The following is a 72,089-nucleotide window of genomic DNA, read 5'->3' as shown; positions in this document are numbered from 1 at the left end:
TGGTGTTTTTCATGTCTTTAAACCCTTCCAAATCACCCCTACAGCTTAGATATGAATTATAGGACTTTGATTCTTGCATTTGGACACTTGAAACATTAATTTTGAGGGACTTAGATGATTTTACGGCCAAGGAGAGTTCTTGGGCCGTAAACTCCACAAAACTTGGCATAAATCTCATTCTAAGGTGTTAGAAAGCCATCCAACACCACCAAAAGCCTTGGAATAAATCAAGGGACCAACCAAAAATACTTTGAGGGCCTAAAACACAAAATTTATGAGGTTTCTAAGAGTTTACGGCCAAGACATGTTCTTGGGCCGTAAACTCCAAAATTTTTGGTGTTAGAATGCAAACTACACACCCCTAAGGCCCTTAGATGAATTTTAGAAGTCCTTTCATGCATGTTCTAGGCCTTGAAACACTTTGGAACACCACACACAAGAGTTTACGGCCATGAAGGGGGTTTCATGGGCCGTAAACTCCACAAATTCCCCAAAAATCTCATACAAACTCATGTTAGGTCTTGGATTAATTTTACCAATCACATGTGATTTGTTCTAGCACCATTTAGCACCATTTCCTTGAGTAATTAGGAGTTTACAGCCAGGAGCCTATGCTAGGCCGTAAACTCCCATAAATTAATCATTTTGGTGATTTTAATCCATTCCATGCATTTAGATCAAAGCCTAAAAATCATTTCCCATGTCCATATAAGCCATTTAAGCCATTTAAACACCCAAAACCACACCCACATGAGTTTACGGCCGTAAACTCATGTATGTGTGTGTTTTGTGGTTGTAAACTCATTTAAAAGTTTACTCATGGGGAGTAAACTCAAGTCCCAAGTCCCTAGTGTCATTTCTCATCCTTAAACGCCACCCGGGTCCCTCCAAACACTTGTATCGGAGTGTATTCGCGACTTGAAGCAATTGTCCCTATCCAACAATCAATCTAAATCCTAATTAGATACAAATGTGTATCCTTACTTTATAATTAGGAACCTCGTGTATTTACAAGCCCCGGATCCACTCTTAGCATCCAAATCGTCATACTTCTCGTCCGGTGAGTTCATACCCCTACGCCTTTTTCACTGTTTTTAACTGTTTTCAGGGGGGAATACAAGCAAACCAAATCTGTTTTCAAATCATAACATTTATGTGTTTCAAATAATATCTGGCAATCTTATAAACTCTTTTACTCCTTATGTATTATGTTGAGCATAAGGAATGATTTATCAATTACAACTAAATGGATTTTAGTTAAGAAAATAAACAATCTAATCAAATTATTATGGGAATAATTTGGGGTTCTATGTTTCTCTTTATATCATGTACTGATATCTGTATTAAGTTATTAGATAAACTATGTCTGATTCAGTTTATCTCCGTATCATTCAAATGTTTTTGCCAGATAATTTCATTGTATGTATCTATTTTTCACTGTATCATGTCTTAAAGCCTATGTATGTTTAGTATCGTATGAGAATCCTGTGAATAGTTTAATACTAGCTTGTGAGATAGTCACTACCCTTTATGGATGATCAAGTAAATCCTCTCCGGAAGTGTAACCAGAGTCTCCTGGAGGGAGAGCGAAGAGTTTGTGAATAGATCTATTCGGGACTGACAATCCCACACCCTAACTGCTAGCTACAGTTAGGCGGGCACGCCTGGGGTGACAAATTCTGGATATCATTCGACGTCTGACTAACGTCAAGGAGGTCTCGTTGTCATATCAGTATGGTTACCCGACTCACAATATGTATTAATATAAACTTATTCACAACTAGGATCTGTTTAGAATCTATATCTTGTTCGGGATGGTAATCCCATGGTCTTGTAATCTATATCTCGTTCGGGATGGTAATCCCATGGTTTTATGTCTATACCTCGTTCGGGATGATAATCCCATGATCTTGTGTCTATATTTCGTTCGGGATGGCAATCCCATGGTTTTGAAACTAAATCTTATTCGGGATGATAATCCCATGATTTTATCAAGTTATCTTATATCTAGATTCGGGATAGTGATCCCATGGTTTATCAAACTACTTATAACTACTTTCGGGATAGTGACCCCATGGTTTTTATCGAATTATCTTATAACTGGTTCGGGATGTAGTCCCAAGGTTTTCAAAATACTTTCTATTTACAGTTCGCCTAAATTATAGTTTTGTGAATTAAACTATACTATGTGTTATCAAATCAATCTTACAATTAGGAAAATATGGGATTTTCCTAGGGTTAACTTATATCTGTAACAGAACTGTAATGAAAGATAACTTAACTACTTTACATAAGAAAATATGGGATTTTCTTGGATATCAAATCTTTTCAGAAAACTAAAGGAAATCGATACATTTTCATAAAACAAAACCACTTATGAACTCACCAGCTTTATGCTGATTTTCAAACCGCTTGTATTCTCAGGTCCAAGTTAGACAGGTACCCGGCGATATCTTTTGGTGAAGACGGAGTGCTCTGAAGACTCGTCTCTTTTGTTCATATGATATATGTATAACTTTGTACAATTTACTTTTGAACCAAATGTAAACTTTCATATATATGTAATGTAATGGTTGTTTACTGTGATTACTATGTACATTGGATTTGATACACAACATGGAGTCAACCCCGGGAACGTTTCCGCCTTTGGTTTTCGGGGTGTGACACAAACGCTCAATCGACACTATTACCCGATTTACCCGATTCACCCGATTTCCGCGATTTCAGGTGAGTTCATACCCCTTTAATGAACCTTTCAAGTGTTTTACATGTTTTAGGGGGGAGATACAAGTTGCTTATAAATGTTTATGTAAAGTTTTACAGAACGATTTCCGAGTTACAAGGATTTAATCACATGTGATTCACTACTCTTAGTTCAAATCACATGTGATTTGTCCCCATGCCTTAAAAACGGGATTTACCCTTTACAAACTATTTTTAAACAGTAAATCAAAATTTAAATGCTCTTTTGGAAAAATACTTTTATTTAATCAATTTGCTTATAAAATGTAACCACTCTGATATATTTATATAAATAAGACTTGGAGGACTTAGGACCGATATCTCGCCTTATTTCCTGTTCTTGTTTGATTGTGGGCTTAAGGTAGTAGTTATCCGTCCGACTGTCGTTGATTTCTTACTTATATAAAATCAGTATATCAGTATGGGATACGAATATTACTGCTTTCACTTAATGCTAAAGTCACTAACGTGCTAAGAAACATCCCCACTAAGATAACCATAATAGGTATGGTTAGGGTCGCTACCGCTACTACTCGTTAAAGTATTTACTATCTACACTATAATACTCACTATTACTAGACGATACACTAGTAAGAGAATGCGCTATGATCAACACTATAAGATTACTACACTATAACAACAGAGAAAACACTAAACAAACAATAATACACTAACCCACTACGAGATACTCTATTCGCTATCCACTACGCCCGGAGTTTTCCAGCAGGGAGACGACTCTACATGTATAGATCTATACGGGGCAGACGCTATTACATCCCGACTGTTAACTCAGTCCGCGCCGTACAGGCCCAGGGATGCCACTACATCACTACACTATGCATGACCAGGAAGGTCATGGGATCCTCTATTATCCTCACTATTAGTAATATACAAGGAATACACTACTACTACTCTAAAATACTACACTAAATGTTAAACCACATCCCGAAGTAAGTAAGCATCTATTACTAAAAGAAGCTCGCACCTCTATCATTGATCACGGGCTTAACTTATTCTATCACATTTGTTATTTGGAGATTTGCCAATGCATTTTTAAAATAAACTGTTTTCAAAGGAATAGAATGCATACTTTTTACAGATTGTCACTTACAATGTATTACCTGGAAAATATGGGATTTTCTAAGTTTCTACTACTTATGAACATAAATGATACATCTTTAACACTAATGACTTGTATACAAAAATTCACACTAAACTCTTATGAACTTACCAGCTTTATGCTGATAATCGTTTTCAAAATAACTTGTATCTTCAGGTCAAAGATAGACAGGTTCAGACGCAACATTTTTGGAGAAGGTGGAGCACATAAGACCCACCTCTAAATTTTGAATTACTTTTGAGTGATTGTTAAACATTACAAAACACGCATGTAATTAAATTCACTATGTAATACTATGGTTGTAAGTTCTTGTTTCTACTATTATGCAATTGTGATGATACTGTTCACTACGTCATCCACCCCGAAACGTATTCCGCCGTTATCGGTTTTGGGGTGTGACAGATTGGTATCAGAGCATTGTTTATAATGAATCAAGTATATCAACCTATAAAAGATATACGAACTATAAACACTTCGGGACTAAAACACTCTGACCAAAATATATACTGTTAAGGATTTAAAAGAACTAACCAAGTATATATATATATATATATACACACATCACTATGAAACACAGGAATCAGTATCATCCTAGAACAAAACAAAAGTATTAAGATTGTTGGACAGCACAATTGGGTTTAGAGACATATAGTCACATTCAGGATGATGTAGCCTGATCAACTACATTTTCCTGAGGGTGACTAGCATGTGCCGAAGTTCGGTTGTGATGTTGCAACAAGTCTAAAACTTACCAACAATACCACAATAACGCTAACATAAGAATACTATAAGAGTATTATGTATCTCTAGATTATACGTATGTATTAACAACAAGGGTCGTTACTAGTAGGACAATACTTGCTAAGTGGATACACCACGATTGCATGTGATTGGGGCGCTATAGACTCAGAATCTGCAGCCTTTGCTTCATTCCCTGTTCTTGTTTGATTGGGGGTCTGAAGTTAGGGTGGTTTATTCGAAGGACTATCTTGCTTCGGTTACATGTAATCGGTATGCACTATGCAAGTATTGGGTCAACTGGTAATGATTCCTCCTATAAGTATCTTAGAATAGTGCGTCTATTAATCTTCTTTCCCCCTTCTCGCGTAGATAGCATGGCTGGCTTCCACCTACCCGGTGATCCGTACTTTCCGAACCAGGGCAATGGAGGATGGCTCGAAGAGGAGTCAGACGACGATCACCCTATTCCTTTGGATGATCATCATGTTGAAGGCTTCTCGGATAGCTCGAGCTCCGAGCCAGAAGTCAACAACCAACCTCCTGATGCCCCGAACCCTAACCCCCGACCCGCATTTCAGGGCCCCACTCCTATGTGGGCAATGTCCTTGCATCGATGGAGCGAGGAGCAGGGTCAGCCCTTGCCTTACAATGGAGACCGAAGTTTCTACAACATAAGCGAAGGAGGATCAGCAGATCGGGTTCTGCCCATCATGATCCGAAGGATTGCCAGGAATGTTGAGCAAGGCCAAGCTGCTATTGGTCGAGTTGTAGAAGTGGATGCCAACTCAAACCTCAACACTGTTTGCATCCGCCAACTCGAAGAAGCCATGGACAGGACAAGGAGGACCAACGAGGCTTTACAACATCAACTGGCTGCATCCCGAGCTGAAGTTAGGGAACTCCGAACACACCAAAGGGCTCATGATCGACACCTCCAAGAAGTTATGCGTCAGCTGGAGGATCTGAGGATTCGCCCGACAAGCAACCGTCGCCAGTAGAAGACATCTAGTTACCTCACTCTTTTGTTTAAAGGACTAGCCTTTCATCTCTATGTTCCGTAGGTCTCTTGTCTGTAAACATTCCTAGTTTAAAAGTACCCTAGTTGAACCTCTAAACTGCCAACATTTTCTCTATGGTATGATGTAAGACCTACTGCTAGGTCAATTTTCATGAACTTCTGTTGCATCATTAATACCAGTATTTTGGCAGATGATTTCTCTATTGCTATAACTCTTACCCTGATCTTGGATTATGTTGATTTAATCCATGAGACACACTATTCATATTTGCAATAGGCTCTTACTATTGCTATCATTTCTATGATCTTCCAGTGAAGGATGCCTCCACGAAAGCGTCCCAGCAGAGGAAGACCTGAAACTCAAACCCCTCCTCCACCACCTCCTCCTCCGCAGTTCGATCCGGTGTTGTTCCAAGCGGCTGTGACTGCGGCTGTAACTGCAGCCATGGCCCAGATGAACTCGGGTGATGCGAGCGGTGGAAATTCTAGATTTGGTGAAGTCCACCAACGAGTGCAGGGATGCACTTATAAAGACTTCATGAATTGTAAACCTACTTTCTTTGATGGGACCGGAGGAATTCTGGCATTGTCCCAATGGTTCGAAAGAACCGAAGCTGTATTCGAAATGTGCTCTTGTCCCGAAGAGAGCAAAATCAAGTTCGCTACTGCTACCTTCACTAACAGGGCTTTGTCATGGTGGAACGGCCATGTCAACGCACTCTCCTTGGTCACAGCCAATGCCATGGGCTGGGACACTCTAAAAGATCTTATGAGAAGGGAGTACTGCCCTAGGGGCGAAGTTCAGAAGCTTGAGGAAGAACTCTGGAACCTTAAGATGAAGGGGACCGACATAAAGGCTTATACGGCCAGGTTTTGCGACTTGGCGGCTATGTGTCCCAACATGATCCCCTCTGAAAGCAAGAAGATTGAGCGTTACATCTGGGGTTTAGTGCCCCCGTATCGAGGAAATGTTCTGGCTTCACGCCCTACCACTTTTGACAGCGCCAAGGAATTGGCCCAGAGTCTGATCAACCACGAAATCTCCTCCACTCCAGCAACAACAACCACAACAACCACTGCACCATCCGGATCATCCGACAGAAAGAGGAAACGATGGGATAAGAAGAAAGGCAAGAAAACTCAAACCGCCTCCAGGGATCAGCAAATTGTGGCGGTTCATGCTGCCACCATCCCAGTCGCACCAGCTGCTCCAGCCCCACCGAAAGCTTACAATGGGAATTTGCCTAAGTGTCCCAAGTGCCCTTTTCACCACAACGGTCCATGCCATGAATTGCAGTGTTCCAACTGCGGACGGAAGGGCCATACTGTCCGATTTTGCAAGGCCCCTCCCAAACCTATTACACAGGTTCCTGGTACGGGAGTGACCCCGACGTGTTATGGCTGCGGCGAAGCGGGCCATTTTAAGAAGAACTGTCCGAAAGCTGCAACTGCTGGGGGAACTGGAAGGTTACTTGCTATCGGTCACAATGAAGCGGTAGCCGATCCCACGGTGGTCACGGGTACGTTTCTTCTCAACAACTCTTATGCCTGTGTCTTATTCGATAGTGGTGCAGAAAGAAGCTTCATAAATCAAAACTTTAAACACTTACTCAAACAAACCCCTCAACCACTAAAAGAAACATTCATTGTAGAAATGGCTAATGGGAAGACAGAAAGCTCTAATGAGATCTATATAGGTTGTACTCTCACGTTAGATGATCACCCCTTTCTAATCGATCTTATACCAGTCTCAATCAAAAATTTCGATGCCATTGTTGGTATGGATTGGCTAAGCCTTCACTACGCCGACATTCTATGCTCCGAGAAAGCCATTCGCCTGAACTTTCCGAATCGAGAGGCCCTATTGATATACGGAGATAAGCCAAGTACAAACCTTCGTATCATCTCTAGTATTCAGGCTCATAAATACTTGCGCAAGGAATATCGCGCCTTTCTTGCTCACGTCGTCGACACTAACCAGAAATCGAAAGATCCAAAAGACATTCCAGTAGTATGCGATTTTCCTGATGTCTTTCCGGAGGATCTCCCTGGCCTACCTCCTAAACGACAGATTGAATTCAGAATCGACCTAATCCCAGGAGCTACCCCCGTAGCTAAGTCGCCCTACCGCCTAGCGCCCGCCGAAATGCAAGAACTATCCGGTCAACTCAACGAACTGCTTAGCAAGGGTTTTATAAGACCGAGCTTCTCACCTTGGGGAGCTCCGGTCTTGTTCGTGAAGAAAAAGGATGGGTCGTTTCGGATGTGCATCGATTATAGGGAACTCAATAAACTCACGATCAAAAATCGCTATCCTCTCCCTCGTATCGACGACCTATTCGATCAACTCCAAGGAGCCAGTTACTTCTCCAAGATTGATCTTAGATCGGGGTACCATCAGTTGCGGGTGCTCGAGGAAGATGTTCCAAAGACAGCTTTCCGAACCCGCTACGGGCATTTCGAGTTCGTAGTGATGCCCTTTGGACTGACTAACGCCCCCGCAGTATTCATGGACTTGATGAATAGGGTATGTCGTCCATATCTAGATCAGTTCGTCATCGTCTTTATTGATGACATTCTGGTCTACTCTCGGAGCGAGGAAGAGCACAGAAGCCATTTACGATTAGTCCTGGAAACCCTGCGATCCGAGAAGTTGTATGCAAAGTTCTCTAAGTGCGAGTTTTGGATCTGGAGAGTTGAATTCTTAGGACACGTGGTCAGTGAGGAAGGAATCCACGTGGACCCCTCCAAAATTAAGGCTATTGAGAACTGGTCAGCACCAAAGACGCCTACGGAAATTCGTCAATTTCTAGGCCTCGCTGGCTACTACCGACGATTCATCCAAAATTTCTCTCGGATTGCAAAACCTCTCACCACGTTAACACAGAAGGGTGTACCATTCGACTGGGAGGAGAAACAGGAGAAGGCATTCCAGACCCTGAAGCGAGCCCTATGCACCGCACCAGTATTATCCCTTCCCGAAGGGACAGAAGATTTCGTCGTATACTGTGATGCATCCAATCAGGGGCTCGGTTGTGTCTTGATGCAACGAGGCAAAGTTATCGCCTACGCCTCGAGACAAGTAAAGAACCATGAAGTGAACTACACTACTCACGACCTCGAGTTAGGAGCGGTCGTCTTCGCATTAAAAATCTGGAGACACTACTTGTATGGGACGAAGAGCATGGTGTACACTGATCATAAAAGCCTCCAACATATACTGAACCAGAAAGAACTCAACATGAGACAACGCCGATGGGTCGAGTTACTTAACGATTACGACTGTGAAATTAGATATCATCCGGGGAAAGCCAACGTAGTAGCGGACGCCCTGAGCAGAAAAGAATATTCCGGACGAAGGACCAAGTCGTTGACAATGACTATACACTCACATCTATCCACGCAGATCAAAGAGGCTCAGCTGGAAGCTCTAAAGCCTGGAAACGTGACGGGAGAATTCCTGCGTGGAATGGATAAAAATCTGGAGGTTAAGGGTGACGGAGCCTATTACTTTATGGACCGAATCTGGACTCCACGCCATGGAGGTTTCAGAGATTTGGTTATGAGAGAAGCACACAACACTCGTTACTCCGTTCACCCGGGTTCAGATAAGATGTATCTGGATCTCAAAAAGCTATACTGGTGGCCGAACATGAAAGCAGAGATCGCTACCTTTGTAGGTAAGTGCCTTACTTGCGCGAAGGTCAAAGTAGAATGTCAAAAGCCATCAGGACTCCTCCAACAACCGGAAATACCAGAATGGAAGTGGGAGCGAATCACAATGGACTTCATCACCAAGCTGCCCAAAACAGCAGGTGGATTAGATACCATTTGGGTCATCGTTGACAGGTTGACCAAGTCCGCCCATTTCCTACCCATCAAGGAGACGGATAAGATGGAAAAGCTCACTAGGACTTATATAAAAAAAATAGTGCGATTGCATGGCGTCCCTATATCTATTATATCAGACAGAGATAGTAGATTCACCTCTAGATTTTGGCAATCATTACAAAAGGCACTCGGGACGAGGCTGGATATGAGTACAGCCTACCATCCGCAGACTGACGGACAAAGTGAGAGGACGATCCAAACTTTGGAAGACATGCTGCGAGCCTGTGTGATCGACTTCGGGAAATCATGGGATGCACACTTACCTCTTGTGGAGTTTTCCTACAACAATAGTTATCACACGAGCATCAAGGCAGCTCCATTTGAAGCCCTCTACGGCCGAAAGTGCAGGTCCCCGTTGTGCTGGGCCGAGGTGGGAGACACCCAGTTAGCTAAAGGACGAGTTCCTGATAGCGCCCTCACAGGTCCAGAGATCATTCGAGAAACGACTGAGAAGATTGTACAGATACGTGAACGACTAAAAGCCGCTAGGGATCGACAGAAGAGCTACGCCGACAAACGAAGGAAACCCTTGGAATTCCAGGTCGGAGACCGGGTCCTTCTGAAGGTCTCGCCCTGGAAAGGCACGATACGCTTCGGGAAGCGTGGAAAGTTAAACCCGAGGTACATAGGGCCTTTTGAGATTCTTGCCAGAATCGGCCCTGTAGCTTACAAACTAAATTTGCCCCGCGAGCTAAGTAACATACATCCTACCTTCCACGTCTCCAACTTGAAGAAATGTCTGTCGGACGAGACTCTCGTGATTCCCCTCGACGAGATCGAGATCAATGAGAGCCTCAACTTCGTGGAAGAACCTGCTGAGGTCTTGGATCGTGAAGTAAAACGAACGAAACAAAGCCGCATCCCAATTGTGAAGGTTCGGTGGAACGCCAAGCGAGGACCGGAATTCACTTGGGAGCGCGAGGATCAAATGAAACTCAAATACCCTCATCTCTTCGCTTAGTAGTATTGTAATATCGTATCTGTTTGTATTCTAAATTTCGGGACGAAATTCCCCTAACGGGGGGATGATGTGACAACCCCAAATCTAATTCCGTTACAAACCCCATTTTCACTAACGGAACGTGTCGCTATACGTTATTTACGCAATATTTGGAATCGTCAATATCCGAATATCTAAATTTAAGCATGGTCTAATATTATTATAAGAAATATAACTCGTGTGTGTTAACCCCGTTTAACCTAATAGAGTTGTATTACCTTTTCAACCACTTCACCCGGGTAAAAAAAAAAAAAGTTTTAACCCAGTTAACTTTAACCATCGGGCAGCCGTGTATCGGGGGCGATTCCCGAGACATATGCAATGGGTGTGCCCAACATTTGAACACTCATTTGCTACACACCCACTCTCTCTCTCTACTTTCTCTCTCTAGACTCAAAAACGACCCCGATTCCGCTAATTTCCGACTTCCAAACGTAAGTATTCACCCTCTATCTTATTCTAGTCATACTTCATTGAATTTTAAGGCCAAAATCATGGGAATCAAGGTCCAAAGAGGAGTTTACGGCCTAAGAAGCTCCTTAGGCCGTAAACCCCCAAATCCATGCCAAAGACCATGTTTTTCCTTCCTTTAAGCTAGTACACTAATAAAGGCTTATAGCTAGAAGGGTTTGGACCTTAAAACACAAGAGAATGATGCTTAAAAAGGAGTTTACGGCCCAAGCATGTGCTTAGGCCATAAACACCTCAAACACCCCATAAATCCATGTTTTAAGCCCCAAAAACACTTCTAGGATGTTAGGTAAATTAGACATGACTCCAAGGAACACTTAGATGCATCAAACAACTCCATTTGAGGCCAAAAATGAGGAGTTTACGGCCTAGCTTAGGCTTGGGCCGTAAACACCCAAGAAATTGTGTCAAACAAGCCCTTAAACTACCCTAATGCATGAAAGGAATTTATCTAAGGCCTATGGAAGTGTGTTGTACCATTAAACACTTCATTTTGACACCAAATGAAGAGTTTACGGCCAAGGATGTTCTTGGGCCGTAAACTCCCCATAAATATGTGCCAAATTGTTCCAAACTCACTATAGGGCCTTCTAGGATTTTTCTAAGCCATTTGGGACCATGTTGTACAAGTAAAACCTTCATCTTGAAGGACTTATAGGAGTTTACGGCCCAAGAACAAGTCTTGGCCGTAAACTCCCCAAAAATATCACAAATTTAGATGTTTAATCCTTCCCTCTTGGTCCAAAACACACACCACTGAATTAAGGAAGTGATATAAGGCCTTAAACACACACTTTGGGACACCACAAGAGTTTACGGCCAAGCCTAGGGGGCTTACGGCCGTAAACTCCCAATGGGTGGCTTTTAGGCCATAAACTCTAAAAGAGTGAACTCATGGACCCCCCCGTAAATCATCCATGGCCTTGTACCACTTCCGGGAACCCTTTCTAGGCCTTAAAACCCCGAAAACGACACTAGAATGTCCAAATTCTATAATGAAAAGCATAAGATGATTAACTTCTTGTAAAATACATATTTCATATGACATTAGGGTCCTAAAAGGTGCTCAAGTGGTTATTTGGTACCAAACGCTCAATCGACACTATTACCCGATTTACCCGATTCACCCGATTTCCGCGATTTCAGGTGAGTTCATACCCCTTTAATGAACCTTTCAAGTGTTTTACATGTTTTAGGGGGTAGATACAAGTTGCTTATAAATGTTTATGTAAAGTTTTACAGAACGATTTCCGAGTTACAAGGATTTAATCACATGTGATTCACTACTCTTAGTTCAAATCACATGTGATTTGTCCCCATGCCTTAAAAACGGGATTTACCCTTTACAAACTATTTTTAAACAGTAAATCAGAATTTAAATGCTCTTTTGGAAAAATACTTTTATTTAATCAATTTGCTTATAAAATGTAACCACTCTGATATATTTATATAAATAAGACTTGGAGGACTTAGGACTGATATCTCGCCTTATTTCCTGTTCTTGTTTGATTGTGGGCTTAAGGTAGTAGTTATCCGTCCGACTGTCGTTGATTTCTTACTTATATAAAATCAGTATATCAGTATGGGATACGAATATTACTGCTTTCACTTAATGCTAAAGTCACTAACGTGCTAAGAAACATCCCCACTAAGAGAACCATAATAGGTATGGTTAGGGTCGCTACCGCTACTACTCGTTAAAGTATTTACTATCTACACTATAATACTCACTATTACTAGACGATACACTAGTAAGAGAATGCGCTATGATCAACACTATAAGATTACTACACTATAACAACAGAGAAAACACTAAACAAACAATAATACACTAACCCACTACGAGATACTCTATTCGCTATCCACTACGCCCGGAGTTTTCCAGCAGGGAGACGACTCTACATGTATAGATCTATACGGGGCAGACGCTATTACATCCCGACTGTTAACTCAGTCCGCGCTGTACAGGCCCAGGGATGCCACTACATCACTACACTATGCATGACCAGGAAGGTCATGGGATCCTCTATTATCCTCACTATTAGTAATATACAAGGAATACACTACTACTACTCTAAAATACTACACTAAATGTTAAACCACATCCCGAAGTAAGTAAGCATCTATTACTAAAAGAAGCTCGCACCTCTATCATTGATCACGGGCTTAACTTATTCTATCACATTTGTTATTTGGAGATTTGCCAATGCATTTTTAAAATAAACTGTTTTCAAAGGAATAGAATGCATACTTTTTACAGATTGTCACTTACAATGTATTACCTGGAAAATATGGGATTTTCTAAGTTTCTACTACTTATGAACATAAATGATACATCTTTAACACTAATGACTTGTATACAAAAATTCACACTAAACTCTTATGAACTTACCAGCTTTATGCTGATAATCGTTTTCAAAATAACTTGTATCTTCAGGTCAAAGATAGACAGGTTCAGACGCAGCATTTTTGGAGAAGGTGGAGCACATAAGACCCACCTCTAAATTTTGAATTACTTTTGAGTGATTGTTAAACATTACAAAACACGCATGTAATTAAATTCACTATGTAATACTATGGTTGTAAGTTCTTGTTTCTACTATTATGCAATTGTGATGATACTGTTCACTACGTCATCCACCCCGAAACGTATTCCGCCGTTATCGGTTTTGGGGTGTGACATCTAAGGAGTGTTTTTGTTGCCCTAGTCCCTTCCAAAGGCCAAACCACCTAGTAGAAATGCTTCAAAAGGCTTGTTAAACCACAAAACAACACATAGTCAATAGGACTAGAGTTTACGACCGTAAACTCTAAAGTTTACTATCGTAAAATCCTTGAGTTATGACCATCAAAACCGTAAACTCCAACCCTTGAACTCCAAACACCTTAGCTTTGCCCTACCAACACTTGGATGCAATCCTTGTGATCTTTAACACTTGAATCAAAGTGTTTTCATGTTCTAGAGTTTCCCAACTTATTTTATTAGTATAATTTGGCTAATTAGTTATATATATGTTCATTATATGATAACTAGGCTCGTACCCCTTAACTAACCTTTGAAATACTTTTAAATGTTTTAAATGCTTTAATGGGGGGGGGGATACAAGTTGAATACTTATAGTTATTACATCAATCACATGTGATTAATAACTACAAAACCAATGATTTTATTACTGTTTATCAAACTGTTTTACTTCAAACTGCTTTACAAACTCTTTTACTTTTCAAATACTTTTACTTAAACTTTGTTATACTTATTATAAATTACATGCCTGTATATGTACAGCTATATAAGCAATGTTTAAAAGGCTTAGGAAGGTCGTCTGCCCTATTTCCTTTTAGCTCTTGAGATGTGGTCTGGTGGGATATCGGGTAGCCGTCCGAAGGTCGTTTCAATATTAATTATATATCATGTGTACATATATAGTCATAAAAGTTCTTCCATACTCATGCGTACTAGTTACATCATTAGTAAGTTACCATCGGGGTAGCACGGGATCATACTTATACTATTGCTAGATCAATGAGTCAGTTCATTCATAAGTCAGTACTTATTACTATGAGAACATATACATTACATTACTATGAGAACATATACAACTATACTAGAAGAAGAACATATACAACTATACTAGAAGAAGAACATATACAACTATACTAGAAAGAGAACATATGAACGATACTAGAACGAGTAACAATACATTACATATACATGAATACGTTAACAAAATTGTGATCCACTGTATCGGAGCATGCCTTAAATGTCATGGCCCGAGTTGTAACCAGAGTCTCTTGGAGGGAGAGCGTGAGTTTGCATATAGATCTATATTGGATTGACTATCCTACACCTTACTGCTAGCTACAGCCGGACCTGCAGGTCTGCGGGTGCCGAACGTCATACCTTTTTATGACCTACATTTGTCGTTGTTACCTAGTCGATAGTATGGTATAATTAATCACATGATACCTTAATATAAATCCGGTTTAATGTAGTTAGTATAGCAATAGTTCCTATAATACAACACTACAATACTACAATAATTTACCCTTTATATACATTTAGTGATCATTTCACTTAAACATAAATGTACAAACTATATCTTGTTAATGATAGTTACACTTGGGAAAATTACACACTTTTATGATAAATGAACATACAAAACAGTTATGCCTTGGTAGAAGGCTACTTTTACTAGAAAATATAGGTTTTTATGAGAGATTCAAACTTTTACAAACACTTACAAACATTCACATACTTTATCACCAATGTTTACAAACTCATGTTTAAAACCACGTTCAAACGTTTTGATACAAACACCGACACTAAAATACTTATGAACTCACCAACTTAACGTTGATAAACTCTTTCAAAATAACTTGTATTCTCAGGTCGTCAGTAGACTGGTACCGATGCCAGCTTTTGAGAAGATGGAGCGCATCCAAGACTCGTCTTATTATTTTGATTTACTTTTTGGTGTCTATAGTTATACGGAACACACTTGTATTAAAATTATATATTTAATGCAATGGATGATGTTGTTTGCTTATTATGACGTCCTCCCCCCAGAACGTTTCCACCATTCTTGGTTTTGGGTTGTGACACATAAACTTCTAATGTGGAACTCAAGAATGAGACAATGCTCATCAAAGCTTTGCTTAAATTACATAGAATTAGATTCTGGAACTCAAGAATAAAACAATGCTCATCAAACTTTTGCTAAATTGCGAAGACTACTTCGATTGTGGAACTTTAGAATTAAACAATGCACATCAAAGCTTTACTAAATTGCCTAGACTTCTAATGTGGAACTAAAGAATGAAACAATGCTCATCAAAGCTTTGCTTAAATTGCATAGACAATGCTCATCAAAACCTTGCTAACTTGCAAAGACTACTTCTATTATGGAACTAAAGAATTAAACAATGCTCATTAAAGCATTGCTAAATTGCATAGAATTCTAATGTGGAACTCAAGAATGAAACAATACTAAAGCATGAATACTCAGACAAGCATGGAACTTTTTTGCTTTCTCTCTCTACTTTCTCTCTCTTCCCCTGTTTCTCTCTAACGGTGGTGCGATCTAGTTTTTGATACATCGGTGCTGCTTTTCCGGTGATTATTCCTAATCGGTGAAGCAATTTCTCTACTATTTCCGTTGTCCTAATGGGAGCATCATCCAAAGCGGATCGAGTGAAGGAAGTGAAGGTTAAACCACCGGATAAAAGTGCTGCTGTCCGGTATACTAAGACTGAAGTGGATGTGAAGGAGCTTGTTCCTCCTGGAATTATTGAGCAATCTTCAGCTACGATCTATAAAGCTCGTCGTAAGCCTAGTGTCTCTGGAGCTGTTGCGTCAGGAATTGGTAAAGCTGAGTGGAAAATGGAGGGGAAAGCCTTCAGAGTTAAGAATAGAGCTCGGAAAATTGTGGATGGGATATCTCCGATGGATGCTGAGGAGTACTATGATGAGGAAGCTACAGAAGAAGAAACTGAAGACGAATTGGAACCTACAAATGCGTGGGAGGCGGATTCTAAGATCTCATTGACGGGAAATGATAGTTCTATAAAGGGAATGAAGAATGGAGGTACTGAAGAGATGAAGATAATTGGATCGATCATGGGTAATATTCCTTCAGGTAATACTGCAAACCTAATGAAAAACTGGGATGGATCAAAAGTGAATGAAGAATTATTGAACCCTATTTCAGATTTAAAGAATGTCACGGATGAAATGTTGAGAGTTAATTCTAAAATTGTTGTTAGTGATGATACTAATCAGTTTAGTTCTGTGCTGAATGTCAAAAAAGTTGGGGAATCTAGATCTGATGTTGATAAGTGTGTCATTAATAATGAAGAGTTTATTCCAGGGGTTGGGTTTCAGTTTCTTAGTAAATTGAAGGAGGATATGGTTGTGGGGAAGGAAGTTGATAATGGATTGGATCAGAGTATGGATATGGATATTTCAAAATTGATTAAGCAGAATGATGTGGAAGAAGGTATTAATGAAGATGATAGCTCTACTGATGTGGAAGGGGAAGTTGAATCAAGTGAAGAGGAATCTAGTGAAGATGAGGAAATAATGATGGAAGAGGAGACTAATGAGAAGAGTAATATTGAAGCTAAAGGGAAGTTGGAATATGGTACAGTAATCAATAGTATTAGTAATCTTCCTTCTATTTTGGGAGCTGCTAATAATGGCAAAAAGGTGGAAAGTGATATGCAGGGGAAAATAGAGAATTCATATGCTAGTGTTTTAAAAGGCAATAGGCATAAAGGTAAAATTGATGTGAGATATATGCCTAGGGAAACAGGTAATGAAGATGATCCTGTTATTATCCCAATTGAAAATCTAATGAATGCTAGTATTCCTTACATGAATACCCTATATGGGTATATGATTGATAAGAAATTGGCTTTCCCAGTGATACAAAAAGAAGTTAGAAGATTATGGAAGAATGTGGGACTTGAAGAGGTGTTTATGAATAATAAAGGATTTTTTTTCTTTAAATTTAGTGATGAACAGGGGATGTTGTCTGTTTTGGAGGAAAGTCCATGGCTAATGTTCAATAACATGCCTCTTTTTCTTCAAAGATGGACACCAGGGTTGACTTTAACAAAGAATAGTCATGATAAGATTCCTGTATGGGTCAAAATCTATGATTTACCTTTGGAAGTATGGAGTGGAGATAAGTTGTGTATTATTGCTAGTAAATTGGGAATTCCCCTTGCTTTTGATTCATTTACTGAAGAGATGTGTTTGGAACATAAGGGAAGGAATGCATATGCTAGAATTTTAATTGAAATGTCGGCTGAAAAAGAATGGAAGAAAAGTATTGATGTTTCAACTTGGGATTTTGTAACTAATTCGGCTGTTATTCAAAGATTTGAAGTGGAGTATGCTTGGATGCCTTCTAGATGCAGCCATTGTAAGGTTTATGGACACATGGATAAGATATGTTTGGCAAGTATGAAGGGTAGTAATCCAGGGCAAAATGGGAATAATGGAATTAATAAGGAGTATAAAGGGAAATCTGTGATTGATAATGAAGGGTATATAGAAGTTGTTAATAAAAGAAATAAGAATGTCAAAGATGGAGAAGGCACTAGTAAAACATTGATGAAATCAGCTAATATCGTTAATCAAAAACACAATGGAAGGAGTAATTTTTCAAGAAGGGGAAACAAATTCAGGGGACAAAATTGGAATAAAAGTGGAAATGGTCAGGGGCAAAATGGGTATTTGAATAATAAAGGGGTAAGTCACTGGAATATGGAGAAAAATAAAAGATATGAGAAGGTAGCTGGGCAATATGATAATAATGATAGGAGCTATAAGGGAGAAATTAAACAAGGGGCAATTGAAAAGAATGTTAACAAAAAAGAGGAGAATAAGAAGATGGTTAAGGAAACTGATAAATGCAATAGAAACAGTTTTGAAGTTTTGGGATTGATTGATGAGGATGTTATAATTGGAATGGGAGAGGATGATAAAGGAGATAAGATTGGTGTTATTTTTGATAATCAGACTTGTTTTCAATCTGCTATTAATGATAGCAGATTGAATAACAATATGATTCATTCTATGGGGATTAGAAAAGAAGATTTAGAAATGGTTAACAATGAAAATCAACGATAACACAAGGAATGATAAAAGCAGCAGCAATAGTGAGTCTTCTCAGGCATTTGAGATGGTAAATGCCAAAAATAATGTTATTACCCAATGATGTCGATTGGTGTTTGGAATATCAAAGGGCTGAATAAAGCTGTTAAGCAAAAAGAGGTTATTGATGTTATTAAGGATAATAACCTGGGGATTTGTGCTGTGGTCGAAACACATGTTAATTGTTTAAATTTAAAGAATGTGTGTTGCAGAACTTTTGGGAACTAGGATTGGATTTCTAATAGCAACTCTTGTGATGTTGGTACGAGAATAATTGTTGGATGGGATCCAAAATTATTTGAAATTATGGTCATTTCTCAATCTAAACAAGTGATTCATTGCTTTGTTAAGTTCATGGATTATGGGTATAGTATGTTTCTTTCATTTATCTATGCTGCTTCTAAATATATTGGAAGAAGAGACTTATGGGAAGATTTGAAAAAATTTAGTATAACTGTGAAAAAAGAAGCTTGGTGTTTATTGGGTGATTTTAATGTTGCTTTAAAAGAATCTGATTATTCTGAAGGGTGTTCTAAAATGTTGAAGGGTGTTGATGAATTTGCTGAGTGTATCAATTTCATTGAAGTTGAAGATTTGAATAGTACAGGGTTTCAATTCACTTGGAATAAATCCCCTGCTGGTAACAACGGTATTTTGAAAAAGTTGGATAGGGTTATGGCTAATTTGAAGTTCATGTCTGATCATCCTCTAACGCATTCAGCTTTCAAACCGTACAGAATTTCTGATCATTGTCTAGCTGTTTTAATAATCCCGAATTGTAAAGTGAGATGGAAATCTTCATTTAGATTTGCCAATTTTATTACGGATAAAGATGAATTTTTGCCTATGGTTAAGGACATTTGGGCTACAAATATTGAAGGTTTTTTTATGTTCAAAGTCACTCAAAAGCTGAAAATGTTGAAAAAGGGTTGTAGACAGATGTGTAACAAATTCAGAGGTTCGGGATTGAAAATTAAAGATTTGAGGAAGGAGTTGGGGAATATTCAAATGAAAATTGATCAAGAGCCTTATAATGCTAAATATAGGGAGGATCATGCTAATATTCTTTTTGAATATAATGTTGCTTGTAATGATGAAGAAAAGCTGCTTTCTCAAAGAACTAAGATCAAATGGTTAGTTGAGGGGGATAATAATACGAAGTATTTTCACAATTGTTTGAAAAGCAGGAATAACAGGAATCGAATTTTGATGGTGCTTGATGAGGATGGAAGATGGGTTAGGGGGAATTCGATGAAGGAAAAATTTGTTAATCATTTTAAGAATTTCTTAGGATGTGAAGATGACACAGATTTATCTATTCTTAATGAAATTTCTTTTCATAATAAGTTGGATAGAAATGTGGCCATGAATATGATAAGGGTAGTTACTGATGATGAAGTTAAAGTGGCTATGTTCAATATTGCTGATAACCATGCCCCTGGACCTGATAGGTTTTCTTCTAAATTCTTTAAGTGTGCTTGGAATATTGTTAGGCCTGAGGTATGCAAAGCAGTGAGGGAATTTTTCTGGACCGGGAAATTATTGAAGGGTATTAATGCCACTAGGATTGTGTTGATTCCTAAAGTGGATAGTCCAAGAAAAGTCACTGATTTTAGGTCTATTGCTTGTTGCAACACTTTTTATAAGTGTATCAGCAAAATAATTGTTAACAGGATAAGGAACAATTTAGGTGATATTGTTAGCAAGAATCAATCTGCCTTTATTCAAGGAAGATCAATTCTTGATAATATTCTGCTTGCTCAAGAATTGATGGTGGGGTATAAAAATAAGAAAGGAAGGCCAAAATGCACCTTAAAGATTGATATACAAAAGGCGTATGACACTGTGGATTGGAAATTTCTTAAGAGGATCCTGTTGGAATTTGGATTTCATCCGATCATGGTTAATTGGATTATGGCATGTACTTCTTCTACATGGTTTATGCTGAATTTTAATGGAGAAGATCATGGATATTTTGAAGGAAAAAGGGGGCTGCGACAAGGAGATCCTTTATCTCCTTACTTGTTCAAATATCGTTGCAAATGTGAAAATCAGAAAATTACTCATTTATGTTTTGCAGATGACTTACTTGTGTTTGCTTATGGTAATGGGAATTCTGCGAGAGTGATAAAGTCTGCTCTTGATGACTTTAAAACTGTTTCGGGGCTAAAAGCAAGTATGGAGAAGAGTCAGATTTACTTTAGTTGTGTGAAGCCAAACATGAGAAGGATTATTGTGGGTATTACCTTTTGATATTGGTAAAATACCCTTTAAATATCTTGGAATACCAATGTGTGTGAATACGCTCAAAAAAGACTGTAAGCTCTTGTCGATAAGATTAAATTGAAAGTGTATAATTGGAAAAATAAGATACTTTCTTTTGCTGGAAGATTACAGCTCATAAATTCTGTGTTGGCTTCAACTCATGTTTATTGGGCTTCTATATTCAAAATTCCTTTTGCTACTATTAAGGAGATTGAATCGATTTGTAGGAGTTTCTTGTGGGCTAAAGGAGAAGTGGTCAAAGGGAAAGCCAAGGTTAAATGGAGTGATGTTTGTAAACCAAAGATAAATGGAGGTTTTGGAATTAAGAACTTGAGATTCTGGAATGATGCTTTGTTATCCAAGCATGTTTGGAATTTGATTAATAACAAAAACTCTCTGTGGGTTCAATGGATGAGAGAAAATTATATTGGTAAAAGGAATTTTTGGGATATATGGCAAAAGAAAAGTATGAATTGGACTTGGAAGTGATTTTTGGAATTGAGGATAATTATTAGACCTCATGTTGTTTCTTGTATTGGAAATGGGAGGAATACTTCATTGTGGCATGATTGGTGGCATCCAATTGGTATTTTAAGTACAATTATTGCTAGGAGGGATTGGATTAGAAATGGTTTTAATGATAATTCTTTAGTCAGTGATGTTATGAATAATGATTCTTATGCTTGGCCCGTTGATTGGGTGAATAAGTTTCCTGGATTGATTGATGGGCCCTTGTTTTGCAATATTGGAAATAATAGGGATATGATTGTTTGGAGGGATATGAAAGGCTTGAGTAAGAAATTTTCTTGCAAACAAGTTTGGAGAGATATTAATAATTTTGGAGACAAGGTTAATTAGGTGAACTGTGTTTGGTATAGGAATTGTATTCCCAGGAATGCTTTTATTTTGTGGCTTGTTGTGCTGAATAGATTGAAAACTCAAGATCGAGTTAAAATTTGGGAGAAGTCTGGTTCTTTGCTATGTCCTTTCTGTTTAACAATTTCTGATTCGCATGACCACCTTTTCTTCCAATGTGAGTTCGCGAGTACTATTTGGAATCATTGTTGTTCCAAGACTAGAATTGCTGTTTCTTATTCCAATTGGAATGATTTAGTTCTTAATATATGTTCTGGGTTAAAGTCTAGAACTGTTGAGAATATGATAAAAAAATGGGTGTTGGCTAGTTGTGTTTATCATATTTGGAAAGAAAGAAATCTAAGGATTTTTTGTAATTTGAGAAATTCGGATAGAGGAGTGATTTCTTGTATTGAGAATGAAATTAAATTGAAGTTGATAGGGTTGAGGAAAATGAATATTATGGTCAGTGAGGAAGTGTTACAGTCTTGGGGTATATTTGGAAACAATTTCTGTTATAAATGAAGGACTCTGTATGGGTTTTTGGTGTTGGTTCTTTCAGTTTAGACATTTGGATTAATATGGGATTAATGGTTAGTTTGGTTGGCTGTATGGGAGATTTGTATTGGGGGTATTTTCGGAAAGGCAGAATTATAGGAATTGACGGGATTCAAGGAATTGACGGATTATTTCACTGGATTAAGAGCTTGCTCTTGATTTATGTGATTTGTAACTTTGGGATTTTGTATTTGGATAAGATCTTTTTTGAGATTATTCAAATGGAAAATCCTAGACATGTGATTGATGACATGTCTAGTCTGCAACTGGTTCTAAATTTATGGTGGTTTTGGTGCTCCTTCTATTTCTTGTTTTGTGGCTGCAGGATGATCTTTTTGCTGATGTTTGTCAAGATTGTTGAAGTTGGGATTGCGCACAGCAGGAGATTCAATTTGAGGACTCATATTGTGATGCTAAAGAATATTAGATGGAGCAACAGAGGGTGGATTCAAGAGCTGATAGGAAGAAGAAGTTGTTGGATTAAGCTCGTGAAGTTTCTGCAGAGGAATTCGTTTAATGTGTCTTATGTTTTTTGGTCCACTAAATTTGGCTTTAGTTTGTTTGGGTTTGGACCTTTATGGATTTGGTTTTTAAGTTTTCACTGTTGGACTGTGGGTTTTTTTAAGGGCCTTTCTCCTTGCATTGGTTATAATATTGTTAAGTGGTATAAAATTTGCAAGGGGATGAAGTTACCTTTTTTCCCACATTTAATAAGTCCTTGGTGTAGTGTCTTGAATTTTAAGGTTTTTTGGGGTATTTGGAGGTTTATTGTGAGGGTTAAAAAATGGTTAGGAAGTTGGTTATGGATAGGTTGGATTGAGTAGTGTTTTTTGATTGTTCTTTATTTTATTTGTATTTGTATTCTTTTATTCTTTTTAATAAAGTTTGCTGAGCCTTGGCTCTTTTCAAAAAAAAGTATTCCATATACTAATACTTTATATGGATATATGATTGATAAGAAGCCGGTGTTTCCTGTGATTCAGAAAGAGGTTAGAAGGTTATGGAAGAATGTGGGTCTAGAAGAGGTATTCATGAACAACAAAGGGTTTTTCTTTTTTAAATTTAATGATGAGCAGGGGATGTTATCTATATTAGAGGGCAGTCCTTAGTTGTTGTTCAATAATATGCTTTTATTCCTTCAAAGGTGGAGACCAGGATTGACTTTAACTAAGAATAGGCATGATAAAATTCCGGTGTGGATTAATTTTTTTTTTACCTTTGGAAGTATGGAGTGGTGAAAATTTGTGTATCATTGCTAGCAAGATAGGGATTCCATTGGTTTTTGACTCTTTTACAGAGGATATGTGTTTGGAACATAAAGGTAGAAATGCTTATGCTCGAATTCTTGTTGAAATGGCAGCTGAGAAGGAATGGAGAAAGAAAATAGAAGTTTCTATATGGGATTTTGTTTCTAATTCTGCTGTGATTCAAAGTTTTGATGTTGAGTATGCTTGGATTCCATCTAGATGTAATCATTGTAAAGTCTATGGGCATATGGATAAAGTATGTGCTGCAGCTATGAATGTAGAGAAAGTGGTTAAGATTGGGGATGATGGAAACATAAAGAACAATAAAGGGAAGGAAGTGGTTAATAGGGATGGATTTACAGATGTCAGTTATAAGAAGGTGACAGGAAGCAATAATGGTGAAGGCACTAGTAAGTTTCTGGAGGGTTATACTCTATCGAATAATCAGAGAAATAATAGGAAGAATGGGAATTGGAACAGGTGTAATAATTCCAAAGGCAATAATGGGTATAGAGGTGGTAATGGTAAAGGGCAAAATCGGAATTGGAACAATAAAGGGATAAGTCATTGGAATTTAGAAAAGAATAGAAGTTATGAGAAGTTTGCTAATGGGCAGAATTTGGTTGGTAGTCTGGGGTTAAAGGAGAATAAAATGCAGGGGTATGTTATTAAAAAGGATAATAAAAAGGAGGAGGGTAATAAAAGTTTGGAACGTAACACTAACACTGGTGATGGCTTAAGTAATAAAAACAGGTTTGAAATTTTGGGAGAGATTAAAGAGGAAGTGTTGGATAAAATGGTAGAGGATGCTAAGGGTGAGAAGGTTGTTATACATCAGAAAGTAGAATGTGTTGGTTCTACTGTTGATGCTAATGAAATCATGAATAATAAGGTGCTTCCTTCTAATAAGGGTGAAGGGGTAAAATAGAAAAAGAATGTAATAAAATGAAGAATTACAGGATGGAACAGGAAAACAATAACAACAAGATGGGGATTTCTCAGGCATTTAAGGAGGTAAATGCCAAAAACTCTACTAATTCCCAATGATGTCATAGGTGCTTGGAATGTTAGGGGTTTGAATAAAGCTGTTAAGAAGAAGGTGGTTATTGATGTTATTAGGAGTAATAATCTTGGTATTTGTGCTGTTGTGGAATCTCATGTCAAGGTCTTAAATCTCAAAAATGTTTGTGCTAAGACTTTTGGGCAGTGGGATTGGGTTTCTAATAATAATAGTTGTGAAGCTGGAACTAGAATTATAGTGGGTTGGAACCCTAGACTTTATGATGTTATGGTGATTTCTCAGTCCAAGCAAGTTATCCACTGTTATGTTAAATCTTGTGATTCTGATTTTTGCATGTATTTGTCTTTTATATATGCTGCTTCGAATTATATGGAGAGAAGATTGCTATGGGATAATTTGAAGAAACATAGCTTGGTTATTAAGAAGGAAGCTTGGGTTTTATTAGGTGATTTTAATGTTGCTTTAAAGCCATCGGATTATTCTGAAGGATGTTCTAAAACGCCCAAAGGAGTTGAAGATTTTGTTGATTGTTTAAATTTTATTAAAGTTGAGGACCTGAATTCTTATGGGTTTCAGTTTACTTGGAATAAAACCCCTGCTGGGAATAAGGGTCTTTTGAAGAAGTTAGATAGAGTTATGGTCAATTTGAAATTTATCTCGGATCATCCTTTAGCTTATGCTGTTTTTAAACCTTATAGAAATTCGGATCATTGTCCTTCTATCTTAAATATTCCTGGTGGCAAAGTGAAGTGGAATCCTTCTTTTAGATTTGCTAATTTTATTGCTGAGAAGGAGGAGTTTTTGCCTTTGGTCAAGGAAGTTTGGGATATTAATATTGATGGTTTCTTTATGTTCAAAGTATGTCAAAAGCTGAAGATTATTAAAAAACATTGCAGGGAGCTTTGCAATAAGCATTGGGATGCTGGGAAGAGAATTCAACAGTTAAGAAGAGAGTTGGAATGTAAACAACATGAAATTGATCTTAATCCGTTTGATTGCAAGATCAGGGAAGAGCATGCTAATATTCTCTGTGATTTTAATGTTGTGTGTAATGATGTAGAAAAGCTTCTTGCCCAGCATGCTAAGATTAAATGGTTACAGGAAGGGGACAATAATTCTAAATTTTTTCATAGAATTGTGAAGAGTAGGGGTAATAACAATCGTATTCAGATGGTCCTTGATGAAGATGGAAGATGGGTTAGTGGGAAGGCTATGAAGGATAAGTTTGTTTCTCATTTTAATAAGTTTGTGGGTTGTAAAGATGTTACTGAGTTGTCGGGATTAAATGATGATTTTTTTCATAAAAAATTGGATAGAAGGGTGGCTGTTAATATGATTAGAGTGGTTACTGATGATGAGATCAAAGCTGCAATGTTTGATATAGATGACAATCGTGCCCCTGGTCCTGATAGGTATTTCTCAAAAAATTTTAAAAGTTCTTGGAACATAGTTGGTTCGGAGGTGTGTAAGGCTGTGAGGGAATTCTTTTGGACTGGTAAATTGTTGAAGGGGATCAATGCTACAAGAATTGTTTTGGTTCTTAAAGTGGAGGTTCCAAGGAAAGTTTCTGATTTCCGTCCTATAGCTTGCTGTAATACTTTTTATAAATGTATCAGTAAGATTATAGTGAACAGAATCAGAAATTGTTTAGGTGATATTGTTAGCAAGAATCAATCAGCATTCATTCCAGGAAGATCTATTTTGGATAATATTCTCCTTGCTCAGGAGTTGATGGTGGGGTATAAAAAAAGAGGGGAGTTCCTAAATGCACCATAAAAATTGATATTCAAAAGGCTTATGATACGGTGGATTGGAATTTTCTTAATCGAGTTCTGCAGGGGTTTGGGTTTCACCCAGTTATGGTTCAGTGGATTATGGCTTGTGTTTCTTCGCCGTGGTTCATGCTTAATTTTAATGGTGAAGATCATGGGTATTTTGAAGGAAAGAGGGGTCTTAGGCAGGGTGATCCTTTATCTCCTTACCTATTTACTATAGTTATAGAGGTGTTTAATATCATCTTTTTGAAGAAAATTGAAGATGGCCAGAATTTTAAGTTTCATAGTAAATGTATGGCCCTCAATATTTCCCATCTATGCTTTGCTGATGATCTGTTGGTTTTCTCTTATGGTAATGGGAATTTGGTTAGAATTATAAGAGATGCTCTTGATGAATTCAAAAAAGTTTTAGGGCTGAAGGTGAGTATGGAAAAAAGCCAGATTTATTTTAGTTGTGTTAAGCCTTATGTGAGAAGGATTATCTTGGGTATCCTTCCTTTTGATGTTGGGAGATTCCCGTTTAAATATTTGGGTGTGCCTATGTGTGTCACTAAGCTGTTTGACAGAGATTGTAAAAAGCTGATTGTGAAAATTAAGTTGAGAATTTTCAATTGGAAATGTAAGACTTTGTCGTTTGCTGGTAGGTTGCAGCTCATTAACTCTGTTTTAACATCCATTCATGTTTATTGGGCTTCGATCTTTAAAATTCCCATTGTTACTATTAATGAGATTGAAAAGATGTGCAGAAGTTTCTTGTGGGCGAATGGTGAGATAATCTAAGGGAAAGTTAAAGTCAGTTGGAATGATATTTGCAAGCCTAAGGAGTATGGGGGTCTGGGAGTTAAGAATTTAAGGAAATGGAATGATGCTTTGCTTGCTAAACATGTGTGGAATGTGATTAGTAACAAAAATTCTTTGTAGGTGCAATGGGTGAGAGTAACAGAAATTTTTGGGATATTTTGCAGAAAAAAAGTATGAGTTGGACTTGGAAGAGGTTTCTGGAGGTGAGGAAAATTGTCAGGCCCCATATTGTTTCGTGTGTGGGAAATGGGAGGAATTCTTCTCTATGGCATGATTGGTGGCATCCATTAGGTATTCTTGGTTTAATTATTTCTAAAAGAGAATGGGTTAGTAATGGGTTTAGTGATTCTTCTTTGGTCAGTGATGTTCTTGACTATGATACTTATTCTTGGTCGGTTGAATGGGTTAACAAGTTCCCTGGATTGAAGGATGCTCCTATGTTTTGTATTGATCATAATTTAAGGGATGTTGCAGGATGGAGGGATAAGAAGGGTATGTGTAAAAAATTTTCTTGTAAATAGGTGTGGTGTGATATTAATAATTTTGGAGATAAAGTTCTTTGGCATGATATTGTTTGGTTTTCTAATTGCATTCCTCGCAACTCGTTTATTTTGTGGATGGCCATTTTGAAAGGATTAAAAACTCAGGATCGTGTTAAAGGATGGGAAGTGAATGGTAAATTACTTTGTCCGTTCTATGAAATTGTGCCTGATTCTCATAATCATTTGTTCTTTAATTGTGATTATACCATCAGAATTTGGAGGTATTTCTGCAATAAGGTGGGTATTAATTTGTTGGCGGATGACTGGAATGATTTGATTTTAAAGTTATGCAGTTTGCTTAATTTAAAGTCTGTTGAGAATTTGATTATTAAATGTATGTTTGCTAGCTGTGTTGCTCATATTTGGAGGGAGAGAAACTCTAGACTTTTTAGTTTTAGAAGAAATTCGGTTGAGGGGGTGATTGCTTGTATTGAAAATGAAATTCGGTTAAAGCTGTTGGGTTTGAGGAAAAGGGCTAAAATGTTTAATAATAAGATTTATATGACCTGGGGTATTTCTTGAATGGATAAAGTTTAAGTAGTGGATGTCCTTTTCTGGTTTGCTAAAATGTTGATTGATGGGTTTTGGTTTTGGGATTGGCAATGGAGAAAGTTTAATGGAGGTGATCTTATTGCTGAAATTAGGTGGGGGTATTTATGGAATAAATGTTTAAACAAAGGAATTGACAGAATATGTTACTGGTTGGAGAGTTTACTCTCAAATCATGTGACTTGTACCTATGGGATTTTCTGTTTGGATATGATCTTAATTGAGATTACCCAAAGAGAGAATCCTAGACAAGAGATTGATGCTATGTCTAGTATGAAACTTAATCTGATTCGCTGGTGGTTTGGTGTTATTTTGTTGTGTTTCGTTTTGTGTTTATGGTGCAGAATGGTGGTGCAATGGATGGTGTTGGGCAATAGCTGCAAGAAGTTGGAGGATTCCTTGTTGAAGACTATGAGGAGGATGGAGAATATGGAAAGGGACAGAAGATTAGGGAAGGGCTATTTCGTGGGGTTTATTTGTTATTACTCTTTTGAGATGTTTATTTTTGTTATCTTTTATTGGTCTTACTTTGTGTATTGTGTTATGTGGGTTATGGGATTGCGGGGTTTTTTCTTAAAGGTTAGCTTATGGACTAAGGATTTTTTTAAGGGCATTACCCCTTGCTTTGGATATTATGTTTTTTGGGGTTTTGGGTGGTGCAAGGGGGTGAAGTTACCTTTTTTCCCTCTTTCAATAAGTCTTTAGGCTACCTTTAAGGATTTTAGGGATTATTGGGTTTGTGGGTGTTTATTTCTAGTTATTAGAAAGTGGTTTTGTAGTTGGTTATGGATAGGGTGGTTATTTTTGTATTTTGTTTGAACTTTTTGATGTTGTATTCTTTTATTCTTTTTAATAAAGTTTGCTGAGCTTTGTCTCTTTAAAAAAAAGAATGAAAAAAATGCTCATCAAAGCTTTGCTTAACTTGCATAGACTTCGATTGTGGAACTCAAGAATAGAACAATGCTCATCAAACCTTTGCTAAATTGCGAAGACTACTTCTATTGTGGAACTCTATAATTAAACAATGCTCATCAAATCTTTGTTAAATTGCGTAGACTTCTAATGTGGAACTCAAGGATGAAACAATGCTCATCAAAGCTTTGCTTAAATTGCATAGACATTTATTGTGAAACTCAAGAATTAAACAATGCTCATCAAACCTTTGCTATATTACGAAGACTACTTCTATTATGGAACTCAAGAATTAAACAATGCTCATCAAAACTTTGCTAAATTGCATAGACTTCTAATGTGGAACTCAAGAATGAAATAATGCTCATCAAAGATTTGCTTAAATTACGTACACTTCTATGGTGGAACTCAAGAATTCAACAATGCTCATTATAGCTTTGCTAAATTACATAGACTTCTAATGTGGAACGCAAGAATGAAACAATGCTCATCAAAGCTTTGCTTAAATTGCATAGACTTTTATTGTGGAACTCAAGAATTAAAATATTCTCATCAAAGCTTTGCTAAATGACATAAACTTCTAAGGGGAACCTCAAGAATGAAAAAATGCTCATCAAAGCTTTGCTAAATTGTGTAGACTTCTATTGTGGAACACAACAATGAAACAATGCTCATCAAAGCATAGCTTAAATTGCATAGAGTTCTATTGTGGAACTCAAGAATCACAAAATGCTCATCAAAGATTTGCTTAAATTGCATAGTCTTCTATTGTGGAACTCAGGAATTAAACAATGCTCATCAAAGCTTTGTGTCACACCCTCGGGCGCCGGCGGAAACGCCGAGGTGCGCGACGTAAATCAGGAATCACAGTTATTAAACATACATTGAACAATACAAATATAATCTTCTATTATTACCGAAATAGAAATTACATTAACAATGACTATTGCTAAATCATGACACACGTCTGACAATCCGGCGTTTACAAAGATATAATATAACTAACGGAGAGTCTTCTGAGCGAACACTTCCGACCTGCTAAATAACCTGAGAATACATGCATTAAAATATGTCAATAAAATTGTTGGTGAGTTCTACAAGTTTTGAAACAAAGTATTTTTATACCCAAAAGTGTTTAATAAAATTTACCTGGTTGACCAGCTTTTATAAATACATACTTTTCTATTAAAAGTATAAAATAATTGGGTTATAACATTGTGTTATGACTCATTCATAAATACCCTTTGTTCAAATCCAAATGTACAAATGTTGGAAAATACATATAAGTAATTCAGACTTATATCAAAATGCATTTTTATATAAAGATTTTGAATATCAAATTATATAAAAATAAGAAATGTTACCCTTTGTGAGAACATAAAATAACCAACTTTACTCTTGAAACCTTATACAAGAATTTGTATCATTTATAAAAAAAATCATAAGTATTGAATTTATGAACTTTGTAAAATCGCGTCATGACAGTAATTAAGTATTATCTGACTTAATTTGAAAACCGACACTTAGCCGGTGGGGTAAACTCCTCCCACATAAATATTGTGTTTTCTTATAAAAACAAATGGTTTATATAAATAACTTATTTTATGTAATTTAATAAATCTTGTCAGAGCCGTGTCATGATATTAATTAATTGTTATCTGACTTAATTCTTGGTACTGACACTTATTGCTTTGAGTCACAAGCTATCCCACTGAATACAGTTTCTTACAACTGGAATGAGTGAACATAAACCTCGTATAAATCCAATATCGATTCTATACGATAACGAAACAAAACTGGGATTTTATAATGAAATCATAACCGAACTCGTCACACTATACTTTATTAATGCACCGACACCATAATAAGGCGCGCATGCTAAAGTCATTCACCTCGTTGTAACACGTGGTAATGTTTCGATAATGCTAACGTCAGCACCAAAATTCATCTCGTCAGATGTAGTTGTAGCTAGCAACTCCAGGCGGGCGGTCGTACCGTATAAAATCAATAATATGATACTTACACCCGACGTTAGTCGTTCCCTCGAGGATTAACAGTTATATATTGGAGAGTTTCTACTAAGTATTGAGATCTTAGCTTTCGCAAAACCCAGAATAGTTTATAATGGAAACTCAAACGTATTGGATATGGTATTCAGAATAGGTATGATGAACCTATATGGAATATATGAAGTAGGTATGATGAACCTGCATGAAATAGGTATGATGAACCTATACAAAATACATGGAGTAGGTATGATGAACCTACATGGAATAGGTATGATGAACCTATACGAAATACATGGGGTAGGTATGATGAACCTACATACAATAGGTATAATGAACCTATATATTCCATTCTAAATTCACTGGATATGTAACATTATTCACCGTTTAGGAAAACGATAACTGAAATTCTCATAACTTCAAGAATTTATCATATTAGATACGGTTTCAATGTTGTATTAGCATAATAGCTAATTTTTGAATTTATCCAAGTTTGGATCGACCGTAGTTCTATATTCCCCATATTTTATATGAATTATGCGAGAATAATTTTAATACATTTAATTTGGGATAAAGATAAAGTCTTTAAATACAATACTTGACAAGTATTTATTTCGTAAATAGTGACTCTTAAGTTGTGAAGTCGATCATGTTATTTATTGTGATAAGAATAAATAACTTAGTATAACGAAGTTATGTTGTTATAATTAATACAAAAATATATTAATAAATTCTCACTTCATTTATACATAACCTTATATATGTATTAAAAGTTAAATCATATAATTTTAACTAATAATCATATAATTTCATAAATTTAATCATTCCATCAATTATGACAATGTACTTTCGCTATATACATGAATAATAAGTTTTGGTCATTTTGATACTTTTTCGTGTTGCCATGAAATACTTTAACTTATACATACACAATCATCATTCGTGTGACTTATAATATCAACATGTGTTATTATAGCAATCTACTTATAATCTTAAGAATTTTCTCAATATCTATATTTATATCTTACGTATAGTATAAATATATCATCTTTTAACAATCTATTTTAACTTAATAGATTTATTGGTGATTTATCACATTTTTAGATTGCTATATCATAAACTTTTGACCAATAATAAAGTATGATGCTATTTTGTATATAAAACTTGAAAATCATCAAACTTTAATAGACACATATATATTCTCCCCCAAAATATTAAAATAGTAAAAGAGGGGTCGTAGAAACTCACATTCGAAGCGTGATCCCAATCCCGGTTCTTTTGGTGAAGCTCTTCGTGAATGGTTTGTTCTCGGACTTTTAAACGGTTCAGGGTTTATTTGGTAATGTTTTAAACTAAAGGGGCTCGTTTTCAAATATTTTATATTTGAAGGAAAAGGCTGTTTTGCAATTTATTTTACACAAGGGACTAATTTGTAATGAATTATATCCAAAAGGGTTGTTTTTAAAATGTTTAAATCATTTGGGACCTGCTTTGAAAAGATTTATGTCAGGGGATGATTTCCTGATTTAAAGTTTTAATTAAAGGGACTGTTTCTGTCAATCTGATACAAGGTTTGGGGTACAAGGGATTTGACGCCTCATCATCTTCATTGGTTCGTCAAATCGAGTATAGGAACAGAGGGAGCGACGAACAAACGGAACCACGAGAAGGGTCCAATCTCCGACAATGGCTGGTAGGTTGGGAGGAGGAATCGAACTCCAGAGAGCCTCATTTGGATTGCTTTAATCTCCGCCGGCAGTGAGCCAAGAAAACGGCAGCAAGGTCGATGGGAGAGGCTATGGTCGACAACAATGGTGGCGAGAGGCGGCTCCGACTGTTACTCGTCGCCTTTTCTCTTCTGATTTTGGCAGGTAACACAAAGGGAAGATGGAGGTGTGGATCGGAACTGGAACAACATCCGGGGGTTTTGTTTTTTTGAGTTGTTTGATCAACAGGAAGTACGAAGGTGGAAGGGTGTGGGTTTCTTCGACGATCAATCGTAGCAACGATTAGTCTCCGGCGAGTCCTCGTGCTCCATTCTCGTCGCCGACCGCATAAGTCAACGGAACAACAGCAACAACCGTCAATGGTGGAGTGACGTTTGATAATTAGGTTGCTGCCGATTGGAAATCATTAACTGGGGTGTTTAGGTGGTGCTAGACGACGGTGAAAGACATAGAAGGAGGAGGAGGGCGCCATGACCGACAGCTTTATAGGTTTCTTTTTCTTTCTCTTTTTATTTTGACTATAAACCAATGGAGCTTGATCAACATGTTCAGATAGGTGATTGGGTTTGTTAAGGGGGTGTTAGGCTTAGCTTTTGAATGGCCAAAAGTCCTTTTAGAAAAAAACTTAGGCAAAAGATGTTTGGCAAAAGACTTCAAAAAGCTACTTTTGGATTTTACAAAGAAGGAAAATCAACTTCTTGGAAAAGTCAGGAAAACCTGACTTTTTGTAACTTTTCCAAAAAGATCTTTTGGCCTCTAAAAATCTAAGCCAAACACCCCTAAATTCGACATATGTAGGTGCAAGGAAACTAGATTGAAATGAGGGTAGCAGCTGGTGTAGTGTTCAGGAAGTTCTTGTCACATTCCAAAACCAAGAACGGCGGAAACGTTCTGGGGCGGAGGACGTCATGCACAGTATCACAAAAATGAAAAGTAGTAAACAAGCAACAACATCATCCATTGCATTAATAATATAATTTTAATACAAGTGTTCTGTCAAATTATAATAGACACTAAAGTATAAACAAAATAAAAGATGAGTCTTGAACGAGCTCCATCTTCTCTAAACCTTGCATCGGTACCTGTCTGCTGTTGACCTGAGGATACAAGTTATTTTGAAAGAGAGTATCAGCTTTAAAGCTGGTGAGATCATAAGTATTTTAGTGTCTTAATTTGTATGTAAGTATTTGAAAAACATGTAATGAAAGACTTGAAAATGTTTTGAAAGGAAGTTCGTGGAAATATGAAAATGTTTGTAAAACAACTGTAAACGTTTGAAAACCCCTAGAATCCCTATGATTTCTACTAGTATAAAAGGCAGTCTTTTACCAAGACCTAACTGTTCTAATGTAGTCTTCTACCGAGACTTAACTGTTCTAATGTAGTCTTCTACCAAGACTTAACTATGCTACTATTATTATTATTATAAGAATTTGTATCCTTTGGTACTAGAATACTCAAATAATTCACCTCATCAGTTATGTGAATGAGTCACAAGATGGAGGTAATAATATAAATAACCTAAGTGTTATCCTTTTGTACTAGGATAATTAACAGTGCCAACTGAAGACATCCGTAGATGTACATTTACCTCTGTTGCTAACAGCTGGGTATAGGAATAGTCAGTCCCTTAAAGTATACCTGTAATGGTATCAACCGTTGACATCCGTAGATGTGCTTTTACCTCTGTAGCTAACAGAGATTCTAGGGATGGTTAATCCAACAAGTATCCTTTGGTACTAGGATATTAAATCCAATCTATCTCGCCGATTATGTGATTGTATCACAAAGTGAAGATAAGAATGAGGATTATATAACAGAATCTATACATATAAAATGTATTATTAATTCATCATATGTTATCTATGTATACGTACTTATGTAAGTGTACTGTACTCATGTAGATGTACTCATGTAGGTGTACCTATGTAGATGTACTCATGTAGATGTATCTATGTATAAGTACTCATGTAAGTGTAATCATGTAAAGGTAATCATGTAAATGTAATCATGTAACTGTAATCATGTAAATGTACTCATGTAGATGTATCTATGTAATAGTATAGTAATGTACTGTGTGCACTAGCTATAATGTGTGTTCTCTATCTATCTAGCAAGCATTGACTCATGAATGAACTAACTCATTGTATGATATCACGTTCTAGTAATAGTTCTAGTATCTTCCTAAACTACCCATATGGTAGCTTACTAGTAATGTAACTGGTACGTATTAACATGGATGTATACCCTTGCTACCCAAGGGTATTGAATGAACTGGAAGAACCTTTATATATGTACACGGGATATATAACTAATATTGAAACGACCTTCGAATTGGTACCCGATATCCCACCAGACCACATCTCAAGCGAAAAAGGAAATAGGGTGGATAGCCTTCGTAAGTCTTTTAAACATTTCTTATATAACTATACATATATAGGCATGCAATTGATAATATATAAGCATAAAATAAGTTTTGTAAAACCTTTCAACATAATTATTATCTAAGAAAAGATCGACTTGATGTCAATCTATAAAACGGTTTGAAAGCATGGGTTTGATAAAACAATTTAAGTATAAAGAAACATTTGTTTGAAACACAATTGTAAATGAGTTTGAAATGAAACATACAGAGTAAAATGTACAGTTTAATAAGGAGTTTTAAACATATAAGTGTTTATGAAAATCATTTGAAGGAAACTGTTTGGTAAAACGGCTAATAAATAGTAAATCATTTGAACGCTGCTTATTAATCACATGTGATTGACATAATAAGTAGCATGATTCTACTAGTATCCCCCCATAAATCATTTAAAAACATTTAAAACATTGATTAAGGGGTATGAACTCACTTGTTGCGAGTGGATCGGAAGGAAGTGTCGGATAAGTGCTTGGTGTCGAGTGAAGACTTAGACACGCACAAAGATCCTAATTACATATGAGGACATATGTATATAAACAATTAGTCTTTAAACAACTAATAAACAAGTCAAGACACTCTAGGACATGACAAACACTTTGTATAAGTGTTATAAGTGCTAAGGAGTGCATCTAAGTGTTGTAGCGAAAGGCTAGTATGATTGGGGTTCAAGGAACACTCTTAAAATGAGTTTACTCCTGAAGGACCAACACCCCTTGAGTTTACGGTTGTAAAATCTTGAGTTTACGGTCGTAAAATCCTAACCTTTTGACCATTTGTTGTTTTGAAGTCTTCTAAGCTATTCCAGGCATTCCTACTTCATGATTTAGCCTTAGGAAGTGTTGTGTGGCATCAAAACACTCCTAAATGGAGTTTACGGTCTAAGGACCATTTCTCCATGAGTTTACTACCTTAAACTCCTAAGTTTGGTATTTGGCGGTTTTCAAGTCCTTAGCTCAAACATGGCAATAGTCTGGGTTAAATTTAGACATAAGGAACAACCGTGGGACATTTATGGGACTTTTACACATATTTGGGGTGTTTACGGTTTTGGGAGATCCCTAAACCGTAAAAACATAAAAATGTATGATTTTGGTGCTTTTGTGTGATAAACTCATCAAGGATGAATCTAGACAAGTCCCTAAGGCATTGTGAAGCATCTAGGCACCCTAACACACCACTTTGGCCCTATTCTTGGTGTTTACGGTCTTGGGACCTCCCAAAACCGTGAATACCTTTAACTTGGTGTTCTTGGGACTTTTATTTGATATAACATGTATATCAAGCTTTAAATGACTCTAGGATAGAAGTACTTACATTGTGGAAGCTTGAAATGAACTTAAAGTCCAAGAACACTAGTGTGTGTTCTTGGTGTTTTTGGAAAACTAGTCAAAACACAAAATTGGATGGATTAAAGGATGTACAATCACTAGATTAAGTGATATACTAACTTTAAAGTGCTAGAAACACTTACTAGATTGAAGATCTTGAATAATTTCTAGGATGATACTTGAGAGGATTTTGGGGGTTTACTCTTTTGGTAAATGGGGAGTAAACACAAATGACTAGTTTTTGGGGAGTAAACTCATGCTTAAGGTGTTTGCGTTTTTTGGAAGATTTTTCGACCCAAACATAAAAGTTTGGTCGTGAACTTCTAAGACACGAGGTGTTTGCGGTTTTTAAATTTCAAAACCCGAGACGACACTTTCTTTCACCCGTTCGTTTAAAGAATAATATTAAAATAATCAAACGAACTTTAAATTTGCTAAAATAAGTAATAATATAATTGACCGATAAATCGAAGTGATTGACTTTTAGGGTTTGACCGAATGAAAATTTCGAGTTGTCACATCATCCCCCTATTAAAGGGAATTTTGTCTTGAAATTAGAATTTAGGTAAGGAAGTAGGTATGAATGATCGAGTCAAGAGGTGGGAAACTTCCTAATCGATTGTTTCTCGTGTTCATAAGTGAATTTGGGTCCTCGATTGGTATCCCAACGAACCTTCACTAAATGGCGACGGCGTTGCTTCGTCCGCTTGACTACTCGGGCGAGGGTCACTACGGTTCCTATACGAAGGCGAGGATCTCGTTAATCTTGATCTCATCGAGTATGCTTACGTGGGTCCTAACGGAAAGGCATGGTTTCAAGATCGAGACGCAAAGAGTAAATATACTTTACTGAGTTAGCGGAGTAGGTCTAGTTTGCGAGGTTCAGGACCGATTCTGGTAAGAATCTCGGAGGTCCTATCTATCTTGGATTTAGCTTTCCACACTTTATGCAACGTATTAAGACATTCCCAGAGTGAGATTTCCTAAAGAATTTGGTCTCTCACTTGGAATTCCAAAGGTTCTTTCTCTTGCTTATCTTCCCCGTCAAGGGCCACCCCTTGCTGGGTTAAAGTCGTACGGGTTTTTGTAATTTGCGAGGAGTTCTTGATGATCTATGACCGTAGGTCTGTAAGACCTAGAATTTGGCGAATTCCTGTCGGCGTCTCTGGTGTCGACAAATTCTCAATGGTTTTGATAAATTGACAGAGTACTCAAGAATTTCCACATCACTAATAGTGTGTCTTAGGAAATTTTGACTCTTCAATTCCAAAACTCGTGTTCAGAGAACTTTGCGAAAAGTATCTCCGAGGGTAATGTTTCTGCGGGTTCCTTCTTACTATGAGGGTAGATAAGTAAGTCGTTACAGGGAGAATAACGAACTGATCCAAGTAAGAAAGACGGACTCTATTCATTAAACTCATGAATGCTTCGGGCGTATTGGTCCTATCCGAGGGGTATCACTACGGACTCGAAGTGTCCGCATTGAGTTCGGAGGGTAGTCTTCAGGACATCCTTCCCTTACACTCAAACTGGTGATATTCGGATCTCAGGTCCATTTCTAAAAGTAATTCTTTCCTTGCGTTTGCTCAACCACTTCATCTATGCGAGGTAGAGACAACGATTTCTACTGGAAAATCTTGATGGAGTCCTCGATATCTGAGGTACATACGATACAATCCGTCGACCTCTGGAAGAATAAGACTGGGGCTCTCCAGGGTGGAAAGCCTAGTCTTCCACTTCTATTTCTGTGCAATTCGCTAAGTTGTCCGGACTGTTCTTGCATCTCCGTAGGTGTTTAGACTGTAGGGCGATATGCTTACAGGAATCATACTGGGTTCTAAGTTTGTTCACATGATGATGCGATTACTCATAGGCTTGGGCAGTTCTCCGTCCTGAAGTTCATATTAGAATTTATACATAATTTCACAAATCACAATCTCGTGTATACGAGTCGTATATAATTAAGATTGAAAAGGTAGTCGAATAACTGATTCTTCTTTAAGCTCACATCCCATCGAGGAAAATGAAGTTAAAGTGGAATCATCAATTCTAAACCTGTAGAACCTTGATTATATATTACCCTTATGTATACATTCCTCAGTGATAGATCAACCGTATGAATCCTTGGATTGAACTTGATGTACTGCACGAGTGGTACTTCGGGGATTTCTTTGGAAAAGAAAAGAACTATGGGGTACTCCAGGCATGAGTACTTCGGTGTTCTAAAATGACGGTTTCGCTAAAAAGACGTTTACTGATAAAGAGATGTACGTATGAAGCTGTTTTTGTGAGGATCAAATTGAACCGAGTCGTATGACAATGTCGGAATCATACTGAAACTTAAAGACATTAGATTTGAACATAAGACGTTTACAGACAAAATACAACCGTGCAACCATCAACAGAGTTACAGTACTTTAGATTTACTACAAGACTATTGTTGCGAATAAGGTATACTACAAAAGACAAGTATACGCAGCACGGGCATCCTTATACCGATAGGATCCCGCAAAAGATAAGAGTCTAGTTGCACTAGTTCTGGATAGTTTATAAGTCTGCTACAACAACATGCCTAAGTTACATTAACGTGGTTTCGGAGCAGGTTCTCCTGCAGCTGTGATCCTGAGAATCTTCCCGTCTACGCCAGAGTTCTTTGCTATAGGGCAATCCTTCTTAAAGTGCCCTATCTCTCCGCATTGGTGGCAGGACTAGCTAGTACTAGCATTGGTGGCGGGAGTGTGGTGTTTAGCCAGTGTTATGTGGACACAAGTGCCTTCCTCATTACTCCACCTTGGAAATTGCTTCCTAAATCGTTTTGCAGGAGTTGCCACTTGTGGCTGGGGCGTGGCAAGTCTTTGGGCTCTCTTGCGCTCCTTTTGGGCTTGACGATATCGTCTCTTCCTTTCGGTCTTACGGCTTTGCAAGTCCATGACTGTTGCCATTTGTTGGTTTCCCGGTTTGGTACTACCATTGGAACTCTCAACTCCTTTGTCAGTCTTGCTTGTGTTGCCTGAGTTGATGTGTGTAATGAAAGTTGTCATAGCAGCTGCTACTGCAGCTTGTAATGTACCGACGTCAATATGGAGGATAGGGGTTTTGTTGCTCGACTGATTGTTTCCAGATGACGACATGATTCTATAATACGAAAGATAAGGATTTTGTGAGTGATTCTGGTTGACTCTATATGTACTTCGATTGTTCAAGTAAAGAGTAGAAGTATGTTCGCGAAGGTTTGACCTACATCCCTATGATGCAGTCCTAGTACTGAGTGGGAGTAAGTTCGTAAAATGGTCTCAAGACGTTTGTCGTTCAAGCCGAGGTATCGATGGTTGGTGAATAACATGATCCAACCACTAAAAGAGACTTGGATATGTATCCGGAGTTAAATTACTATAGTCCAATGACTTGACTAAAGCAGGTTTCAGATAGACTCCAATGAAAGTATGATAAGAGTACTTGAATAAAGAATGACACAGAAGTTAGCCGACTGTCAAAATCTTTGATATTCATGACGTAAAAGTTCGGGAAATGACCTGGTAAAAAGGTCTTACATTATATCCAGCGAAGATAGTCCTTGACAGCATAAAGACCTAACCAAAAGTACTTACAGTACAAGATAATTTTATAGAAAATGCCACATCGGGCTTAGACAGAAATCAATTCTTTTCTAACAAGGAAAGTAAAGTAAGGCATCTACTACTGGCGACGGTCATCCCTCTGGTGAACTCTCAGTTCAGCCAGTTGACGTTCCACATCAAGTAGGTGTCTTTCGTACACCCTCTGGTGTTCTCGAAGCTCTATGACTTCGACTCGTGATTCAGCCAGTGCTTGAAGCACGGTTTCATGGTTTCTCTCAGATCTCTCACGAGCATCTTCTAGACGAATGGTGCGGAGGGTATGCATTCTCGCATTGGCGACAACTTCTGTGATTTGATGTAGTGTTGTCCTGCCTTGAATCTCATTTCGGGCCACTCTGCGGACCAAGAATGGCAAGACTCTGTCTGCTGAGCCCCCATTGTTCAGGTCATAGAAGCTTCGGTCACAATTAAATGGCATGGGTTGATCTTGTCCTTGGCTCCATGTTTCCAAGCATTCTACCCACTCAGGTGTCGGGCCATGAAAAGCCAGACGAGAGCTAGGAATTGGAACGGGAGCTGCCTGGGATAGGTTCTCAACCTCGGGTTTGGAGTTAGCGTCGTCCGAAAGGTCTTCTCCAAACCAACCAGCTATGACTTCGTTCTTCTCCAAAGGGATAGGAAAATAATCATTCTCTAGTTCTTCTCCAAACCAACCAGCTATGACTTCGTTCGGAAGATACTGGTTGCCGAGGGGATGGAGTCCAGCCATGGTATCTACGCGAGAATTTGGGGTAAAAAAATAATTATTAGAAGAACTATCTAGATAATTATTTAGAAAATATTCATTAGTTACATCGCTATTTGTGAAGTACATACCAGTTATATGTAATCTAAACAGGATAGGCCTTCGAATAAGTGACCTTAACTCCAAATTCACACAGAATAGGGGTAAAGTAAAATTTTCACAAATTCTAAGTCTATAACATCCTAATTACATATAGCCTTAGTGTATCCACTTAGCAACTATCAACTTAGTATTGAAGATCCCGTTTTAGTTCTCAACTATAAAGTACTTATAGTAACACCAAATACCCCTATAGTATTTTAAGTTTAATGTTATGTTCTACTGTTCTCATTGTGGTATTGTTGGTAAGATTTTAGACTTGTTGCAACCACACAACTACACTTAGGCACATGCTAGTCAACCCTCGGATAATATAGTTGAACAGGCTATATCTTTCCAGTTTTGACCATATGTCTCTAAGTCCACCTATGTTGCCCAACAATCGTAATTCTTTTGTACTTTCCTAGTGACACTGATTTTAGTATGAATGCAGGCACGTATACTAAATTAAATATTTTACTATTTAAAGTATAAACTCTTGGTCAAAATCATTTTAATCCCATTGTATTTATAGTCGGTATATCTTTTATGGGTTGATATACTTAATTCACTATAAACAATGCTCTGATACCAATCTGTCACACCCCAAAACCAAGAACGGCGGAAACGTTCTGGGGCGAAGGAGGTCATCTACAGTATCACAACAATGAAAAGTAGTAAACAAGCAACAACATCATCCATTACATTAATAATATAATTTTAATACAAGTGTTCCGTCAAATTATAATAGACACTAAAGTATAAACAAAATAAAAGATGAGTCTTGAACGAGCTCCATCTTCTCTAAACCTTGCATCGGTACCTGCCTGCTGTTGACCCGAGGATACAAGTTATTTTGAAAGAGAGTATCAGCTTTAAAGCTGGTGAGATCATAAGTATTTTAGTGTCTTAATTTGTATGTAAGTATTTGAAAAACATGTAATGAAAGACTTGAAAATGTTTTGAAAGGAAGTTCGTGTAAGTATGAAAATGTTTGTAAAACAACTGTAAACGTTTGAAAAACCCTAGAATCCCTATGATTCCTACTAGTATAAAAGGTAGTCTTTTACCAAGACCTAACTGTTCTAATGTAGTCTTCTACCGAGACTTAACTGTTCTAGTGTAGTCTTCTACCAAGACTTAACTATGCTACTATTATTATTATTATAAGAATTTGTATCCTTTGGTACTAGAATACTCAAATAATTCACCTCATCAGTTATGTGAATGAGTCACAAGATGGAGGTAATAATATAAATAACCTAAGTGTTATCCTTTTGTACCAGCATAATTAACAGTGCCAACTGAAGACATCCGTAGATGTACATTTACCTCTGTTGCTAACAGTTGGTTATAGGAATAGTCAGTCCCTTAAAGTATACCTGTAATGGTATCAACCGTTGACATCCGTATATGTGCTTTTACCTTTGTAGATAACATAGATTCTAGGGATGGTTAATCCCACAAGTATCCTTTGGTACTAGGATATTAAATCCAATCTATCTCGCCGATTATGTGATTGTATCACAAAGTGAAGATAAGAATGAGGATTATATAACAGAATCTATACATATAAAATGTACTATTAATTCATCATATGTTATCTATGTAGACGTACTTATGTAAGTGTACTGTACTCATGTAGATGTATCTATGTAGATGTACTCATGTAGGTGTACCTACGTAGATGTACTCATGTAGATGTATCTATGTATAAGTACTCATGTAAGTGTAATCATGTTAAGGTAATCATGTAAATGTAATCATGTAACTGTAATCATGTAAATGTACTCATGTAGATGTATCTATGTAATAGTATAGTAATGTACTGTGTGCACTAGCTATAATGTGTGTTCTCTATCTATCTAGCAAGCATTGACTCATGAATGAACTAACTCATTGTATGATATCGCGTTCTAGTAACAGTTCTAGTATCTTCCTAAACTACCCATATGGTAGCTTACTAGTAATGTAACTGGTACGTATTAACATGGATGTATACCCTTGCTACCCAAGGGTATTGAATAAACTGGAAGAACCTTTATGACTATATATGTACACAGGATATATAACTAATATTGAAATGACCTTCTGATGGGTACCCGATTGATGGGTTTTGAGCATTCTAACACTTCCTAAGTGTACATGCAACCCTAATAACCTTGGATCTATGTTTGTCTAATTATCATGCAAAGTTGAATTCCAAGGTTATATTCCTATCTAGCATACATGGGAACAATTTTAACTTGAATCATAGATAGAATAACTTACCTTGTTGTTGCTTGTGTTCCTTGAAACCTTGTGAGCCTAGCACCCCAAGTGTGATGCCTCAAATGCTTCACACAACACCAAATGCTCTTGGAAAGACTCTTGAGATAACACACACTTCTCAAAATCGGCTAAGCCCTCTTGTTTCTTAGTGTTCAACTTGTGTAGCCAATTTTGTGGAGAATGGGACTCTTATATAGTGTTGACACATCTAGGGTTACACCATGTAAACCCTAATGTGTCATGACTCTTCATTTCCATGACCCATGGGTTTGTAACACCCATGGAGCATCCATGGAGCATCCTATGGGTAGAACCCAACTTGATAATCCATGGAGCCTCTTAGCCCACTATATAAGATATATATGATTTACATAATCAACCCATATATTTAATTAGTTATCCTTTGATCACTTAATTAATTCCAAATTAATTCTTTGATCAAACTAATCAAATAATATTATTAATATATTAGAACTTATAATATATTAATAATCTCCAAGTGTTATTTCTCTCATTTAGTCTATCCAATTACATGGTGCCATGCAACCCAAATGGACCATGCCGGGTCGGGTCAAGTACACACCTGAAATAGTTATGGACTTAGACACCTTATCCAACAGTCTCCCACTTGGATAAGTCTAATAACTATATCTCTAGTACTTCAGGAACCGACCGGCAATCGTAGCTCTTTCAAGGTCTCTCGGAACTGAGAAGATGATGGTACGCCATTTAAGATAAGTGATCATATAATCCTCCGTTCTAGATATCAGCCGGACAAATACATGGAACAATGTCTTACTTATTGTCCAGCAGTTTGTTTCCCGATTTCCGATTTGTTTGACATAGAACTTAATTGAACACATCAACTTAGTTCTGACCGGGCCCGGTACATGGGTCAAAACAAAATCATCGAGGGGCCCAGATATCAGCTTCTAATCCAAGAAGGAACAGATAAACTTCGACTCATATGTTTGTTCTACCACTCATTGAATTACACACAAAAGTACGTTTTATAACATCGAGTTACCAATGCGGTTTCGTACAGTCAATGCATAACCAACTTGTAAGTAACAAATCATATCTCTAGGTTTGAAGACTTATATGATATTACCGTCTCACGATCACTCGAGATAGAATTCCATGAAGTGATTCCAGTGAGCGTGGGTTGAGTCCAATGCTCAGAACTTATGAGCACTCATGATTGCTGTAGCCTTGTCCAAGACCTCTACAACCAAACATGACAGTCTTGATTCATACCTACTTCCGACATATGACTGACTGTGGAGGTTTGAATAATATGTTATACCAAACAAAATTATTCTGGAAGTCAAAACATGCAAAAGAAATATAGTAAACGATCGACAAGAGATAGCAACACTTTACTCATAAATAAAACACTTTTATTCATCATCAATTGTCAATTACACTTTACAAATTTCGAGATTATCTAACTACTAAATCTAATATCATCTTTCAGCCCTATGCTCCGAGCATGCTGAAGATGCTTAACCCGAGTCAGTCCCTTTGTGAGGGGATCTGCCGGATTCTCATCTGATGATACCCTCTTTGCCACGAGGTGTCCTTCTTCGATCCGATGTCTAATGAAATGGTATTTTCTGTCGATGTGTCTGGATCTCCCATGATCCCTTGGTTCCTTGGCTAAGGCAACAGCACTTTCATTATCACAGAAAATTTCCATTGACTCTTTAATAGCTGGTACAACTCCAAGGTCTCCAATGAAGTTCTTCAGCCATATCGCCTCCTTTGCTGCCTCGCTAGCTGCAATATACTCTGATTCACAAGTAGAATCAGCCACTGTCTCTTGCTTGGAACTCTTCCAAGAAATTGCTCCTCCGTTTAGGGTAAAGACCCAGCCCGACTGAGAGCGGAAATTATCCCTATCAGTCTGGAAGCTAGCATCACTATACCCTACAACTCTCAAGTCATCACTCCCACCGAGGGTAAGAACCCAGTCCTTAGTCCTCCGTAGGTACTTGAGGATATTCTTTACCGCAGTCCAGTGTGCCTTGCCAGGGTTCGCCTGATACCTGCTAACCATGCTCAAGGCAAAAGCTACATCGGGTCGAGTACACGTCATAGCATACATGATCGATCCTACAGCCGAAGCGTAAGGTGTTCGACTCATTTCTGCTATCTCAGCCTCAGTGCTAGGGCTTTGTGTCTTACTCAATCTGGTGTTACTCTGGATGGGTAACTCTCCTTTCTTGGAATCCTGCATGCTGAATCTCTTCAGCACCTTATCCAAGTAGGTACTCTGACTAAGTCCAATTAGTCTTTTACTCCGATCTCTCAAGATTCTTATCCCTAAAATATAGGCAGCTTCACCAAGGTCCTTCATAGCGAAACACTTCCCAAGCCAGGACTTTACTTCCTGCAGGGTTGGAATGTCGTTTCCTATGAGTAGTATGTCATCCACATACAATACCAAAAAGCTAACTATACTCCCACTAGCCTTGACATACACACAAGATTCATCTTCACTCCTAGAAAAGCCAAATTCCTTGACCTTTTCATCAAAGCAAAGATTCCATCTGCGAGGTGCTTGCTTCAATCCATAAATGGATTTCTCAAGCTTACACACTCTATTAGGGTACTCGTTGCTGACAAAACCCTCTGGCTGACTCATGTAAACATCTTCAACCAACTTTCCATTAAGGAAAGCGGTTTTGACATCCATCTGCCATATTTCATAATCATGAAATGCAGCTATGGCTAACAGAACCCGAATAGACTTAATCTTGGCTACTGGAGAAAAGGTCTCATCATAATCCACTCCAGGAATTTGAGAGAAGCCCTTTGCAACCAGTCTAGCCTTATAAGTGTGTACTTTACCATCCATGTCGGTCTTCTTCTTGAAGACCCATTTGCAGCCTACTGTCTTGCGACCTGGTACATTTTCAACCAAGTTCCAAACTTGATTGTCATACATGGATTGTATCTCGCTATCCATAGCCTCTTTCCATTTAGCAGACTCGTGGCCTGCCATGGCTTCCTCGTAGCTGTTAGGGTCATCTTGACTTACTAGTGTCTCATCACTAATAAGTGTCTCACCTTCTGCAGTAATATGGAATCCATAGTAATGCTCAGGTGCACTACTAACTCTCGTGGAACGTCTCAGAGGTACAGATTTGTCAATTTGCTCAACAGGAGTTTCCTCCTCAAGTTGAGGGCTAGAGTTTGAAGTTCCTTCACCGCTTGATTCTTGAATTTCTTCAAGATCAATTTGCCTCCCATTGTCTCCTTGGCTTATAAACTCTCTTTCTCGAAAGACTCCTCTTCTTGCTACAAAGACCACATTGTCATTAGGTCTGTAGAAGAGGTAACCAAAGGATCGCTGTGGGTAACCGATGAAAATACACCTCTCGCTTCGAGGTTCGAGCTTATCATGAGTCTCGCGTCTCACGAAAGCCTCACAACCCCAAATCTTGATGTGGTCTAGTTTAGGTACTTTACCAGTCCACATCTCGTGAGGAGTTTTGGCAACTTTCTTTGTAGGGACTAGATTAAGAATATGGGCGGCAGTCTCTAAGGCATACCCCCAGAATGAGATTGGTAGCGTAGCTCGACTCATCATGGAACGAACCATATCCAACAAGGTTCGATTACGCCTCTCAGCCACACCATTCAACTGTGGTGTCCTGGTAGGTGTCAATTGTGAGACAATCCCACATTCCCTAAGATAGTCGAGGAACTCTGCACTAAGATACTCACCTCCTCGATCGGATCGAAGCATCTTAATGTTCCTGCCTAATTGATTCTCGACTTCCTGTTTAAATTCCTTAAACCTCTCGAAAGTCTCTGACTTATGCTTGATTAAGTAGACATATCCATATCTACTGTAATCATCAGTAAAAGTCAAATAATAACGATTAGCATCCCTTGTGGCATGTTTGAATGGTCCACACACATCCGTGTGTATAAGGTCCAACAAACCTTCACCCCTCTCACACGAGCCTGTGAAGGGTGACTTTGTCATTTTTCCAAGTAAGCATGATTCGCAACTATCATCTGACTTTAGGTCAAACGACTCCAAGACTCCATCCTTTTGGAGTTGGCCTATGCGTTTCTTGCTTATATGTCCAAGACGACAATGCCATAATGATGCTTTATCCAAGTTATTATTATTAGTAGAATCAATACACAAAACATTATTTCCCAAGTTATCTACAACAGATACAGCTTCAAACACACCATCACAAGGTAATGCTTTAAAATAAAAAACATTATTATAGAAAACATCTATAGAATCAACTTCATTATTAAATGAAAAGGTAAACCCTTGTTTGTACAAAGCATGAAAGGAAATAATATTTCTTTCCATTCCTGGCGAATAACAACACTTATTCAAATCTAAATTAAACCCACTACTTAGCGATAAAGTATAAACTCCAATCTTGGTAACAGGCAAGGTTTTAAAAATCGGTCGAGGCGTACGCCTCGAGGCGCGCCTCGAGGCGAGGCGGTCCAAAACCGATTATGAGGCTACGCTTCTTAGGGGGAGAATGAGGCGCACGCCTCAGTCGTTTGAGGCGGTGAAAAGCGGTCCGAGGCGGGGCGTTTTGAGGCGAGGCGTAAGAGGCGTTATAGGGGTTTTTTTTTTTTTTTGACTTTTTGACCAAAGAAATCACGTGATATAACCTAATTTTCTCCAGCCGTCACTCCTTATTCTCTCGTTTCTTCTTTCTTTTCTGTGTTTCTCTTCTCGTTTCTTCTTTCTTTTCTCTTCTCGTTTCTTCTGTTGCTAGCCAAATCGAACATGGTCATCAACTTGTGAGTTAAAATCGAAGTTGCTCCCCACTTCTGCATCAAAATCCGAAGGTACTGAGTTGTAATTGAAGTTGGACTTCTTGAAGGTTGCTTGACTCTTGACTGCTTCAAATCAAAGGTTAGAAAAAAAATTGGAAATTCTATCCACTTTACTGTGTTTTCATGAGTTTGTATCTTCTTTTCTTTTGGCAATTACACTCTCCTTTTGGTAATTGCAGAATATTTATTTAGTTTTGGACTTAAAATGGCTTCTAAAGGAGCACGAAATGATCCAGCTTGGGATCATAGTGAAGAGGTACAAGTACCTGGAGAGGGTGCCAAAAAAGGTTACAAATATCTCAAGTGTAACTATTGTAGCAAGGTCATCAAAGGGGGGGTAAAACGAATGAAGGAACATCTTGCTGGATCACGAAAAGATGCTGCACCTTGTGTAAACGTGCCCGACATAGTAAAGGAAGAAATGAAACAATATCTAAAAGCATATCAAGATCAGAAATTCACTAAGCAACTTAATTTTGAGGAAAATGTGGGTTGTGGATCATACCATATGAGCAATAGCAATAACAATGTTATGGGTGCAAATTCTAGTCCTAGTGTTAGCACCAAGGGGGTTAGAGGCCCGATAGACCATTATATGGAGATTCCACTTGATGATGACCAAGGGACAGTAGCGGTTGAGAAGATGACACCAGCGAAGGCTAAAGAACACCGCAATAGAGTTTGCTTGGATATTGGGCGATGCTTTTATGAGAATGGGATGCCATTTAATATTGCATCGAGTCCGGCTTTTGTAAATATGGTGCGTTCAATTGGTAATTATGGTCGTGACTTAAAACCTCCTTCGGCACACGAGTTGGGCACTTGGATTTTAAAAGAAGAAGTCAAGACAACCACTACATTTGTTGATGACATAAAAGCTACATGGAAGCAAACAGGAGTTTCATTGTTATCAGATGGCTGGTCCGATATTAGAAACAGAAGCTTGATTAACTTTCTTGTGAACAATCAATATGGGACAGTCTTTTTGAAAACTGTTGATGCGTCAGATTGCATAAAAAATGCACAAAAGTTGTTCGAGCTACTTGATGGTGTTATTGAGGAAATCGGTGAAGATATTGTCATTCAAGTGATCACAGATAATGCAAGCGCGTACAAAGCTGCTGGTACTTTGTTGATGGAGAAGCGAAAACATTTATATTGGACTCCGTGTGCTGCTCATTGCATAGATTTGATGCTTGAGAAGATTGGAGGGTTGCCACAAAACAAAAATGCTTTACTTAAGGCGAAAAAAGTAAGCAATTTTATTCATAACCATCAATGGGTTTTGAGCTTAGCAAGAAAGTTTGCAAAGAAAGATCTTCTTCGCCCTGCTGCCACCCGATTTGCCACTGCATTTTTGACACTACAAAGCATGTACGAGTTGAAACAACCATTACAACAGATGTTTGTTTCAACTGAGTGGTCAAATTGTGCTTGGGCTAAGAAGTCGGATGGAATAGCTGTCAAGAAGATTGTCATGGATGAAGTTTATTTTTGGCCAAGTGTGGTTTATTCAATGAAAACCACAAAGCCTCTGGTTCATGTTTTGAGACTTGTTGATGGTGAAAAAGAACCAGCAATGGCTTATATTTATGGTGCTATGGATGAATGCAAGGAAAAGATTGCCAAAAATTTTGATGGGGATGTGGGTTCTTATAAGGAAATATGGGACATTATTGATGAAAAATGGGAGAATCAAATGCACCGTGACTTGCATGCAGCGGCTTATTTCTTGAACCCGCGCTATAGGTGGAGTCCCGATGTTTCCCGACATCCCGAGATAAAAATGGGTTTGTATAGGTGCATGGAAAGACTCTTGGATCAAGAAACTAATGAAAAGGTTGATTCACAGCTCGATGAGTTTAAGTACAAGAGAGGGTTGTTTGGATATAATGCGGCTTTAACATCATACCTTAAACGGCCTCCGGGTATAAACTATAAGTATAATTATATATACATTTTTCAATTATTATTAAATATTATACTAATATGAATTTGGTTTTTTGTTTATTTATGTAGTTGAATGGTGGGATAACTTTGGAGAGAGTGTGCCCGAGCTCATGATGTTTGCAACAAAAATATTGGGTCTAACTTGTTCCGCTTCAGCTTGCGAAAGGAATTGGAGTACATTTAATCAAGTACACACAAAGAGAAGGAACCGGTTGACTACGAGTAAAATGAATAGCTTGGTGTACATTATGTACAACAAGAAGTTGAAGAGAAAGTTTGTCTCAAAGAAGAAGCTAGGAGAGGATGATGATCCTTTGATTGTTGAGGAATTGCCATCTGATGATGAATGGTTAGCCGACCCAAGTATTGAAGATGATGAGAATAGTGAAGAAGTTGGAATGGATGAAGTTGCAACAGAAGTTGGAACAAGTGCAAGTTCTAGTTCAAAAAGGAGGAAAGGTGTTCAACTAAATCTGGTTGATGAAGATGATGAGCTCGATGGTCAAACGGAAGATGATGATGACCTTGGTTTATGTTGATTTGGCTTGATTTAAAGACTATTATGCGTTTGTTTTTACTAATTTGGCATGATTTGAAGACTATTAGGAATTTTAGTATCTTTTTATTTTTGGGATGATGACATTAAGTAAGAATTTTATGTTTGAAATTGGAATTTAGTATGTTTTTTATGATTAATATAATATATTATTATTATTATTTTATTCCGCCTTGAGGCTTACGCCTCGTTTCGCCTCGAGGCTTACGCCTCGTGAGGCGAGGGGTAAACGCCTTGAGGCCCGATTCCGTATTTTAAAACCTTGGTAACAGGTATAGCTTTCCTATTCCCCATGATCAAGTTTATCCTTCCTTGCTCCACATTCTCACTTCTTCTTAGTCTCTGCAAGTCACAACAAATATGAATACCACACCCGGTATCAAGGACCCAAGAATTAGAATGGGGTGAGTTATTAGAAATGATAGTGTAAATACCTGCATGGTTGGGTTTAACTTTCCCATCCTTCACATCTTGCTGGTATTTTGGGCAGTTCCGCTTCCAATGAGCCTTTTCATGGCAATAGAAGCATTCAGCCTCTTTTGGGTCAGAAGAAGGGGTAATGAAACCTTTCTTGGTTCCACTTGAAGAAGAGCCATCAAGGGTCCGAACCTTGGTACCCTTAGAAGAGCTCTTTCTCTTCCTCCCTCGACTTTTCCCGATTGCCAAAACCAGAGTAGAGTTTGAAGTAGGAGTGATAGCAACCGACTTCCCCTTAAGACCTGTTTCTGCGGTCTTGAGAAGTCCCTGAAGTTTGCTGAGGGTGACTTCTTCCTTGTTCATGTGATATGTCATGCGGAATTGATCATAGCACGATGGTAAGGAATGCAAAATAATATCTATTGCAAGATCCTCCGGGAAGTTCACATTAAGCTTCAGCAAACGATCCACATACCTTTGCATTTTCTGCATGTGGCTCGTGACGGATTCCCCGTCCTTCATCATGGTTGTTATCATGGAGCAGATGATTTCATACCTCTCTTGTCGTGCACTTTGATGGTATCTTTCCATCAAATCTTGGTGCATGTCATAAGGGTAGAAATCCTCATAAGACTTTTGGAGTTCCGCTGTCATCGTGGTCATCATGATGCAAGCCACTTTCGTAGCATCCCTTTCATGTGCCCGAAATTCAGCGATCTCCTGAGGAGTTGCAGTGGACTCATCAATCTCCTTAAGCTCCTTGTCAAGGACATATTCTTTGTCCTCGTAGCGGGTAATCATCCTGATGTTTCTGATCCACTCATTGAAGTTGGATCCATCAAATGTGACTTTCCCACACAAGTTCATGAGGGAAAAGGAGCCATTAGGATTAGAGCCAGAAGCATTGTTGAAAGACATCTGAAGAAAAGAGGACAAGATTAGTTTAGATATAAGAGAGTCCTTAATAAAACACCCAAATGTAATATTAAGGCTAGGATCCAATCACAATATAATATAACTTAGAAGAGGTATGCCATAATCTAAGCTATATCATATTTGAAAGGTAGGTGAATGACGATTCACCAATTTCCACCACGAAAACCGCAATATTTTAGTATTAGGTTTTTGAATGGTTCTTAGAAATTCCTAGATTCTTTGAGATTCAATGAACTTTTCAAAGGCATGTTTCAATCTCGAGTGTGCCCTCCAAGTTTTGTGACTGGGATACCGAGGATCACAAAACGAGGTGTGAAGTAACCATGCAAATCACTTGGTACCCTTAAAGTTTATCACTCAATCGATGTGCCGGTTAACCACACACGCTCCATCGATACTATAATAACCCCTAAGTCACCCTTTACCTACCTTGTTAAGTCCAAGTTAGTGTGCCGGTTAACCACACACGCTCCACCAACGACTTAATCAAAGTGTAAAGTGTAATTTCATGGAATAGCACCTTATTCACATTTTTCCTAAAGTAACTAAGATTGGGAATTTAATAAAACATTTAGTTACTTTATAATATTCATCATACTTTGAATGAGAATTAATAAGTCCTTGTCTTACCCGTTCGGCTAACGACCCTCCACCGATCAAGCAAGCGGTGGGTGAGAGTGGACACCCATTAAGTCACCATTTTATAGGCAACAACCTTATACCCACCTTATAGACCGGCTTCGTGAATGAGGCGTACTAGCGGTAAGACGACTTTGTTCTTATACACACATATATATATATATATATATATATATATATATATATATATATATAATTATTAAATCATAATAATATAAGTATAAGGGTTGAATTTTAACTTTTAAAATTCTAGGGGTTGGAACTAAAGTTTTAACTTAACTTTACTTGTTCCAAAACTTGAGGGCAAGTTTTGTAAACTTTCAAAACTTTTCATTTCTTGTAACTTATGAGTTTAATAGAGTAATAAAATGAGGACTTTTCATTTTTCCTAACTCTTGTGTTCTTTTAATGGTTTTTAATCCAAGAGATTTTTGGTTTTCCATAACTTGAGGACAAGTTATGGACTCCATTAAAACACATTATGATCATGAATTAATCTACCACATAGGTTACAAATAATTCCTATGATCATCTAAACATCATAAGAACAAGAATATGAATATGAACACTTTCAAGAATCAAAATCACATTTAATCTTTGTAATTTTGATAACTAGTTGTTGTAAATGAGTTAGAAAAGACATTACACCTTCTAAAATAAGTTTTCAAGTACCAAAACATTTTAGGGTAATGATTCTAATCCATTTCCAGCAACTCAAGTCGAAATTCTGCACTCTGTCGACCCTACTCGCCGAGTGCATAAACCTACTCGCCGAGTAGGTTGAAGATACACATGAACTCGACGAGTCCTCCCCATGGACTCGCCGAGTCCATCAGTCAGACAGCAAGATTTTCGACTTTCTTCAACTTTTAAGCACAAATAACAAACAAACAAGCCTAGGCTCTGATACCACTGATGGGTTTTGAGCATTCTAACACTTCCTAAGTGTACATGCAACCCTAATAACCTTGGATCTATGTTTGTCTAATTATCATGCAAAGTTGAATTCCAAGGTTATATTCCTATCTAGCATACATGGGAACAATTTTAACTTGAATCATAGATAGAATAACTTACCTTGTTGTTGCTTGTGTTCCTTGAAACCTTGTGAGCCTAGCACCCCAAGTGTGATGCCTCAAATGCTTCACACAACACTAAATGCTCTTGGAAAGACTCTTGAGATAACACACACTTCTCAAAATCGGCCAAGCCCTCTTGTTTCTTAGTGTTCAACTTGTGTAGCCAATTTTGTGGAGAATGGGACTCTTATATAGTGTTGACACATCTAGGGTTACACCATGTAAACCCTAATGTGTCATGACTCTTCATTTCCATGACCCATGGGTTTGTAACACCCATGGAGCATCCATGGAGCATCCTATGGGTAGAACCCAACTTGATAATCCATGGAGCCTCTTAGCCCACTATATAAGATATAGATGATTTACATAATCAACCCATATATTTAATTAGTTATCCTTTGATCACTTAATTAATTCCAAATTAATTCTTTGATCAAACTAATCAAATAATATTATTAATATATTAGAACTTATAATATATTAATAATCTCCAAGTGTTATTTCTCTCATTTAGTCTATCCAATTACATGGTGCCATGCAACCCAAATGGACCATGCCGGGTCGGGTCAAGTACACACCTGAAATAGTTATGGACTTAGACACCTTATCCAACACCGATATCCCACCAGACCACATCTCAAGCGAAAAAGGAAATAGGGTGGATAACCTTCCTAAGTCTTTTAAACATTTCTTATATAACTATACATATATAGGCATGCAATTGATAATATAAAAGCATAAAATAAGTTTTGTAAAACCTTTCAACATAATTATTATCTAAGAAAAGATCGACTTGATGTCAATCTATAAAACGGTTTGAAAGCATGGGTTTGATAAAACAGTTTAAGTATAAAGAAACATTTGTTTGAAACACAATTGTAAATGAGTTTGAAATGAAACATACTGCTAAATAGGATTCGTGTGTGCTCAAGCCTTCACTTGACACTAAGCAATCCTTATCGACCTTACATTCGAGTTACTCACTACAGGTGAGTTCATACCCCTTAACTTATCTTTTAAATGATTTTAAATGCTTTTATGGGGGGATACAAGTGGAAAACATATTAGTTATATAATCAATCACATGTGATTTTTAACTGTATTTTAAACAAAGGACTTCATATACTTCAAACTGTGTTTCAAACAAAGGATTTCTTATACTTTAAACTATTTTATCAAACAAACTGTTTTTAAATCGTTTTATAAATTGACATCAAGTCATTAATATTTATTGTTAAACTCTTCAAATATATTAACAAACCTTCTTTTAAACTTATATATTGTCAAAAACATGTCTATATATGTATAGTTATATAAGTAATGTTTAAAGGACTTAGGACAGATAAGTTATATATTATGTATACATATGTATTAGTTATATATTAGTTATATATTATGCATACATATGTAGATACAAAAGTACTATCAATCAGTTTAGTACCTTTGGGTAGCAAAGGTATACAATCATTCATTCAACTACAGAAATCACTAGTAAACTATAATAGGTGTAGTTTAGGAGAGCATTATCACTATAACAGAGAATACTAGACAGAGAATACTATAACAGAGAATACTATACCAGAGAATACTAGACAGAGAACACTATACAGAGAATACTATACATAGAATACTATTACTATATTAAGTATACTATAACAAGATTCAAGATAACATAATGTGAGATACTACTTCATGAAACAGCAACCATTTTTTGTGTCACGTTTTGTAACCAGAATCTCCTGGAGGGAGAGCGTCAGTTTGCATATAGATCTATACTGGATTGACTATCCTACACCTTGTTGTTTGCTACAGTGGGACTTGCAAGTCTATGGGTGCCAAATGTCATTTCTTCCGATGTCTTCCATCGTCGTGTTATAGTCGGTTTAGTATGGAAACAACCTTAATCACATTTTACCTTATATAAGCCTTTTTGGTTTAAGGTAGTTATTACTACAGTGATTACTACATATGTGACAACCCGAAATTTATTCCGTCACTGTAACCCATTTCCGTTAATAAAATTTATTTTTATTTAATTTTTACTAAAATTTTTCCGTTAACTTTTGGGTTAGGCAAATCAATTAAGATTTTTATTATGATTTCTTAATTGTCGAAAAGAAATAAAATCAAGTGAAACACCCTCGATAATCCTTTGGAAAGTTTTTAGTTTACGACCATTTAATCGGGTACAACCATAAACTCCGTTTAACGTCGGTATTGGGTAGATCCCCACCTGGCCACAAACTCAGACCCTATATAAGGGTTGAGTGGTCATCTTTTGAAGCCTTTTGCCCACCCTCATAGCTTTCTCTCTCTACTCTCTCTCTATAACTCGGGCTTTGATCGAAAAACGCCCCATCCAAGCTCCAAAATCGTAAGTAATCCTTCCTAGGTTGTTGTTTAGCTTGGTATGCATGCAAATCAGTGTTTAAATCATCCAAAACCCTCAAAATCATGTGTTTACGGTTGAGGACCACCCTCAAATCGTAAACACCCATAAGTGGGTTTTTGAAGCCCTAAAACCTCTCAAAAACCTTTCTAGTGCTTAGCTATGACTTAAGGACTTGCTTGAATGAGCTTAGAACACCAAAAACTTGTCATAAGGGGGGGGGGGGTAAACATGAGTTTACAGCCCATGAACATTCATGGACCGTAAACCCCTCTTCATAGACCGTAAACACCTTTTTAAGGTGTTAAATTGCCCTTAAACACCTCCTATGCCTTGGGTTAATGTCTAGAACCAACCACCATTGAAGTAGGGACCTTAAACCTCAAAGAAACCATGACCTTAAAGAGATTACGGCCGTGAACCCCCAAGGAAATGGTCCTTTGGCCATAACCTTCCTTAAGGAGGTCAAATGGTGCCCTAACTTCCCCCTATGGCTTGGATTAATGCATATAACCTTGTATCTTTTCATTTGAGACCCTAAATCATGCAAGAATGGGCCAAGCATGAGTTTACGGCCATAAACCCATGTTGTGACAACTCGAAATTTTCATTCAGTCAAACCCTAGCAGTCAATCACGTCATATTATAAGTCAAGTTCACTTTTACTTGTTTTTGGGAAAAATAAGTTCATTTGATTATTTTAATATTATTTTTAAACGAACGGGTGAAAGAAAGTGTCGTCTCGGGTTTTGAATTTTAAAAACCGCAAACACCTCGCGTCTTAGAAGTTCCCGGCCAAACTATTTTGTTTGGGTCGAAAAATCATCCAAAAAATTCGTAAACTCAAGCTTATCCATGAGTTTACTCCCCAAGACTATTCATTCTTGAGTTTACTCCCTAAACACCAAAAGAGTAAACTCCAAAATATCCTCTCAAGTATCATCCAAGTTTTTATTCAAAATCTTCAATCTAGTAAGTGTTTCTAGCCCTTTCAAGTTAGTATATCACTTAATCTAGTGATTGTACATCCTTTAATCCATCCATTCTTGTGTTTTGATTAGTTTTCCAAAAACACCAAGAACACACACTAAGTCTTCTTGGACTTTTGGCTCAATTCAAGCTTCCTTATGTAAGTACTTCTATCCTAGAGTCATTAAAAGCTAGCTATACATGTTTATACCAAGGAAAAGTCCCAAGAACACCAAGTTAAAGGTGTTCACGGTTTTGGGAGGTCCCAAAACCGTAAACACCAAGTTTAGGGCCAAAATGGTGTGTTAAGGTGCCTAGATGCTTCACAATGCCTTAGGGACTTGTTTAGATCCTTCCTTGATGAGTGTATCACACAAAAAGCACAAAAATCCTACATTTATATGTGTTTACGGTTTGGGGATCTCCCAAAACCATAAACACCTTAAAAGTTGTATAAATGTCCCAAAAATGTCCGATGGTTGTTCCTTATGCCTAGAATCTAACCTACACTAGTGCCATGTTTGAGCTAAGGACTTGGAAACCGCCAAATACCAAACTTATGAGTTTAAGGTAGTAAACTCATGAGTTTAAGGTAGTAAACTCATGAGTTTAAGGTAGTAAACTCATGGAGAAATGGTCCTTAGACCGTAAACTCCATTTAGGAGTGTTTTGATGCCACACAACACTTCCTAAGGCTAAATCATGAAGTAGGAATGCCTGGAATAGCTTAGAAGACTTCAAAACAACAAATGGTCAAAAGGTTAGGATTTTACGACCGTAAACTCAAGAGTTTACAACCGTAAACTCAAGGGGTGTTGGTCCTTCAGGAGTAAACTCATTTTAAGAGTGTTCCTTGAACCCCAATCATACTAGCCTTTCGCTACAACACTTAGATGCACTCCTTAGCACTTATAACACTTATACAAAGTGTTTGTCATGTCCTAGAGTGTCTTGACTTGTTTATCAGTTGTTTAAAGACTAATTGTTTATATACATATGTCCTCATATGTAATTAGGATCTTTGTGCGTGTCTAAGTCTTCACTTGACACCAAGCACTTATCCAACACTTCCATCCAATCCACTCGCAATAGGTGAGTTCATACCCCTTAATCAATGTTTTAACTGTTTTTAAATGTTTTAGGGTGGGGGGGGGATACAAGTAGAATCATGCTAGTTATTATATCAATCATTTGATTAATAAGCAACATTCAAATGATTGGCTACTCATTAGCCGTTTTACCAAACAGTTTCCTTCAAATGTTTTTCATAAACACTTTATGTGTTTAAAACTCCTTATTAAACTGTACATTTTACTCTGTATGTTCCATTTCAAACTCATTTATAATTGTGTTTCAAACAAATGTTTCTTTATACTAAACTGTTTTATCAAACCCATGCCTTCAAACCGTTTTATAGATTGACATCAAGTCGATCTTTTCTTAGATAATAATTATGTTCAAAGGTTTTACAAAACTTATTTTATGCTTTTATATTATCAATTGCATGCCTATATATGTATAGATATATAAGAAATGTTTAAAAGACTTAGGAAGGCTATCGACTCTATTTCCTTTTCGCGCTTGAGATGTGGTCAGGTGGGACATCGGGTATCCGTCCGAAGGTTGTTTAAATATTAGTGATATGTTATATGTACATATATAGTCATAAAGGTCCTTCCAGTTCATCTAATGCCCTTGGGTAGCAAGGGTATACATCCATGTTCATACGTACCAGTTAAATTACTAGTAAGCTACCATATTGGTAGTTTAGGAAGATATTAGAACTATTACTAGAATGCGATATCATACAATGAGTCAGTTCATTCATGAGTCAATACTTGCTAGATAGAGAGAACATCCATTACGGCTAGAACATTACAGTACATTACTATACCTGTTAGATAGAGAGAGAACACACATTACAGCTAGCACACATAGAACATTTCAGTACATTACATATACATGAATACGTTGACATAATTGTGATCCACTATATCGGAGCATGCCTTCAATGTCATGGCCCGAGTTGTAGCCAGAGTCTCTTGGAGGGAGAGCATGAGTTTGCGTATAGATCTATACTGGATTGACTATCCTACACCTTGCTGCTAGTTACAGCCGGACCTGCAGGTCTGCGGGTGCCAAACGTCATACCTTTTTACGACCTACATTTGTCGTTGTTACCCAGTAGATAGTATGGTACAATTAATCACATGACGCCCTAATATAAATCCGGTTTAAGGTAGTTAGTACAGCAGTAGTTCCTATAGCACTACACTACAATACTACATTAATTTGCCCTTTACATATATTTAGTGATCTTTTCACTTAAACATTAAATGTAAAAACTATATTTTGTTAATGATAGTTACACTTGGGAAAATTACACACTTTTACAAGAAACGAACATTTAGAACAGTTAAGTCTTGGTAGAAGACTACATTCAGAACAGTCGGGTCTTGGTAGAAGACTACATTCAGAACAGTCGGGTCTTGGTAGAAGGCTACATTCAGAGAGCAGTTAGGTCTTGGTAGAAGGCTATAGTTAAAACAGTTAGGTCTTGGTAGAAGACACCCTTATATAATAGTAGGAATCATAGGGATTTCTAGGGTTTTTCAAACATTTGCAGTTGTTTTACAAAACATTATTATACTTACAGTTCATATAAATTTTCAATACTTACAATTCGTATACATATAAATACTTACATACAAATTAAGACACTAAAATACTTATGATCTCACCAGCTTTAAAGTTGATACTCGCTTTCAAAATAACTTGTATCCTCAGGTCAACCATAGATAGGTACCGATGCAAGGTTCAGAGAAGATGGTGCTCGTTCAAGACTCATCTTTCATTTTGTTTATACTTTAGTGTCTATTATAATTTGACAGAACACTTGTATTAAAATTATATTATTAATGCAATGGATGATGTTGTTGCTTGTTTACTACTTTTCGTTGTTGTGATACTGTACATGACGTCCTCCGCCCCAAAACATTTCCGCCGTTCTTGGTTTTGGGGTGTGACAGATTGGTATCAGAGCATTGTTTATAGTGAATTAAGTATATCAACCCATAAAAGATATACAGACTATAAATACAATGGGATTAAAAATACTCTACCAAGAGTGTATACTTTAAATAATAAAATATTTAATTACGTATACGTGCTGCATTCATACTAAAATCAGTGTCACTAGGACAGTACAAAAGAATTACGATTGTTGGGCAACACAGGTGGACTTAGAGACATATAGTCAAAACTGGGAATATATAGCTTGATCAACTGTATTATCTGAGGGTTGACTAGCATGTGCCTAAGTGTAGTTGTGTGGTTGCAACAAGTCTAAAATCTTACCAACCCTACCATAATGAGAACAGTAGAACATAACATTAAACTTAAAATACTATAGGAGTATTTGGTGTTACTGTAAGTACTTTACACTTGAGAACTAAAACTGGATGAAGACCTTTCGAATGATGCTAACTCCGAACCCGAGGTTGAGAACCTACCCGAGGCAGCTCCTGTTCCAATTCCTAACCCTCGTCCGGCTTTTCATGGTCTGACGCCTTAGTGGGTGGAATGCTTGGAAACATGGAGCCAAGGACAAGATCAGCCCATGCCATTTAATGGTGATCGAAGCTTTTACGACTTGAGTAATGGGGGCTCAGCAGACAGAGTCTTGCCAATCTTGGTCCGTAGGGTAGCCCGAAATGAGATTCAAGGTAGGACAGCCCTACATCAGATCACCGAAGTTATCGCCGATGCGAGAATGCATGCCCTCCGCACCGGATGCTCGCGAGAGATCAGAAAGAAACCATGAAACCCTGCTGCAAGCACTGGCTGAATCACGAGCTGAAGTCATAGAGCTCCGGGTACGCCAGAGGGTGTACGAAAGACACCTACTTGATGTGGAACATCAACTGGCTGAACTGAGAGTTCACCAGAGGGATGACCGTCGCCAGTAGTAGAGGCTTTACTTTATTTTCCTTGTTAAGAGGAATCGTTTTTTTCTGTCTATGCCCGATGTGGCATTTTCTATGAAACTATTTTGTACTGTAAGTACTTTTGGTTAGGTCTTTATGCTGTCGAGAACTATCTTCGCTAGATATGATGTAAGACCATTTGCAAGGTCATTTTCCCGAAGTTTTACGTCATGAATATCAAAGATTTTGACAGTCGGCTAACTTTCGTGTCCTTCTTTATTCAAGTACCCTCATCATACTTTCATTGGAGTCTATCTGAAACATGCTTTAGTCAAGTCATTGGACTATAGTAATTTAACTCCGGAGACATTTCCAAGTCTCTTTTAGTGGTTGGATCCTGTTATTCACCAACCATCGATACCTCGGCTTGAACGACAAACGTCTTAAGACCATTCTACGAACTTACTTATACCCATTACTAGGACTGTATCATAGGGATGTAGGTCAAACCATCGTGAACATACTTCCATTCCGTGCTAGGACTGCATCATAGGGATGTAGGTCAAACTTTCGAGAACATACTCTTACACTTTGATTGAGCAATCGAAGTACATCTAGGGTCAACCAGAATCGCTCACAAAATCCTTATCTTTCGTGTTACAGAATCATGCCGTCATCCGGAAACAATCAGCCGAGCAACGAAACCTCTACCTTTCCTATGGACGCCGCTACCTTCCAAACCGCAGTTACAGTTGCCGTGATGGCTGTCGTAACCGCTGTCCTTGCGCACCGTAGCGCTATCAGCACAATCAATGCTGATGATGGGGTTGAAGATTCCGATCGTAGTATCCATCCAGGAAGTCGTCAAACGGTGACAGTCACAGGCTCGCTAAGCCGAAAAGCAGAGAACAAGAAACGAAAGCGTCAAGCCCAGAAAGAACGCAAGAAATCCCAAAGGCTGGCCATGCAACAGCAGCAAGTGGAAACCCCTGCCATCCCCGTACCGAGCAGGCCATACGAGGGAAAACTCTCGAAGTGTGATAAGTGTAGTTTCCATCATCATGGGGCTTGCCATGAGATGCAATGTTGCAATTTCCTAAACATAGGGCACCATGCTCGTTTCTGTGGAGCACCGGCACGACCCATCACTCAAGTCCCTGACATCAGAGTCAACCAGGCTTACGATGGTGGTGTTAAAACTGGACCCTATGAAAGGAAAATTTCAAGGTGGAGTAATGAGGAAGGCACTCGTGTCCACATAACACTGGCTAGACACCTCACTTCCACCACCAATGTTGGTGTTGTACAAATATGTCACCAACGCGGTGAAATTGGACACCTCAAGAAGGATTGCCCGATAGAGAAGAAGTCGGGTGCTGATGGGAAGATTTTCAGGATCACAGCTGCAGGAGAAACTACGTCGGACCCTCATTAATGTAATTTAGGCGTGTTGTTGTAACAGACTTATAAACTATCCAGAACTAGTGCAACTAGAGTCTTACCTTTTTGCGAGATCTTGTCGGTATAAGGATGCTCGTGCTGCGTGTACTTGTCTTTTGTAGTATACCTCATTCGCAACAATGGTCTTGTTGTAAATCTAAAGTATTGTAACTCTGTTGATGGTTGCACGGTTGTGTTTTGTCTGTAAACGTCTTATGTTCAAATCTAATGTCTTTAAGTTTCCGTATGATTCCAACATTATCATACAACTAGATTCAATTTGATTCACACCATACCGGCTTCATACGTACATCTCATTATCAGTAAACGTCTTTTCAGCGAAACCGTCTTATCAGAACACCGAAGTGCTCATGCATGGAGTACCTCCTAGTTCTTTTCCTTACCGAAGAAATCCCCAAAGTACCACTCATACAATACGTCAAGTTCAATCCAAAGATCCATACGGTTGATCAGTCGCCGAAGAATGTATACATAGGGGCGATATATAATCAAGGTTCTAAAGGTTTAGAATTCATGATTCCGCTTTAACTTCTTTTCCTCGATAGGATGTGAGCTTAAAGAAGAATCAGTTATTCGACTATCTTTTCAATCTTAATTATATACGACTCGTATACACGAGATGGTGATCGTTGAACCAAGTATGGATTCTAAAATGAACTTCAAGACGGAGACTGCCCAAGTCTACAAGTAATTGCATCGTCATGTGAACAAACTTAGAACCCAGTATGACTCCTGTAAACAGATCGCCCTATAGTCTAAACACCTACGGAGATACCAGAACAGCCCGGACAACTTAGCGAACTGCATAGAAATAGAATTAGAAGACTAGGCTTCTCACCCTGGAGAACTCCGGTCTTATTCTTCCGAAGATCGACAGATTGCATCGAATGTACCTCGGCTATTGAGGACTCCGTCAAGATTTCCATTAGAAATCGTTATCTCTGCCTCGCATAGATGAATTGGTTGAGCAAACGCAAGGAAAGAATTACATTCAAAATTGGATCTGAGATCCGAATATCACCAGTTCGAGTGTTAGAGAAGGATGTCCGGAAGACTACCTTCTGATCTCGATGCGGACACTTCGAGTCCATAGTGATACCCCTCGGATAGGACAAATGCGCCCGAAGCATTCATGTGTTTAATGAATAGAGTCCGTCTTTCTTACTTGGATCAGTTCGTCATTCTCCATGTAACGACTTACTTATCTACCCTCGTAGTAAGAAGGAACCCGCAGAAACATTACCCTCGAAGATACTTCTCGCAAAGTTCTCTGAACACGAGTTTTGGAATTGAAGAGTCAAAATTTCCTAAGACACACTATTAGTGATGTGGAAATTCTTGAGTACTCTGTCAATTTATCAAAACCGTTGAGAATTTGTCGACACCAGAGACGCCGACAAACATTCGCCAAATTCTAGGTCTTACAGACCTACTGTCATAGTTCATTCAGAACTCCTCGCAAATTACAGAAACCCTTTCAACTTTGACCCAGCAAGGGGTGGCCCTTGATGGGGAAGATAAGCAAGAGAAAGAACCTTTAGAATTCCATGTGAGAGACCAAATTCTTTAGGGAATCTCACTCTGGGAATGGCTTATTACGCTTCGTAAAGCGTGGAAAGCTAAATCCATTATAGATAGGACCTCCGAGATTCATACCAGAATCGGTCCTGTACCTCGCAAACTAGACCTACTCCGCGAACTCAGTAACGTACATTTTACCCTTCACGTCTCGATCGCGAAACCGTACCTTTCCGTTAGGACTCTTGTAAGTCCACTCATCGAGATCCTTGCCTTCGTATTAGAACCGTTGTGACCCTCGACCGAGAGGTCAAGCGGACGAAGCAACCCAGTCACCCGTTAGTGAAGGTTTGTTGGGATACCAACCGAGGACCCGTTTCCACATAGGAGCGCTAGAACCAATCGATTAGGAAGTTTCCTCCTCATGACTCGATCATTCATGCCTACTTCCTTACCTAAATTCTAATTTCGAGGCGAAATTCCCTTTAACAGGGGGATGATGTGACAACTCGAAATTTTCATTCGGTCAAACCCTAGCAGTCAATCACGTCATATTATAAGTCAAGTTCACTTTTACTTGTTTTTGGGAAAAATAAGTTCATTTGATTATTTTAATATTATTTTTAAATGAACGGGTGAAAGAAAGTGTCGTCTCGGGTTTTGAATTTTAAAAACCGCAAACACCTCGCGTCTTAGAAGTTCCCGGCCAAACTATTTTGTTTGGGTCGAAAAATCATCCCAAAAATCCGTAAACTCATGCTTATCCATGAGTTTACTCCCCAAGACTAGTCATTCTTCAGTTTACTCCCCAAACACCAAAAGAGTAAACTCCAAAATATCCTCTCAAGTATCATCCAAGTTTTTATTCAAAATCTTCAATCTAGTAAGTGTTTCTAGCCCTTTCAAGTTAGTATATCACTTAATCTAGTGATTGTACATCCTTTAATCCATCCATTTTTGTGTTTTGATTACTTTTCCAAAAATACCAAGAAAACACACTAAGTCTTCTTGGACTTTTGGCTCAATTCAAGCTTCCTTATGTAAGTACTTCTATCCTAGAGTCATTTAAAGCTAGCTATACATGTTTATACCAAGGAAAAGTCCCAAGAACACCAAGTTAAAGGTGTTCACGGTTTTGGGAGGTCCCAAAACCGTAAACACCAAGTTTAGGGCCAAAATGGTTTGTTAAGGTGCCTAGATGCTTCACAATGCCTTAGGGACTTGTCTAGATACATATATAGTCATAAAGGTCCTTCCAGTTCATCCAATGCCCTTGGGTAGCAAGGGTATACATCCATGTTCATACGTACCAGTTAAAATACTAGTAAGCTACCATATTGGAAGTTTAGGAAGATATTAGAACTATTACTAGAACGCGATATCATACAATGAGTCAGTTCATTCATGAGTCAATACTTGCTAGATAGAGAGAACATCCATTACAACTAGAACATTACAGTACATTACTATACCTATTAGATAGAGTGAGAACACACATTACAGCTAGCACATGTAGAACATTTCAGTACATTACATATACATGAATATGTTGACATAATTATGATCCACTGTATCGGAGCATGCCTTCAATGTCATGGCCCAAGTTGTAGCCAGAGTCTCTTGGAGGGAGAGCGTGAGTTTGCGTATAGATCTATACTGGATTGACTATCCTACACCTTGCTGCTAGCTACAGCCAGACCTGCAGGTCTGCGGGTGCCAAACGTCATACCTTTTTACGACCTACATTTGTCGTTGTTACCCAGTCGATAGTATGGTACAATTAATCACATGATGCCCTAATATAAATCCGATTTTAGGTAGTTAGTACAGCAGTAGTTCCTATAGCACTACACTACAATACTACATTAATTTGCCCTTTACATATATTTAGTGATCTTTTCACTTAAACATTAAATGTAAAAACTATATTTTGTTAGTGATAGTTACACTTGGGAAAATTACACACTTTTACAAGAAACGAACATTTAGAACAGTTAAGTCTTGGTAGAAGACTACATTCAGAACAGTCGGGATCTTGGTAGAAGACTACATTCAGAACAGTCGGGTCTTGGTAGAAGGCTACATTCAGAGCAGTTAGGTCTTGGTAGAAGGCTACAGTTAGAACAGTTAGGTCTTGGTAGAAGACACCCTTATATAATAGTAGGAATCATAGGGATTTCTAGGGTTTTTCAAACATTTGCAGTTGTTTTACAAAACATTATTATACTTACAGTTCATATACATTTTTAATACTTACAATTTGTATACATACAAATACTTACATACAAATTAAGACACTAAAATACTTATGATCTCACCAGCTTTAAAGTTGATACTCGCTTTCAAAATAACTTGTATCCTCGGGTCAACCATAGACAGGTACCGATGCAAGGTTCAGAGATGATGGTGCTCGTTCAAGACTCATCTTTCATTTTGTTTATACTTTAGTGTCTATTATAATTTGACAGAACACTTGTATTAAAATTATATTATTAATGCAATGGATGATGTTGTTGCTTGTTTACTACTTTTCGTTGTTGTGATACTGTACATGACGTCCTTCGCCCCTGAACGTTTCCGCCGTTCTTGGTTTTGGGGTGTGACACATGTGTTTACGGCAGTAAACTCACCAAGTGTCCTTCAAGAACCGTGAACCCCTTTTCCAAGGTCATTTCAAGTCCCGATCACTTCCTAAACCATTGAATCAACCCTAGAACCTTCCCTTGTGCAATATAAGACCTTTGAGCAACCAAAAACACCCCACCCATCAGTTTACGACTGTAAACTCATGGGGATATGGTCTTTGGGCCGTAATCTTCCCCTAAGGGTTTACACTTGAAAAGTAAATCCTTATCAAGGCCCTACACTCCTTAGATGCAAACCGTATCACTTCCAACACTTGAGATAAGGTGTTTTTGCGCATCGGAGTGTATTATCTTACTTAATTAGTGGTTCAATGTCTAATTAGATACAATTATGTATCACTTTATGTTACAAAGGACCCTCGCATGTGTTCAAGCCTTAAATTAACACCTAGAGTCCTACCCGGTACATCCTCGTCTGGTGAGTTCATACCCCTACACCTTTTTCCGTGTTTTTCATGTTTTCAGGAGAGAATACAAGACAAAGTACAAGGCAATCTTATACTCAAACTTATTATTTCTTACGAAATGTTACACATTCAATATGCTTTTAACACAGAAAACCCTATTACCAACCGTTTAACTTGTAGAGTTAACTTTCAAACTAATTGTGAAACTCATTATAAAATTGTTATATTTTATATTTCACAAAGGATTTCATGCCATTCATAAAACAGGCTTTTCCATATTATTACTTGTAAATTCGTTATTCTTAAGATTGGAGTCACGTCCTCAGTAACACTCCACGAAGATACACGAGTGGAGGACTGCCGCTGTAACCAGAATCTCCTGGAGGGAGAACGTGACTTGAGTGCATAGATCTATACGGGGCTGACTACCCCGCACCTTGCTGCTAGCTACAGTGGGACCGGCAGGTCTACGGGTGACAAAGGTCATAAAGTGATATTGGCCTTCTTACTTGCCATATCTAGTTTATCGTATGGTTATAGAACTCGCAAACTTAGATAATGGAGATTTACCTTTAGTTTTATATATAATGTACTTTTCAAGGATAACCAGGCTTTCAGGAAACTTCACTTAACAACACAAGTATGGTAGATACTTGTAAACTTCATTCCGGATCGATAACCAACCACCAACTTTTAAGGAAAATAAGGGTTTTTCCTGGGATAACTTAACTTTTCATGAACAGGCTGTTAAACAAATGAATAACCAAACTACTTTCATAATAAAATATGGGATTTTCTTGGGAAACAACTTTTCATAAAACCAAAGGAAACTTATTCTTTTACCAGAAACAAACCGCTTATGAACTCACCAGCTTTATGCTGATATTTTTAAAACTGCTTGTATTCTCAGGTTCTTGTTAGACAGGTATCCCACGTTCTTTTGGAGAAGATGGAGTGTATAGAAGTCTCGTCTTTACTTTTGTTATACTGATGTATATATAAAACATGTATCACTTTGCTTTCAAACAAATGTAAATATTTCTATGTAATGTAATGGTTGTGTTTACTATGCTTGCTATGTACATTGGTTGTGATACTTTACATGACATCCTCTGCCCCGGAATGATTCCGCCATCAGTTTCGGGGTGTGACAACATATAATACTGTACTACACACACAGTATCCCATTGCATTCAAATTGTGATCTTCTCACATAAAGGGTAATTTAAAACTATATTTTGCTAATGATAGTCACATTTGGGAAAAAGAATCACTTTTACAAAGAAACAAACATGCGAAACTGTCGGGTCTTGGTAGAAGACTACTTATTATACTAGTTGAAAATATAGGATTTTCTAGGAGTTTTCAAACATATACAAACATTTACAATGAACATTTACAAACACTTTCAATAAACTTATACAAACATTGACACTAAATACTTATGAACTCGCCAGCTTAAATGTTGATCTACGCTTTCAAAATAACTTGTATTCTCAAGTCATCAGTAGACAGGTACAGTGGACCAGGTTTTGAGAAGAAGGAGCATGTTCAAGACTCGTCTTTTATTTTGATTATTCATTTTGGTGTCTTACTACTTTCAAAGAACACACTTGTATTAAATTATACTATTAATGCAATGGATGATGTTGTTGCTTGTTTACTACTTTGCATTGTTATGATACTGTACATGGCGTCCTCCGCCCTCGAACATTCCCGTCGTTCCGGTTTTGGGGTGTGACGGATCAGCCATAGTCAACTTGGTTGACCAAATGGTAAACAGAAAGGCTAAGTATGAGATAGTCCCATGTACCATTACCAAATAGTCCATATGTTTCTATTGCCAAAGGAAGGGGCATTGGTTGTGAAGCTACCCTAGTTACCTGAAAGATCTGAGAGAAGGTCAAGTAAAAAAGTTTGACTCTACTCTAGGTAAGTCCACTATCTAACTTTGTTAAGTTCCTTATTTATCATTCTTAATATAAAATGTGACTCGGTTACATTTTGATGTTTGGCAGGATCAAGCAAAGGGAAGGAAACTTAAAGAAAGAGTATGTTGAATCTGATCGCGAAGATGGATTTCAATCGCATGGTTCGAAGATCGGATTCTTGAGCTACTACTTGGAGAGTTATGATAGATTGCTAGAAAATATGTAATAGCATAGTTTTCATTTAAAGTTGCATTATAAGGAAAAAAATTCCGCATTTATTACTAAATAAAATTTTATTTTATATCTCCTTGCAATGGCATTAATGGAAAATTGATGTTTGTATGTTTCTAGCAAAGATGGATATATGAATTTGAATCTTTCATTTGTGGTAGTGTCTAAATTTACCAAATAAGGAAAGATTCTTATCACCCAAGTTTTCAATTGGACCGAAACTTGGAATCGTGCAAGTTGTATGATGAATGAGAATTTTCATCTTTAGAATATTAAGACCAATTCCTTGTTTACATGTAAATGTGAGTCAAGTGCAGGACTAAGTGATCAAGTACATATTCATGTGCACTGGTCAAGTCCACCACAAAATATCGATAAGACTATTCGTCATGATTTACTAAAGCTGAGTAAATATGGTTATATTTACAAGGTTAAGTATAATTCTGAAACATTGGAAAAGTTACAATGTATGGTAGAATGAATAAGAAGATTCAAATTAGGCATAAAGATAAAAGTTTCTTAAATCTGAAAAGATGGGAGAGTACTTTAGTATCATGTTTTGTGATCATCTTAATGATTAAGAAATCATATCACAATTAGTCTTCTAAGGACATATTAGTGCATTCTTATGACTAAGAAGAGGAATCTTGAATTGTTGAAATGGTTAAATCAAGAAGATGAATCATACTTCATTCCAAACAATTCTTAGAGTCATACTCCAAGATTGTAACTTGAGTGAGATATCTTAAAGAAGGTTTATAACACTTGTCTAATCTAAGAGTAAAATGTTTTCTACCCTTGTACATTTGAAATTAGTAAGTTGTGATGTTTCGGATAAAACAAAGACCAACTAAGGACAATTGTGTGAAGTGTTTGTCTTGATAAAGAAGCTGCACTATCTCTTGAATATTTGGCAAGAGAATCTTATATGTCAAGAGGACAGTGGGAGTCTTAAAGATCCTAAAAGAATTTCAAGATCTAATCAAGAATAAATCCTGCAGTTTATCACTAGCACACGACTTGAGGTTTATAACCTATCATGTTGACATATTCCTATTTCTATACCCATTCTAGTTAAAGTTGGCTTTGCATATGAGTTCTGAGAGTTCTCAATTGGTTTCATAACAACTTGGAAGCAATGGCAGTCCCTTGTGCTGTCATGTGGCAAGAAGTTAAGACCGCACAAGTTCAGTCCATATGAGTTTCGATTTGTCACTAACATTGTCTTGTGATTATGGTTTTGACAAATCCACATGCATAGGAACACATATACCATAAAATCTAAGTGTCATAAGGTTTCTCTTTGATTCATGAAAATGATGGTGAGGAAATGCTTTCACTAAGTGATTTTAAGTAGATAGCAATTGTGATATTTGCATTCTCAAAGTCGTTAGTGGAGCGTATGTGGTTAACCGGCACACTAACATGGACTTGTGAGAAATGGCAAAGCTCTAAACAATTGTGACTACGATTATGACATCCCTTTTCATAGTGCTAAAATTGTTTAGACACACATGTGTGCTACCTTAGGAAAGGTGTATGATTTTGATAAAGTTTTATCAAAGCATCTCGTATCAGAAATCTAAACTTTGGTAAGAAAGTCAATAAAGTATTTTTTTTTAGAAGTCCAGCTGATTTCTGAGTACATGTCAAAGCTAGTGGGGGCATAAGTGTTATGCTAATAATCATCATGCAAGTGGGAACATGATAATTATAATAAATGTTGCAAGTTAGCAATGTTAATTATAGAAAACAAAAGTTTCAATTGGGAAAAGTTGTTTTGCTATAATTAAAGGAGAGGAAATTATACTTCATTTCAAATCTAAAAGCTTAGAACGTGAGATTTTAATCAAATTTAGTCAAGTATATATATGAATGTTATGTTGGAATCGTTCAACATAAGGAAAATCTATATATGGGAACATTATTTGCGTTCTCAACTGTGACAACCCGAAATTTCCATTCTGAACAAACCATATCAAGCCAATAGAAGTTAGAACAGTTACAGAGAAAATCCAAACTTTGGGTATAAGTTTGAGTATTTCAGGTTTAACACTTAAGGAGATATCAGGAGAATGGATGCACTAGGGTTTTTTTGCAACACCGTTATTCCAATACTCTATGATATTAGAGATCATTTCGGGAATAAAATATTTTCTGCCAAAAATCTCAGGACTATAAATAGAATTCTGAAACAATTTCATTCATTATTTACATTTACAACTAGAGAAAAACCATTTTCTCTCTCACGGATCTTCGGGTTTTCATCCCAAATCGTGAGTACCTCTCTCTAGTAGTGTTATCTAGCTTATAATGTGTTAATAACATAGATTACATAGCTAAATAACTCGATTTAGGAGTTTACTCCCCAAGGTGTTTTTGGGCGGTAAACTCCCGAAATGATGCCTAGCCTTTCCCCCGTGATGTGTTACTACCTTAGGCTTGTATATAGGTGTGTTTAGGACAGGAAAACAACAAAGAAACACCAAAGTTTAGGTGTTCACAGCCCAAGAAGATCTTGGACTGTGAACTCCAAAAACATGGACCAAAGTGTGCTTTTAATGCACCTAGAGCCTTGGACTATCACATAGAATTACTTCCACATAAATCAAGGACTTTAAAACATCAAAAACCCCTCTTTTAGACAGATTACGGCCCTAATTAGGCTCTTGGGCCGTAAACATGAAAGAAGGGCACCATTGTGTGCCTAAGGCCTTCATTAGCCTTAGAAAAATGTATAGAACCTATCCTACATGAGTTTGGGACTTGAAAGCACAAAAATATCCACTTCCATATGAGTTTACGGTAGTAAACTCAAAAGG

General features: G+C 37.6%; 2 protein-coding genes across 2 annotated transcripts; both read left to right on the top strand.

Annotated features, from left to right (window-relative positions):
* Positions 1-26,463: 26,463 nt before the first annotated feature.
* On the top strand, positions 26,464-28,662 carry LOC128134190 (uncharacterized). Its single transcript, XM_052771670.1, has 5 exons — positions 26,464-27,130; positions 27,286-27,657; positions 27,920-27,944; positions 28,055-28,218; positions 28,601-28,662. Exons 1-5 carry the CDS (start codon positions 26,464-26,466, stop codon positions 28,660-28,662), a joined length of 1,290 nt encoding a protein of 429 aa, XP_052627630.1.
* Positions 28,663-48,415: 19,753 nt separating this feature from the next.
* Positions 48,416-50,699, top strand: LOC111876457 (uncharacterized). The gene is made up of 2 exons (XM_023872984.2): positions 48,416-50,138; positions 50,230-50,699. Exons 1-2 carry the CDS (start codon positions 48,416-48,418, stop codon positions 50,697-50,699), a joined length of 2,193 nt encoding a protein of 730 aa, XP_023728752.2.
* The last annotated feature ends 21,390 nt before the right edge of the window (positions 50,700-72,089 follow it).

This window comes from Lactuca sativa, chromosome 5 (assembly GCF_002870075.4).
Source record: "Lactuca sativa cultivar Salinas chromosome 5, Lsat_Salinas_v11, whole genome shotgun sequence".
Taxonomy (NCBI): domain Eukaryota; kingdom Viridiplantae; phylum Streptophyta; class Magnoliopsida; order Asterales; family Asteraceae; genus Lactuca; species Lactuca sativa.
This window is presented reverse-complemented; position numbering and strand designations above follow the sequence as displayed.

Excerpts from the sequence above, each read along its gene's own strand:
- LOC128134190 (XM_052771670.1), top strand. The coding sequence starts at position 26,464 with ATGGCTTGTGTTTCTTCGCCGTGGTTCATGCTTAATTTTAATGGTGAA. Across the intron at positions 27,658-27,919 it reads AGGATGGAGGGATAAGAAGG|AATTTGGAGGTATTTCTGCA; the intron begins GTATGTGTAAAA and ends TTATACCATCAG. Across the intron at positions 28,219-28,600 it reads TAAGATTTATATGACCTGGG|AATGGTGGTGCAATGGATGG; the intron begins GTATTTCTTGAA and ends TTTATGGTGCAG.
- LOC111876457 (XM_023872984.2), top strand. The coding sequence starts at position 48,416 with ATGGCTTCTAAAGGAGCACGAAATGATCCAGCTTGGGATCATAGTGAA. Across the intron at positions 50,139-50,229 it reads ATACCTTAAACGGCCTCCGG|TTGAATGGTGGGATAACTTT; the intron begins GTATAAACTATA and ends TTATTTATGTAG.